This window comes from Barbus barbus (genome assembly GCF_936440315.1).
Source record: "Barbus barbus genome assembly, chromosome: 28".
In the NCBI taxonomy this organism is placed as follows: Eukaryota; Metazoa; Chordata; class Actinopteri; order Cypriniformes; family Cyprinidae; genus Barbus; species Barbus barbus.
This window is the reverse complement of record NC_136756.1, coordinates 13,120,170-13,192,258: the sequence shown is the minus strand read 5'-3', so window position 1 is coordinate 13,192,258 and position 72,089 is coordinate 13,120,170. Positions and strand designations below refer to the sequence as shown.

General features: G+C 37.8%; 2 protein-coding genes across 5 annotated transcripts; both read left to right on the top strand.

Annotated features, from left to right (window-relative positions):
• Nucleotides 1-23,795: 23,795 nt before the first annotated feature.
• Nucleotides 23,796-40,015, top strand: LOC306847756 (piwi-like protein 1). Of its 3 annotated transcripts, none has more exons than XM_079381901.1 (21): nt 23,796-24,101; nt 24,859-24,970; nt 25,046-25,157; nt 25,251-25,379; nt 29,968-30,182; nt 30,289-30,410; nt 30,490-30,570; nt 30,653-30,850; nt 31,477-31,585; nt 31,668-31,794; nt 32,330-32,447; nt 35,571-35,685; nt 35,763-35,950; nt 36,022-36,094; nt 36,173-36,373; nt 36,448-36,551; nt 36,752-36,822; nt 37,297-37,450; nt 37,536-37,661; nt 38,991-39,138; nt 39,240-40,015. In XM_079381901.1, the coding sequence occupies exons 2-21, from the start codon at nt 24,902-24,904 to the stop codon at nt 39,354-39,356; spliced, it is 2,577 nt and encodes an 858-aa protein (XP_079238027.1). In that variant the 5' UTR covers nt 23,796-24,101; nt 24,859-24,901; the 3' UTR covers nt 39,357-40,015. The 3 variants fall into 3 exon arrangements, 2 of the variants coding, with proteins under 2 accessions (XP_079238027.1, XP_079238028.1); XR_013782182.1 differs by having other exon boundaries at nt 24,051-24,101; nt 39,008-39,138; nt 39,240-40,012; XM_079381902.1 differs by lacking the exon at nt 37,536-37,661 and having other exon boundaries at nt 24,051-24,101; nt 39,240-40,014.
• Nucleotides 40,016-40,474: 459 nt separating this feature from the next.
• Nucleotides 40,475-48,639, top strand: LOC306847755 (syntaxin-2-like). 2 transcript variants are annotated; one of them, XM_079381899.1, is made up of 11 exons: nt 40,482-40,965; nt 41,194-41,274; nt 41,839-41,938; nt 44,059-44,133; nt 44,234-44,307; nt 44,401-44,509; nt 45,845-45,918; nt 46,707-46,844; nt 46,936-47,046; nt 47,400-47,551; nt 47,785-48,639. In XM_079381899.1, exons 1-10 carry the CDS (start codon nt 40,936-40,938, stop codon nt 47,535-47,537), a joined length of 930 nt encoding a protein of 309 aa, XP_079238025.1. In that variant the 5' UTR covers nt 40,482-40,935; the 3' UTR covers nt 47,538-47,551; nt 47,785-48,639. The 2 variants fall into 2 exon arrangements, with proteins under 2 accessions (XP_079238026.1, XP_079238025.1); XM_079381900.1 differs by lacking the exon at nt 47,400-47,551 and having other exon boundaries at nt 40,475-40,965.
• Nucleotides 48,640-72,089: the final 23,450 nt, after the last annotated feature.

Here is a 72,089-nt window from a genome sequence, read left to right as displayed (position 1 = left end):
CTCAGAACAACCTGATTTTGAAAGGGGATTTTAAAATAGGGATTTTAAAAAAACCACTGGGTGGATTTTTATCATTATAGGATGGGTGTGTACACACACTTCCAACACACATTTATGTTCAAACAACTTGTAAAGTGAATTTTGCATCCAATGACCATCCCTTTAAAATGGCCACTTTTAGGATATGAGCCCAAACGCGTGATTTTGAGTATGTTGCTTTAGATGCAAATGTTGCTTTAGATGCAAAAGAGGGCGGAGCTTCAAGAGCTCAAGCTCTGGCATTAGCAGTGCTAGCCTTTGCAAATAAACATTCCACTATTAGTACAAGCCTGTTATCTTTACAGAAAACATACTCTGTTTCAAAGTCAGTCATCTGATGCATAATACATTTGTGTTTATGAATTACACAGACGGGGAACGCGGCGGCATAACATAACAACATAGCTGGTCTCATGCTATCACAAACAAACAAAAGTCCCATTTCTGATTATAATAGCATATCATTACCTATCATTATCATAATATCCATATAATATCATATAAAAGAGTAAAGTGCTGTGAGAAACGTTGTGTACAGTTCTGCAAGCAAACATAACACATGAGTTGATTTCCCTTTCTTTCAGTAGAACCTCCTACCCTCTCCCAAAATCAACAACCGCAAATTTAAAACCTCCAGGACATGTTTTGTTCCTCATGTCAGCGTATCCATGCAAGCATTGTAACAGATGAGAAATGATTTGCCATTCGTGCTGAGGGGGTGTTGTCTTCATTGTGTTTCCAAAAAAGAGCATCATTTGGATATAACATCAACCACAAACAGAGGAAATCTTTACTAAGGGCAAAATCTGCCGCCCATTTACACAAAGAGAACACCTGCTTCCCCTTTCTTCAAAACAAAGCATAGTCTCAAGTGCAGTAAAAAAAAAAAAAAAAGTTTGGTTAATGTTGAAGTACCGGCAGGCTGTGGCATGCTAGCCGGGCTGTGTCATAACTCTAGCGTGAAAAACACTGTCAAAACTCAGACATCATTTTTAAGGACATAATTAGTGTTTGAGACTGAGGAGACATTAAACTGTTTATAAGGTCGGCCTGAACAGTGAACAGAGTTACCAGAAACTTATTGGAGGAATGATATGCTTAGAAGTCCGATGTACCACACAAGATTGATTATCACAAACTACTATGTATAAATACTATGGAGGCCTGTTTATGCCTTAGAGTGAAAAATAAAACAGATTATTGTGACATAATGATTAAAATCAGAATTATTCAGAACTGTTGAAATATAAGTCACATTGTGGGATGTCACGATTGCAATAAATGAAGCCAGAGACATTTTCACCCGTCTTTTACAATATAGATTTTTATGATTTCCACTCGCTCATGGGTTTGATTTTAGATGTCTTTGTTGATTTAAACTGTTTAGAAATAGTTTCATTCCCCACGAGAACAGCGAGAGCATTTAGTGGGCAAGATTAGTTCAATCAAATCCACATGAACAACACAAAACATGTGTTCCACTGCAGTGGTCCATGACTGTCCTCTTTCCTCTTATCCAGTGCAAGGACACAACTGGAGACAATTAGGAGAAAATGCTATGAGCAATATCAAACTTAACAAATGTTCTTTGTTTCCTGCTGTTTGTCTTTCCATGTCACAGGGTATGTTCAGAAAGGAACATTAGTTTATTACTTACAGAATACTGTGCAGTATATTTTATATTGTCTTTAAAAAAAAAAAAAAAAAAAAAAACTTTTGTCATGGGACCTCTTTGCATGTTTAATTCAGCAAGTAGCACCCATTTATTATGAAGAAAACATAGCATTTGGATTATAATGTATTTATATATATATATATATATATATATATATATATATCTTAACATAAGGAATAGTTCACCTAAAAATGAAAATTTGCTGAAATGTACTCACAGTCAGGCCATAAAAGATATAGATGAGGTTGTTCTTCATCAGAATAGATTTGGAGAAATGTATCACTTGCTCACCAATGGATCCTCTGCAGTGAATGGGTGCTGTCAGAATGAGAGTCCAAACAGCTGATAAAAACATCACAATAATCCACATGACTTGAATCCATCAATTAATGCCTTGTGAAGTAAAAAGCTGTGTGTTTATAATAAACAAATCCATAATTAAAATGTTTTTATCTTCAAACTGTGGCTAAAATATGAGTTCTCTATCCATAATATTACTTGTATTACTCGTATGAATCAGGAGAGAAATATGCATAGACTGTTTACAAGCAAATGTGATAATAATGTTTGTAAAATAAAAAATAAAAATGTTTGTGGATTCTGGCGATGTGATGGTTTAAATTTAAAATTCCTTAATGATGGATTTGTTTATTACAAACACTTTTTGCTTCATAAGACATTAATTGATGGACTGGAGTCGTGTGAATTATTGTAATGTTTTTATCAACTGTTTGGACTCATTCATTCTGACGGCACCCATTCACTGCAGAGGATGAAATGCTCAATTTCACCAAATCTTTTCCAATAAAGAAGCAAACTCATCTACATCTTGGATAGTCTGAGAGTAAGTACATTTTCAGCAAATTTTCTAATTTACTCATTTTTATTTTTATTTTTATTTTTTAATATTGTACTACTTCAGCATTAGTAAGAGCACTGTTTATGCTGTGCAATTCTTTTTTTTTTTTTCTTTACTTTTCCGCTTTATCTGATGTGCAGGTTGTTGTGATTTGAACAATCAGGCTAATTTTAGGGAGGCCGGGTGTGGGTTTCCTGAGGATAGATGTCAGTACAGATGGAATGGGGTCAATAGCTTGTGCTTCAACTCCACCGCTGAATCTAAAGCACTATTGCAAAATAAACCATGTGTGTGTAAGCACGGATATATGTGTAGTGGCAAATCATATATATAAGCATGGATATTTGGATATACATGTGGTGGCAAACGCATACACCAAAGCAGGAGATCACATGTAGACTGACATAGTATTACTAATGCATGAGATTCATGAGCCACTTGTTCTGATCTTAGTGGAGAATCCTGTGGCCTTCATGATTCACACAAACAGACGAAAGTGCCGCTATCTAAACATCAAAACAGCTGTTTTACTAGTCTGAGGCTTTGAGCAATGTAATCCTTGAATTTATGACTGTAACAATGACATACAACCTAGGAATGATGTATATGTGTTTGGTTATACATGCGCATACAGGCAGATACAGTGGCGTCATACAGTCTGAACGGTACTATTGTGTATATCTTAAGGTTTAACACTTTTTTCATTACAAGTTATATTATTAGCATAATTTACATAAAATATGAACTGAAACAATAAAATAAATGTCAGAATGTCTTAGTATCAGGTTTGCCATTCTTTTGCTTTAATGACAGCAGACATTGAGCTGCATGAACTCCACAAGATTGTATAAAACATAACTATTATGTTCTCCAGCATGATTTGAGAAAGAGCATCTTGAGCTTCAACATCTGATCGTCTGCACAAAGAGTCACATAATCGATGCCACAGATTTACTTATATGTACTTATATGAATCTGAAATATTTCATTGATAGTAATGACAATAGTGAGCCTCTGTCTCTTAACAAGGTCCTCTAGAGGACAGAAGAGTTCAGAGGAGGTTGATGAAGCATCAGATAGGACTGCATGCTAGTTTTGGGCTCCTCTTAAAGGGGTTAATTTGGACAGAGGCAGTTCATTGATATTCAGAGATTTGACCTGAGATTTGAGGGGGTCACTAAGGTTGAAATAACTATGCCTACACATTCAAATCTATAGACGTTTTTTACTTTTGCAGATAAATTTGTCCCTAAACTAAGTAAGGATGCATTAAATTGATCTTCTTGATAGTAAAGACTTTTATAATGATACAAAAGATTTCTATTTTGATTAATGTGATTCTTTTGATCTTAATATTCATTAAAGAGCCATTAAAGATTGGTGTAAGGCTGCTGAAAATCATCTTGTCATCACAAAAATACATTACATTTTAAAATATATCACAGTATTACGCTTGTACTGTATGTTTGATCAAATAAATGCAACCTTGATGACCATAAGATACTTTTTTCAAACACATTAAAAATCTTGAAGACCCCAAACATTTGAATGGTAGTGTACTCACACACAGAGAAATGCTAAACTTTTCATCACCTTCCCGTCCTTAAATACACTACATGAATATGAACAGATTTTAAAACACCATATACCTGCTGACTTTGCGAATAGTTACGGAGAAATAATTGGGCATCATACACACAATTGAGAATCACAACAAACTCATGCAGAAACATGTAATGCATGACAAGTGAAAACACTGTGTTCTAAAATCGGCTCAAAATATCAAACATGATTGATAACCTCAAAAAGGAATGTATGCAACATGCATGCGATTTTCTATGAAAGAAAGAAAAGAAAGAAAAAGAAATGTGATGAGAGAATGTGACCTCCAGTAAAGGAGCAAGAAATCAAATAGAATTGTGTGGTAAAAGTATGATAATAACTGAAGGCAAGCCATAACCCTTTGGCCTTCTGTAGATTTATGTGTACAAATACACACTCACACATGTGCACACAACACACTCGTTGGACTAACAGAGCTGGCACTAGTTAAGAGGAAACAGTAACAGCTGCTGCTATGGCATCTGTGACTGGATTCCATTTTTCACATTTTTCACTTGATTAATTTCTCCTCACAGTGGACACTGCAAACACTCACATACATACACACACAATCAGTAATTTTTCATCTCTGTAATTTAGACTGCTGACAGCTTAATTGCTGTTCAAATGAAAAGGGAAAAAAATCAAAGGAAAGTATTAACTTAATCTGGTTGATTTTGTTTTTGTTCTATCTAGTGTGTTGTTTTACATAAGTCATGCATAGTAACATTTACACTTGGTTTTATTCACTAAGGTAATAATATAATCCAAATGAACACCTGTTGAGTTCTCTACAGAAATTTTAATGCTGGCTCTCAATTTTCCTGGACCAATGAATTAGAAGCCGACCTTGAAGAAGACGAGTTTCAAAGACTGTAGACTCAGCTGTTGTGTCACATCAGAAATCCATACCCATCCACAGGTGTCGGTTTAGCATATGTGCTTCTCCATTAAACTAAAAACAATGCTCAATACCACTATTGTGAATGAATAGATGAACCACTTGCAGAAAAATGAATGGGAGCTATTGTAATGTTCAATATGTCAGCTGTGGTTGGCTCGTCTTATTGCTAAAAAAAAATGCACATGTGCATTAGCTTGAATCAAAGAACCAAAATTTATAATTAAATTTTCATCAGCTTTTATTGGTAATTTAAAATATGTCTTTAAAATTTAAGCTGTATTTCACTGCACTAATCGGTGTGTCCACTAGGAGGTATAGGCAGTGCCTTAAATTGCATATTGTCTGATTATGTACTTTTTGATTAAGTACTTCTACTATATTGCATGAATGTGCGTAGTATGAATGTAATCTGGATGTACTACATTTGTCATGTTGTCATTATCATGTGGCCCACCAGCATCAGTTGCATCGCTTCAGTGACATTCACAAATCCTCCCTTCTGGCCTTATGGGATAATAAAGTGCCCACTGGAATCTCACTAGAATTAGTAGGTCATCTTGCTACTTTTTGCGTAAACAAGCACTTTTAGCACTTCAAGTGCCTGAAGTCAATGGGTTTTTGGCTAAATGCCTGAAGTAAGCTCTGTGGTTAGAACAAGATCAAGATATTTTCACATTTTATTCTACATCGTAAAATACATCAATAAAAAGGTGATTTTTTTAAAAGCTTTTACTTGTTTTGAAAAATTCAAGTTACTGACAAGGCTAAATGGAACTACAGAGGTTGTCAGGTATGTTAAACCGTCTCCACCCTGTCCTCTACAGGTCAGGTGAAGTATAACGAAACAGTGATACCTTGGTCTTTTCTCACTGAAGTATAGGTACTTGTGTGCATATTGCTTAGTTAGAAAGTAGGGGTGTAACCAAGATGGCCGCCAACTGAACTGACTTGCCTTAAAAAGATTTCGGATTGTGGTCATCTTTTTCATTCCTCTACAGGTGCTGATGCTTTGAGTAAATATGTTTAAATGAATAAAGTTGAGTGTAATTGTGACTCATGACACTGTGTTCATCGAGAGTAGTGTGTCAACACACCGAGACATGAGACTCAAATCAACAGCTTTGACTTTCTTTTGTGTGTACAAAAGATGAGAGTCCCACTGATCCATAAAATCATTACTGCTTCTGCCAAGGAGCGTTTTAACAGGTTCCAAGGACCACGGCTTACTTTTTAAATAAAACATAAACAAGGAAAATATCAAACCCATTAATCTTTCATTAAGCTCGCCTGGATAAAAAAGAATCGCTTAAAGTATCATTCGTTACCATCACTGCGAGAGCACAGGCCCCCCTGCTAACTTCAAAGGCTTTCTCAAAGAAAAAAAGAGAGGATAGAAAGAGTGGATGAGAGAAAAAGAGAGAGAGAGTCAGTTAGCTAGCTGCTCGCTACTTTGCGTTTGGCAGCGAACCAGCTTGTGGTCGCGTTTTTATCTTCTGAGAGAGAGAAAGACAGAGAGTGAGATTGTTAGCCTCGTAGGAACATTATTGAGACTGTTCCTTATATCACACACCCACTATAAACAAAGCACGGCATATAGCGCCCAACAGCAGCGACAAACTGTCTGCCAGTGTCACCATAGCAAAAAGGAGCTGTTCATTCTAGAAAACGATGATCTTTTATCGCTTTGGTGACCTGTATGTTTTAAATTTTTTGCTTTTTCTGTGGAATTACACAAAATGTGTTCAGTGAGTAATTCATGCGCCTGTTTTTTTCTGTATGTGTGGCTTTAATTTACTAACCTCATTTTGTATCACTTATAATTTCCTGTCTCAACTCAACCTCTTCCTTTTGATTTTTATATTTCAGTCAGGAGAGATCTATTTTTCATTAAGCCTCCAGCATACAAACCTTGTTGTGAACAAAGTTTGAGAAGTGTTTTTCAAATTAATCCACAAATTGTCCAAAAATTTCAATCTGACATTAATACAGTGTGCAAAGTGCACATTTTGTTGGTGTACAGCCTTATTTTATTTTATTTTTATTTTTGACTTTTAGCAAAGTTCCACATACAGAAGTGTAGATTCTGTAATCACAAAACATGCCATGTCGGAAAACTACCAAAATATTGGAAAACATTTTTTTTTTTGTAGTTTTATTTATTCATTCATTCATTCATTCATTCACCCCAAACTTTTCAACATTTGATTATTTTAATTAAATTTCAACTCTTTACATGTCTTGCCATGTAAGGACAAAACTGCCTCAGTCAATATCTAATTTAATTTAAAATGCTTTTTGTTTATATTTTTCTCTTATTTTATATGTATTTTTCTCAATTGTATATTATATTTTAATGTTTTGGTTAGTGTAATACAGTACTGTATGCCTTGACATGGTCACTATAAGTCTTTGGGCCCTATCATACACCAGGCGCAATGTGGCGCGACGCAAGTGTTTTTTGCTAGTTTCAGCCCGACACAGTTATCATTTTCACGTCCTGCGCCAAATATAAAAATACCTACAAGTCACAATGGATAGTTGCGCACTAGCAGCTCCGTTTCCTCTCTGAGACGCGTTCAGTCTTTTATGCTTGCCGAGTAAATAGCAAATTCGCCATGCCGCGAGCGGAACTGGTTCTTAAAGGGAATGGGAGATGAGAGTCTGATTGGTTTATTGCAGGTTATGCCCAAAACACACCCATTACTCATTAAGAGAATAGGGACAACCCTTTTAGACCATGAGCCGGGTGCGCCGACCATTTTTCTTGTCGTTAAACTTGCAAAAGTGGATTCGGACACGCCCTAAGTGCACTTGCCTTTGCTTTAGACCATGCTCTTAGACTGTTAAAATAGGGCCCGTAACCTCATTGTTTAACTTTTATATGGCACTTTTGGATTTTGGTGATTTCACAAATTCTGATTTGTCTGATCGGAATAAACAGCAAGTGAACCCAGCCACTTACTTAGTGAAGTCCAAAATTACTTTTTTAAAACACCACACCAGACTATGCCGGTTACACGTGTTTTCACAATGACTGTTCACTTAACGCTATAACCAGACCTAAATTTTGCCTCAAGAACAGCTTGAATTTAGTAGATTGAGCCATACCTCTTTCTCTACAGCGCTTCCCTTTGAACCTTTGTCTCCATGTAGCATTAAAAATGTAAATCAGACCCCCATCCTCACATGACTCTCACACGCCTCTCAACATGTTATGCATTGCAGCTGTAATGGACTGGAAGCTGGGATTCTTGCTTTGATTTGGCTCACAGACCGGAGAATGGGCAAACGCTTCAGCTATCACACCTGTGCCAGTCTGATACGAGCTGCTTGGAGTGCCCGCTTTGTAGCTGTGCCAGACTGGGAGAGATAGGGGCTTGTGCAGCGATAGTCCGTGCTGGTAAAGCGGGTCAGGTTATGATGCTCTTAGGGTGCCAAGTGGAGCAAAAGTGAGGTATGATGATCACTGGATGAGTTGTTATCCATGTTAGGCATTTTACAATGTTAAGTTAGCAAGTCTTTTTTAAAGGGGTCATCAGATGCCCATTTTGTTGCCCACAAGTTGATATGATTCTTTAGGGTCTTAATGAAAAGTCTATAACATACTTCGGTTAAAATTTCTCAATGGTAGTGTAAAACAACACCCTTTTTTACCCTGTCAAAATCAGCTCTGTTTTCAGCAAGCCGTTTTAGTCCATGCTCCTTTAAATGCTAATGAGCTTTGCTAAACCCCGCCTCTCTCTTCCATGGAGTGACGAGCCGTTCTCATGATACTGTTTACTTTAGCCGTGGAACTTGCTAACTAGCACGTTATTAGGAAAGGCGAAAGCACCTTATAGGTGAGGCTAGATCACAAAAGTTTTGCGCGAACATAGATGCATATAGGTAGATCGGGGGGTGCATTCCCTTCAAAAACAAAGGTAATCCACTGCGTCTTCAGTGGATCAGATGTCAGGATTAAATGGCGACTGCTTTGGATGGGTGGATCTTTATCATTATAGGGTGGTTTTATACACACACTGGCAACACACATTTCAGTTCAAACAACTTGTAAAAGTGCATGTAGCATCCGATGATCCCTTTAAGTGTCCGTTTACAGTCATCATATAAGACATACTTTATTGTAAATATCAGTGCTGATGTGTAAAGGTAGACACATTTTAAGCTGTTTACTGCAACCAAATAAATTCACATTACTGCAAACTCTCAACTTTCTTTTTCTGACTTATATGTAGCACTGGACAGTCTAAATTATTCTAGTGAATCAGTTCATTCTATCAGTCCTCTCTGTTATATAGCTTTGGAAAGTCCAATTCAAGTGATTTGGTTCATTCTAAACGGTCCTCTCTCTCTCAGAGGTTGAATGAATCGGACTGTTCAAAGCAAACTGATTTACTAAAATGAATTGGACTGTTCAAGGCAACCTATGAGATTAATTTTAGTAAATCAGTTTGTCACAAATGGTTCTTTCTATCATATAGCACTGGAAAGTTCTTTTATTCTAGTGAACTGGTTTTACAGAAATGGTTATTCCTCATATACCTTTGGCCTGTCTGATTCATTCTAGTGAACCGGTTTGTCATACACTGTTCTTTTTTTCATATGATATTACAAAGTCTGATTCATTCTGATCCATTTTAATGAATCAGGTCATCATAAATGATTCACTCACGTAGTGTTAAGAAGTCTGATTCAGTCTAGTGAATTGGTTCATCTTGAAAGGTTCTATTTCATATTGAGCCGTCCGATTCATTCTAGTGAATCGATTCCTCCTAAACTGTTATCTCTCATGTAATGCTGGGAAGACAAATTCATTCTAGTGAATCAGTTCTTCAGACACTTCCTTCTCTCATAATGCATTGAGAGTTTAGATTCATGATAGTGAACTGGTTCATCTTTGGTCTAATTCATTCTAATGAATCTAATCATCATCAGCATTTTATCTCTTGCAAATATCTGACTGGGAAGTCTAATTTTATTGAATCGGTCATAAATGTTTTTCTCTCACATATACTGAGACCTGGTAAGTCTGATTCATTCAAACGATCTGGTTAATACTAAATGTTGAATGGTTCTGTCTATCTTATATTCTTGCAACTTGTTTGGATTGATCTTGTAAGTGCAGATTTTAAAAAAGTAGCATTTTAGTCTTTTCTGTAGTAAAATATTAGTTAATCGCTATGTTGTCAACTTAAAAAGTGCAATGTACACTGTTTTTTAGTTCTATTTAAAGTAATGTCATTATTTAAATTTTGTTGTTGTCCCCAGAATTTATTATTATTCATCCAAAAACACTCATTATTTATCTGATGTTGAAGGTCTGTATAACAACATTAACTTCTATTGCTATTTATAACAAGTCATATTAATAAATCTATGCCAAACGCGCTCATATACAAACATGAATAAAAACATGTTTTCATATGCTGTTTCAAATGAGGGTGATTAGGTTGAGGGAGTGGACTCATCAGAGCTCACTGGATATTTCCTGTTTCTGATGGAGCTGAAAATGGAAAAAGTGTTTTTGTGATTGACGCCCAGTCTCTATTTCAACACTATGCACCATGATTAGCTGAAGAATGTGTTAGCTTTATCCTTGGTTGTGTCTGTGTAGGGATGGTTTTTGGTAGATGGATGGATGAAAGAAGGAAATCGGAAGGGTGCTGAGATTTAATGAGATGCTGGAACAGTGGGGGAGATGGTTTTAATTACAGCTGAGGACTCGTCCGGAGGGGTGGAGGAGATGGGTGTGTGTGTGTGTGCAGGGGCTTTGCTGTGTGTCTTAGGGTGGGAGTTCACACACTGCTACAGGAGCATGCTGAGATCCACTGCCTTTGATGCTCACTTCTCTGTGGCCTTTCTCCACTCTCTCCCACACTTTTTCCTCTTTTGCCCTGTCCTTCGTATCCTGCCTCATTGCAACTGCACTTTGTTAAGGCCATGGTTTGGACTAAGAGAAGAGACATAAAAAGGCGTAACTTCAATGACCTCCAGGTTTTTGTCAGTACATTGTGGAGGACAAGAGGAAATCTATCTGTTAAATATACAGTAATTTAAAACAATTGTGTTAAAGTCTTGTTATATCCCTGTTGAAAAGACCAGCACTGCATGGGGCACTGGTTTTCCTAACTACGCTTTTAAAAATAAAAGTTCTTTATTGAAATCTATGGTTTAATGAAGAACCTTTAGCATCCATGGAATCTTTCCATTGAACAATAAGTTCTTTGAAAAAAGGTTCTTTAGATTATTATCTTAACATTGAGATGTTCTTTAAACTAAGAAAAAGTGGTTCTTTTAAGAACTGTTCACTGAAAGATTCTTTGGGGAATCAAAAAATGGTTCTTCTGTGGTATCACCATGAAAACTCCCTTTTGGAAACATTATTTTTAAGGGTGTAGATTTACCAGCATGTTTTCCCACTGAAAGTCAATCAGCTTAATCAGAAATATTATTCTGGTATATATTTTTGAAAAGCCTGGCTATGGTCCGCTTGCTATAAACCAGTGCTAAGTTAACCATCATAAACCAGCCTGAAAATGCTGATCTAAGGTGGTCTTTCCAGAAAAAAAGTAAAAAATATTTTATGCAATTGCATTGTAAGATTTCAAAATGGAATGCCCACATGAACCATAAATCATGACCAAAAATCCAGTGTGCCATTCCAGATGAATCAAAGTGAATCAAACTGTCTCCAGCAGTACAAAAAGCTCCTAAACAATCTGGCTGACAGTTGATTCATGTGAATTGGTTGCGTAGTTCAGTCCCAGTGCCCTCAGCAGGAGTCTGTTGCTACGCTCCGTCCCTCTGTTCCCCTCTGTCGCCCAGCTGTGTCCCCACTCTTTTGTTGACTTTGAAAAAAGATCACATAGCTTCCCTGCTCAGCGTGGGGGGAACAAGAGAGAGGAGGGGGGCATGGCAAGGCTCCACTATGGTCAACATGAGATCCCCCATCCAGCAAAAACTCTCACTCCTACACCTCTACACAAAAGAACAACGGTGAAGTAAGCTAATATTTGTGCATGCAGGCTTCTATTTGAGGTTAGAAATACCAGTGTGGATAGGGTCTCATTAGGCACTTTCAATGTTTAATCAGACTCACCAATGAGGATCTGAGTTGTGGGTCACATGACTCTTTCTTAAACATTTGAATTGGAGGAAGTGGGTAAAGTTTTGGATGTTTAGCGTTGACCATTTAGCCTCTGCTGGTAGACAGCTGGTATGTAATTGCACCAGCTGTTACTAAAGTATCTTACTTCAACCTGTATTCTGATGAACATCTACTTTTACTCTACATGCACCTCTACCGTAAGATTGGAGTTATTAAAGAATTTAAAAATATATATATATTAAATATAATTAAACTGAAAACAACAACAATAATACATAGATTGAACGTGACAGTAAAAAAAAAAGTTATTTTGAGCTATCTGTTTATCAAAATATACACAAAAATATTAAGCAGCACAACTGTTGTCAACACTGATAATAAGAAACATTTCTTGATTATAAAATCAGCTTATTAGAAAAATGGAAAGTTGTTTTAAATAATAACGTTTCACAATAATACAATTTTCAACTGTATTTTTGGTCATATAAATATAACCTTGCTGAATAAGACATAACCCAAAACCTTGAATGATGGTGTCAATATATAGTGTAATATTTTTGCAATTAAAAGATATCACTCATTTTTGTTAAATTACAGCAGATGTTTTAGCGGTGCCTTTATTTTTTATATTTTTATATCTTTTATATGCCTTATTTTATTTTATTGCTGTTGCCTTATACAATGGCAGTTCTGCAGACCTTCTACAATGTGATATTTTCCACAAAATATACATATTCTCAATTATTATGTTTAAGCTTAAATATTAAAAATAAATAAATAAATAAATAAATAACAAAAAAACAAACAAAAAAAATCCTCAGACTCTGTTTGCTGTTTCCTAAAAGACAGGTACCTTTATCTAAAAAGGTTTGCCTCTTATTTTCTCCTTTTGACAAACATTTTTTCCCTGACACAGAGCTACCCTGTTTTTCAACAGCAGCTATTGTTTAATAATGGCAGAACTGACCTCAGCGGTCACCTCCATGAACCCCCTATAACAGGGTGACCTTCACTGGTCTTTATCTTACTCTCTCCCATTCTCAACACATCCCTCCTGCATGCCCACAGACCCAGAGCAGTCAAGGGCACAGTGCTGCCCGGACTTGATATGTTTTATCAAGTGTGAAGGAAGTAGCATGTGCCAAGAAAAATACATCTATCTACAATTGAGGAAAACATGCACTTGGGCAAAAAGGCCTGTCTTTTGTTTGTGCTTATGATTAAAAACATTTCAGTGGGTTGAACATAAAGACTGATAATTGCCTTATCTGTGAGTGCAACCCACATAGCAAATCCACCCCCCAGTGGTAAAAGCCAGCAGGACATTTTCATTAGCTGAAATATGTTCTCAGATGGAACAACATCTAACGTGACGCTGTCTGAAGCTGCTATAACACGGAGCAGATTACTGTGTGGTTCCGTCAGCGAGCACAGCTTGTTTCTCTTCCCCCACCCTTACCCTTCTTTACTTTATATTGAGTGTTGCTAATCAGACTGACACCCTGAATGTGCAGTGATAGCCAAAATCTGTCATAACTGATCAGTCTCATCCCCTTTTGGGCTGTTAGTATTGCAACCACACCAGCAGACAGCAACAGCTAAAAATCATTCCTAGACTAATAGCTTTCAAGTATTGTTCAATGCTGACGCTTAAAGGTGCAGTCTCCCCAAAACGTACGTAAATTAATAGTTTTGAGCACCTTAAAGTATATATCTTTTTTTTTTTTAGATGAGATGAAAGCTCCTGTCAAAAACTGTTTGTTTGTTTGTTTGTTTATTCATTTTGTTTTTGTTTTTTATGGAAAGGGTCCTGTTTTTGGATGTTTACCTTTTGTGGAATAAATTAATTAATTCTAACTGCAAATAAAGTATTTTTTACAAAGGCATTGGTAACCAGAAATGTTTCCTTTTACATTTTGTCACAGCAAGTGCCATTATTAGTAAAATTTATTCACATTTTGATCAATAATTATCAATTGTGGAATAAATCTATTAATTCTAACAGAAAATAGAGTATTTTTTTACTACAAAGGCATTGATAACCAGAAATGTTTGCTTGTGCATTATGCCTCAGCTGCCATAAAGGGCCTGATTTAATAACAGCTTGCATCAGCACAAACTGTCCTTTGACGTTAAAATAGTAGCCTACTGTCAGGATTTGCCTTACGCTCAGTGAAGAATTAGAGCTGAAAAGGCCTGACTGGCTGAAAATTAGACCTTATTGAATATGCATTTGTAGGAGTTTCCCTTTTTTCAAGTTTAAGTTCAAGTATAGCGCTTTTTACGATACAAATCGTTGCAAAGCAGCTCTACAGGAAATACATTTTCCACAATATATTTATATATTGCAGAACCTTAATATATTTAACTTATGGCAAAATTTGGTAATTCAATTTGGTAATTCTGGTAATAATATTTTGGTAATAATATTGTCTGAGCATTGGCATCCTCTGAGGTCCTCTGAGGGGTAGGCATCATCTTTTCTCAGGTGTTCGGTCATCTCAGATCATTTAAGGGTTGGATCCAGACTGAAGCTTCTGTAATTCCTAGTTACCATGGGATGTTAATCCCGTGGCAGAAACAGAGAAACAAATAGAGACATAATTAGCGTAGCTGCTGTTCCATCTAAGCAAAAATGATTTGTTCAACCCAAGCTAAAGAATAATAATAATGTAAATTTTTTCAGATATAACTGCAGTACAAGATTATAAGATGCATTATGTGAATGCTTGGCTAAAGAGATGTGTCTTTAATCTAGATTTAAACAGAGAAAGTGTGTCTGAACCCCGAACGTTATCAGGAAGGCTATTCCAGAGCTTGGGAGCCAAATGTGAAAAAGCTCTACGTCCTTTAGTGGACTTTGCCATCCTAGGTACTACCAAAAGTCCAGAGTTTTGTGACCTTAGGGAGCGGGTTGGATTGTAGCGTGGTAGAAGACAAATTAGGTACGCAGGAGCTAAACCATTTAGGGCCTTATAGGCAAGTAATAATATTTTGTAAATGATACGGAACTGAATAGGTAGCCAGTGCAGAGACTGTAAAATTGGGGTAATATGATCATATTTTCTTGACCTGGTAAGAACTCTAGCCCCTGCATTTTGGACTATCTGTAGCTTGTTTATTGAAGATGCAGAACAACCACCTAGCAGTGCATTACAATAGTCCAGTCTAGAGGTCATGAATGCATGAACTAGCTTTTCTGCATCAGAAACAGGTAGCATGTTTCGAAGCTTGGCAATGTTTCTAAGATGGAAGAATGCTGTTTTTGTAACATGGGAAATATGATTTTCAAAGGACAAGTTTCTGTCTAATATAACACCCAGATTTTTGACTTTAGAGGACGTAACAGTACATCCGTCTAGTTGCAAATTGTAATCCAAGAGATTTTGTGTACTGTTTTTTGGTCCAATAAGTAATATATCTGTCTTATCTGAATTTAATAGGAGGAAATTATTGGTCATCCAATCTTTTATATTTTTTACACAATGTATTAGCTTAGTTTAGAAGTTTCATCTGGTCTTGTTGAGATATATAGTTGAGCATCATCCACATAACAATGAAAACTAATTCCCGTATTTTCTAATAATATTACCAAGGGGCAACATGTATATTGAAAATAGCAGAGGACCTAGGACAGATGCTTGTGGTACTCCATACTTTACTGGTGATAATTGAGATGACTCCCCATTTAAATGAACAAAGTGGTAGCGATCGGACAGGTAGGATCTAAACCATCTTAAAGCCTGCTCTTGAACACCAGTATAGTTTTGTAATCTATCTATGAGTATGTCATGGTCTATAGTGTTGAACGCAGCACTAATATCAAGTAATACTTGCAATGAGATGCTGCCTTGATCTGAAGCAAGAAGCAAGTCATTTGTAATTTTAACAAGTGCAGTTTCTGTACTATGGTGAGGCCTGAAACCTGACTGAAATTCTTCATAGAGATAATTTTTTTGCAAGAAGGAGCACAATTGAGCAGACACAACTTTTTCTAAAATTTTAGACATAAACGGAAGATTTGAAATGGGTCTGTAATTTGCCAGTTCATTAGAATCTAGTTGTGGTTTCTTAATAAGAGGTTTAAAAACTGCCAGCTTGAATGGTTTTGGGACGTGACCTAAAGATAACGATGAGTTAAGAGATTCTGCTACAGGTAACAACACTTTCAGTAGTTTAATGGGTACAGTATCTAATAAACATGTTGTTGGTTTAGATGCACTGATAAGATTATTTAGCTCTTCCTGTCCAATAGTTGTAAAGCACTGCAGTTTTTCTTTGGGTGCGATGAATGAAGCTGAAATACTAGACACAGTAGAATCTACAATTGATATTGTATTTCTGATGTTATCTATTTTATCAGTAAAGAAATTCATAAAGTCATTACTATTAAACTGTGAGTGAATATTTAGATCGGGTGGCGTATGTTTATTTGTTAATCTAGCCACTGTGCCTAATAAGAACCTTGGATTGTTTTGGTTATTATCTATGCGTTTGCGGATATGCTCTGCCCTGGCAGCTTTTAGAGCTTAGAGCTTTTAGTCTATAGCTGGACATACTTTTTTTCCACGCAATTCTAAAAACTTCAAAGTTAGATTTTCTCCATTTGTGCTCAAGATTACGAGTTTCTTTCTTGAGAGAATGAGTATAACTGTTGTATCATGGCGCAGTACGTTTTTCTCTAACCTTTTTCAATTTGAGGGGGGCAACAGCTTCTAATGTATTAGAGAAGATAGTGCCCATGTTGCTAGTCATTTCGTCTAGTTCATGTGTATTTATGGGTACACAGAGCAGTTGAGATAAATCAGGCAGGTTATTTGTGAATCTGTCTTTGGTGGCTGGAACAATAGTTCTGCCCGGACGATAACATGGAGCCATATAACTAATATCAGTAATACGCAGCATGCACGATACAAAGAAATAATCACTTTGAGGTACGATATCTATATCGGTAAGAGCAATTCCATGCGATATAATTAAATCTAGCGTATGATTAAAACGATGAGTGGGCCCGGTGACTTTTGCTTGACTCCAAAAGAGTTTATTAGGTCAGTAAACGCAAGTCCTAACGCATCATTTGTATTATCAACGTGAATGTTAAAATCTATACACAGTAGCCAGAGCAAGAGACAGGAGAGATTTATTTTGCATATCTAACAGTGTAACATTAAGCAGAAGTATTTCGAATGAGTTAAACCTCCTGTATCCTGTTTTCTGAGTAACATTGAGAATATATTGTTGCAACACCGCTGCCACGACCAGTCTGACGGGGCTCATGTTTATAACAGTAGCTTGGTGGAGTAGACTCATTTAGACCAAAATCATTTGGTTTAAGCCAGGTTTCAGTCAGGCAGAGTACATGAAAATTATTATCTGTGATCATTTCATTTACAATAACTCCTGAGTGATCGAATGTTTAGGAGCCCAAGCTTTAAAAATAGTTTTTGTTCATTTATTTTGCGTTTTTCTGATTTAATCACGACTAGATTTTTTCTAGATCCTGCATTAAATTTATATTTTGACCTCGCTATTCGGGGAACAGACACAGTCTGTATAGATTGGACAACGCAAGTACTTCTTCGCAGAAACATCGAGAACACGAGTCTCCGACGATCACAGTGTCACGTTCCGTCTCGCGGAGAGGAGCGAAGCGGTTCCGGGTGGAGATCTCGAAGACCGGAGGCGGAGGAGGGGCCTGGCTCGCATCTTCCCCTGCTGGTGCACCCAGGGTCCGTGGCGTCCCGGCGCCGGAGTGAAGGACATCTGGGAAGATCGCGTCCTGGATGCACAGTGTCTGTGCAGAGAAACACACGGAGTAGAGGTGGTGGGAGTGTTAGCAGCGTGCTGAATACTTACTCCGGACTTGTGAGCGTCAGGCCGGGATGTTTCCAGCGCGGTTCTCCGCTCTCTCAGCTGGGCCTGCTTCTCCACCAGGTCGCTGATCTGCTTCTCCACGGCCTCCAGCTCCAGCTGCACCGAATGCAGCTCGATTGTGTCCTCACCTGCATTCAAAGGTAGATACAAATCCGCCAACAGTGAAACAATGGTAATGTGTGTGAATAGAGTATTAGTACTAACGGGCTATAAGCTACTAGCAGACTCGAGAAATCAAAATGAAAGTGATAACAAGGCGCTCTGATTGGTTTTGTTTTAGAATGCTATAGGGGATATATTCGCACGTTATAGAAACGAAAATGATAGTGTATAAAATAGTTTTTAAGATAGAAAATAGATGATAAAGAATCAATTTGATGGAGCTCAAACTCAAAACACGCAGTCACAAATCAGCGCATGCGTAGACCAGGCGATGTGCAGCATTGTATTTCTTCAACAAAAAATGGTAACAAACAGCACCAACAGTGGTTCTTTGGCTCGTAAAGAACCTTTAAAGGGGCTTAACAGGTTCTTTTTATGGCAGTGGTGCTATATAGCACCTTAATCACCCCAAGGAACCACTGAAGAACCATACAGGAACTTAACAGGTTCTGGTAGCAGTGCTATATATCCCCCAGTCATGCCAAAGAACCGGTGAAGAACCACTGAAGCACCAAGATTTGCAGCACCAAAAGTGGTTCTCCTATGATTACGAGCCAAAGAACCACTTTTAATGTTATATAGCACCATTTTTTTTTTAGAATGTATGTAAAACACTCTGTGTTTTTTAATTTGCATGTTGTCAGAAAATCACGATTAAAAACTGGATTGGTCCTCTTTTTTGACACCGTTTTGTAACTTCACTGTATTCCTCAATTCACATAAAGTTTACCATCTAAAGTCAGGAGGGATACAAAACTTGTGTAAAAAAAAAAAATTAAAAAAATTGTTTTGTAATATAATTATGGTGCTAATTCAGATTTTGCAAGCTAGTTTAAAATATAATGTGCAGTTGTGCACTATTTATTTGTTTTTCTCTGTGGTGCATACAGTAGATTTGATGTATTGAAATCAATGTGTTTCTTTGTACATGGTGCCTTACAATTACTGTGACATTACAAGTAACCTTCAGAAGAAAATTTGCTTTTAGGGTCACGCTAACATCCATCAAAGCAGAGGCATTTAATTCAACCGAGTGCATGGTGAATTAACTGAACTTGGACATATTGAGAGTGTTCACTGTAGTCATCAGCTTCTAGGAGGATTTTTATCTCAAAGGCCATTTGTTTCCACTTATTAGTTCAAAGAAGCCCCTTCATGTTGGTCATTGCTGTTCAGCATGAAGATAATGCAGTAATTTAGTATTTTATATAGATTAAAGGAAGGAGCTTTTGGCTTATCTTGCAAACTCTGCCCCTTTTCCATGGATTTTTTCCCCTCTTTTTTTGATGTTTTGCTTATTTGAGCAATGGAGCATTTGATCACACTGCTCTCCATATGGATTAGAAAAGGAGAAAGTATGATGAACTCAAATTAAATTGTGGCGGTATTAATTATGAAAGAAATTACAGCAGAACTATGTGTTTTTAGTATGCATGTATAGCCTCCGTACCCGTGCATGTTTGATACTATATATAGATCACTTTAATAGCTTAAAATATTTTAGATGTAACCTCTGACTACATATAATATTGAGATATAGATCACAATCAACTAATGATCATACATTGGGATTTTACCATAAACTTGTATCAGTATCAGATACCGTAAGCATTACATCAGGCTAAAATGTGACCTCATTTCCATTATAACATATATATTAACCAATCTGTTGCTGTCCTTAGCAGTGTTATTTTATGAGTATTTATATACTATTGTTACCAGTCGTTTAAATTATTATTTATATTTATTAATTTTTTTAAATATACTATTTAGGTTTATTTTTCTTAAATTTTTCTTTATTTCCAGTTATTTAGCCTATTTATTTCCAGTTAGTCATTTTTAGTCCTTCAACTTTTCAACATTGCTTAGTTTAAGATTTTCATTTAATATTTCTATTTTATATTTAATTTCAGCTTTATTTCAATTAACAAAAATATTTCCATTAGTGTAAGTGAGGTGATAGCTATTATTATTATTATTATTATAAATGTTCTCTAATTATAAATAAAAATGATTAATTGATCGATAAAATTGAATCATATAATAATATAGAGCTGTAAATATAACTATATACCCTAGTAAAAATTTTATATTTAAAATACACTAAGTATAGTTCAAATCTGTATACTGACATATCACTCGAGACTTTATACTAACAGACTTAATTATTTAATTATTATAAAAAATTATAATTAAACTTTATTTAATTACTACTTGTGTACAATGCACATTTCTTAATATTACGCCTAAAATGTGTCACTATTGATGAGCACTGTTTGATCTTTGAATAATTTCAGTCATTAAATGCAAGATATTTCAAGTGTATCTGAAATACTTGCAATAGTTCCACTTTTGCACCAAATACACTAAGTATATCTTTAGTTGGACTTCAGCTTTACATACATTACATACAAAATTAGTTAACAGACTTTAAGTATACCAGTTTAGTATACCAAAAATTGCAGGGAGTTTGTATTAAGCACATAAATATGTAAATGTATATACATAGCATTAAATAATTTTAGTATATGTATTTTTCAGGGTATATATGACTTAGGGGAAGTCGTGGCCTAATGGTTAGAGAGTCGGACTCGTAATCCAAAGGTTGTGGGTTCGAGTCTCCGGCCGGCAGGGATTGTAGGTGGGGGGAGTGAATGTCCAGCGCTCTCTCCACCCTCAATACCACGGCTGAGGTGCCCTTGAGCAAGGCACCGAACCCCCAACTGCTCCCCGGGCGCTGCAGCATGGCTGCCCACTGCTCCGGGTGTGTGTTCACGGTGTGTGTGTGTGTGTGTGTGTGCATTTGTTCACTACTCACTGCTGTGTGTGTGTGCACTTGGATGGGTTAAACGCAGAGCACCAATTTCGAGTATGGGTCACCATACTTGACAATACGTCACGACTTTACTTTTTTACTTTACTTTTTTTACTGGAGTATGATTTTTGAATATGTGATTTCTGCCACAGTGTTTCAGGCAAGATGACCGCTAATTTCCATAACTCACATAGTCGTAGCTTTAGATAAATCACCTGGCTTCATTTGCACTTTGCTGGGACAACTTCAATCCAACATTCCTGTGTCTTTCTCTATCTCACTCTTGGACAGGTTTGGGGCCTGGGGGGCATTCATCAGCCCACCAGGCAGGGGGCACCTTTACTCTACACCTACCGCTGCTCGCACACTCTCTTCTGTGCTTTTCTTCTCAGCTCTTTTATTTCCACTCCTCTTTAAGTTCTTGCCTTTGCTGTGTTTTGAACATTTTAGGGTGAGATATATATATAGTGCACAATGTCTGCTACATTTTTAAATCAAAGTATTGTGACCCTTTTTACACACTTTCTAAATCAATGTGTATAGATTAATATGTATTAAATGAATGTACCCTTATTATGTTTTTAATATCTCTTCTTCTGTTTCAGGTTATAGATGCATTAATCTTACGCCATCAGGATACTTTTATTTTTAAAGGATAAAAAGCCACTTGAAGCCAAGGACCATATGTCAGCGGTCTTCTCTCTCAAATCAAATGAAAGAGAAATCATTACAAGAGATCAAAGCTGTCTTTTTTCATGCATATTTGCATAATATACAACTTGTTTTGCCAACTTCTGTGCGCTTTGCACCATATCAGCAAAGAAAGAATTTGAGAAAAGCCTTCATTAAAGGAAGTATCAATGTAACTTTGTCCAATGTGAGTGTTTGTGTACTCACTCTGTGACATTAATCTATCTTGTTGTTGTTGTTGTTAAATAGTGATGGGAAATTCTGCTATCTGACTGAATCCCACCAGACTGAATCGCTAATCATTCTTAGATCTTGACATGAAAGTCAACCGTAGATCTGCCTCCAAAATGCCCTTCAAGGTGCCAAATTCCCAGTCAAAAAGATGAGGGTGCGAGTCTGAAACTGATAGAGGAGGGTGAGGCTTCTCTGGAAACAGGAGAGAGAGAGAGAGAGAGAGAGAGAGAGAGAGAGAGAGAGAGAGAGAGAGAGAGAGAGAGAGAGAGAGAGAGAGAGAGAGAGGCTATGCTGAAGAATCCTTAACATTTGAATCATTAATCTTTCATCAAAGTCTGAGAGAGGCAAAAAAGAGAACAGCCCAATCTGGTAAATGGAGGGCTACAGATGGACACCATTATGAAAAAGAAAGCAGAAGTTGAGATTCAGTAAAGCATTTATCAGGTGAAAGTGAAACTTAATTCAAGTAATTGAATTCTCAAACATTTGTTGTTTTCTTTTATCTAGAGATTTCATTGCTTTAAAAACCATAGTAGCAACAATTAGCAACAGAATTAAAAACAATATCATTCCCCATTGATTATACTTAGGAATTCCTAATGTTCTAGGAATGCTGAGCTAGACTCTGAAGCCCTGTTCACACCAAGAACGAAATATATTAGTGCCCACACCAATGTAAGAATGAGATATCATTCTTTTTATTATAAGTGTGCTGTTGTTTTGTCTGTACCACTTTAAATGTGCAAGGTCTTTGAAGTCGTGTGGATTCTGATTGGCTGTCAGTGTTTTTATCATTCATCAGCTGGAAAATAAAAATAAAAAATTCTGAAAGTGATTCCAACAGTGTTGTCATAATCATTATAGTTATCATCCTTGGTGTGAACGGGCCTTCACCTTAATAATAAAATAAAAAACTAAGTGAGAGAGCATATAAAGTAAGAAACAGCTTTAAATACTATAATAGAACACATTTTTTCCCAAAAACATTAATCAGGTCCAAATATGCAGTTATGTCACCTACATTTATTAATCACGAGTCTTATATCTCACAAAGCAGCATCAAGCAAATACAGCAAAACAAGATGCGTTGCTTGATGAATGGCAGATCTGTTTTAATACATGCTGGGACTTTTTTTTGAAGATGGCAGAAATTAGGGGGAAAAAAACATTCAGTATTTGTGTCAAAGCCTATTTTTGCACATCCAGGATCTTTTCCTGATCATGCTTATATCAAAACAAATGATGGATGATGCACACAGACATTAGCACTGCAGGAGCATGAAAAGCTGCTTGCATCTTAGATATAACTTTCTTGATGAGGAGCAGACAGCAGCGTATTAAACTAAAAGAGCATCTCGCATTATGAATTGTGATATATCTTAAGCCTCCCTTAATTTACAGTAAATGATTTATATGAAAGGAGTACTGCAAATTGTTATTCTATAGGGTAAAAAGTAGTTGTTTGTATAACTTCTTTTTCTCACCAAAAAGGACATTTTATAGGCCTATCTACTGAAATCTGTTGGGTGAAGCACCTGAATGTTACAGCTGTAGTACAATGACCATTAACTGCTCTGCTTACTGATCAGTAAATAATAATACATTCAATTTGTCTCAAGTAAATCATCAATTAATATTTTCCACTTCTAATGGGGAACTTGAATTAGAAAGTTTCGTTACTGAACCAACCCAAGATATTTAAGGACATCTCAGAAATTAAAATATTATTGCGAACAACATTTATTGTTATTAACATAACTTCAAACATGTCTTCCCTCTGTGTTGACTGTAACAATCAGAAGTGTTTTGTGTATTAGAGCGCCATCTGGTGGTGAAGTCTATCATTATTATAACATGAGTCAACAGGACCAGGTGACCCCCGTAACAGGTAGTTTCGTATCCTTCCAAATAAAATAGTTTTCCTCAACAACCTTTTTCCATTCCATTTTTAACAAGCTTTTCAATCAAAATAAGTAATTACGATTTGAAAATACGGCGAAGCATTAATTATTCTGAAAAATATGAGCTAAATTAGATGATAAATATATTTAGCAGCGGAGGGATACAGAAGAAATCGGGGTAACTGCCAGTCGGGAGTTAATTGATCATCATTGACATTTGGCGCTTGTCGAGACAAGGGTAAGAGTTGGTCGTCGAAGTTTTCATTGACTTTATACATATATAATTAGTCATTTGATTGCTCCTTGTAGTTTAGAAATTGTTTCTTATGTTATAAACAATGGAAATACCGTGTAAAATGTCTTAAACCACAAAATTAAGTGGCCAATTAAGTCATTAACTAAGGTTATATAAGTTGCACTATTATGTACACGGTGACAGAGCACTTTTCTTGAGTATTTAAGACAGATTTATATATTTCGAACCATTCAAGTTAGTTTTTAAACTTTGTTGTGTCTTAGCAGACAGAATTGTACAACTTTGTTACAGACGCCTGGGCCTGGCGCGCCAAACACGTGCTTATTATCACTAACGGATACAACACATTTAATACTTAGTAATGTAAATAAGTAATATTCTTTCTCAAAATGTCACACTGTAGCAATGTATGACATTTACGTTAAACGATTATCCCTTAATAATATTTTTTGTTGGCCTAACATTAATCATTTGCACGTGTCAAGTGCGCACTTATCAGAAAACTCATAAAAACCTTAATAAAGAGAGTGCAGTCATTTTAATGTTTCGTTCAAAAACACATTTTATTGTATTAAAAAAATGAGGTTAAACCAGGTTTAATAATTATTTATATTTTTTTATTAAAATAAGCAAAAAATAAAACAAAGTATAACTTAATGTGAACGTGGCCGTTGTGCACCAAACAGTAGAATGATTAAACGATGATATTCTGTGTGTTGTAATCTTAATTTGTGTACAGCACTTTGAACTGACATAAACCAAAGCATTTGAGAAGCACCAATATGACGGGACGAGCAAGAGCGAGATCCAGAGGCAGAGGTCGTGGTCAGGAGCCTGCTGCTCCAGGCGCAGTGAGTTTATGTTTATAGTAGCGGATTATAATATAACTTTATTGAAATAAACTTATTTTACTAATTCCTCTGCAGCAACCATCTGTATCACAAGAGGCAGCTAAGCCTGTTATGCCCACTCCACCTGAAGGACAGCTGGTGGGGAGAGGGAGACAGAAACCTGCTCCTGGAGCCATGTCTGAAGAAGGTAAGTGCGTTAGAGCAGCAAGTGGGAATATGTTTGCTAAAATGATATTCCCTCATCCCATTTCTCACACTTTCGTTTATTTTCTCCCTGTAGCGATGATGCAGATTTCTGCAGGCTTTCAGCAGGTAAAGATTGGGGAAAGAGGTGGACGCAGGAGAGATTTCCATGATTCTGGTATCCACACTCGCCAGCTAATGGAACATGTGAAAGAGTCCAAAACGGGTAACACCATATTTAATGAGCAAGACTTGATTTTTGCTCTTTTGCAAATGTTTTGACTGCTTAGTGGCACTGGCTTCTTAATTTCCCAGCTTTGATTTTATTATTTATTGGATTAAGTTGGACACTTTAAGTGGGAGTATTTGTTAAAGACAAATCTGTGACAAAAACTCAATGTTCAAAAGCAAATATTCTATATTAACCAAAGAGTCCTGTACAAAAACTATTTCATCACCAAATCAGCATATTAGAGTGATTTCTGAAGGATCATGTGACACTGAAGACTGGATTAATGACACGGGATTCAAATAAACCTTAAGATGTATTTCACAGGGTTCCTACGGGGTTTGGAAAAGTATGGAAAAAAGAAAGCAGAGTATGGAAAAATATTTGTGTTTCCAGACTTTGCCCCCATTTAGTTTTTATTTTTTTAAATAATAATAATAGAAAATTAAGATTTTAATGAAAATAAATTTATCGTACAAGAAGTGAGGTTTCATGGCAGCTGTTAAGTGATTCTTTTGTGAACGCCAAATATGACTGAATGAATTCAAGATGCACATTTTCATTATGCAAAATGCAGGTTATACGCATTTTGGGTTTCTAAACACTATATTCTTAGCACCTTATAATGTAACCTCAAGGACCTTTGCAAAAATAAAAAATATACAGACTTTTATGTGTACACAGGAAACCATTACATTTAGCATATAGGACGATGCACACTGAGCCACCTGTTGTGCCATCAGCCCATTTTGCGGTGTGGTTTCTTGGTTTCACTGACTATGCATTAAAGGCCTTGAAATATAGCATAATTCCCCAATGAAAGCCAAATCTTAAACACTTTTTTTACAGTATCAGTCTTTTTATAGACCCTTGAACTTGGCAAATTTTATGCCATCAGCTCATTTTGTGTCATGGTTTCTCCACTACCAAAGAGGATGTGTTAAATTGGACATTAGGCCTTGATATTAGAGGTACTACCATAAGAAAAGCAAATTTTGAGCAGGTAGATCTGTTAATTCATGTGCTTCCATGCTGTTGTTTTATTCGTAGTAAGATAGCAGTGATGCACAAGGAAATGGGTTATATAAAAGTAGAAATTGTAATGTGTAAGCATGCAAAACATTCCCATGCACATGTGAATAGTTTCTTGAGGGCACAAAAAAGTTTCTTGTGTGTATATTTTATTTCTTTATTTGTTTTTTATTTTAGTGAATGTATGTTGTCATTTGAGAAAATCAATGAAAATAAAAATATTTACAGATGACTGCAGGGCTCGACATTAACGCTTGTCCGGGACAAGTGAATGTTTTGGTCGGGCAAGTGAAAGAGAAATTTACTTGCCCAATCAGAAAAAGTCAATACCAAAAACAATAATAACTGCCTTTATTTATGATAAAGCCTTTGTTATAGGGGTGTTATTATATATATTGTTTGCGAGCATTTAGTTGTTTTATTGAGTGTACTGCAAGAATCAAAACACACAGAGTGCACGCATACATTACGTAAAGTCGTCTAGGTTAGACTAGCTCACGTGCGAGTGCGTTCTTTCACTGCATGATTCAGTTTTACAATGCATGAAGAATGATCAGAAAATTCAAGATATGGGAGAAGAAAATGTATGTGTATACAAAATGTATATTTCATATAGTTTCACACGACGATCGAGTGGGGTTTTTTTTTTGCTCCAAAAACCATCATGATTACAAATGTGATTTTATAAGTTCAATAAACAAGAAGTTAACATTAAGAGACTTATGTTTTAGACACCATATTTTCTGTTTTTGCTCTGTTTCACCAACAAAAATAATTCCAAACACAGCCACAGCACTGTGTTCCTGAATGAATCAACCGTTTAAATGATTAGGTTCAGTCGCAATGAATCACTTATTAACAGTGACTTCATGCCACCTACTGGTGGTTTTAATTTCACATTTACAGTTTTTTTTATAACTTCAAATATCAGTATTCAACGTTTTATGAATCAAAACTTTATTTATTCATTTGTAACTGCAGATTAAAGCATTCCATGTCCTTCAGAGCTGCATTAACAGTGGGTAAATATACAGGTCCTTCTCAAAAAATTAGCATATTGTGATAAAGTTCATTATTTTCTGTAATGTACTGATAAACATTAGACTTTCATATATTTTAGATTCATTACAACACAACTGAAGTAGTTCAAGCCTTTTATTGTTTTAATATTGATGATTTTGGCATACAGCTCATGAAAATCTAAAAAAATTAGCATATTTCATCCGACCAATAAAAGAATGGCCATTATGTTCAGTTATGCACTCAATACTTGGTCGGTAATCCTTTTGCAGAAATGACTGCTTCAATGCGGCGTGGCATGGAGGCAATCAGCCTGTGGCACTGCTGAGGTGTTATGGAGGCCCAGGATGCTTCGATAGCGGCCTTAAGCTCGTCCAGAGTGTTGGGTCTTGCGTCTATCAACTTTCTCTTCACAATATCCCACAGATTCTCTATGGGGTTCAGGTCAGGAGAGTTGGCAGGCCAATTGAGCACAGTAATACCATGGTCAGTAAACCATTTACCAGTGGTTTTGGCACTGTGAGCAGGTGCCAGGTCGTGCTGAAAAATGAAATCATCTCCATAAAGCTTTTCAGCAGATGGAAGCATGAAGTGCTCCAAAATCTCCTGATAGCTAGCTGCATTGACCCTGCCCTTGATAAAACACAGTGGACCAACACCAGCATCACTGACTGTGGGTACTTGACACTGGACTTCAGGCATTTTGGCATTTCCCTCTCCCCAGTCTTCCTCCAGACTCTGGCACCTTGATTTCCGAATGACATGCAAAATTTGCTTTCATCCGAAAAAAGTACTTTGGACCACTGAGCAACAGTCCAGTGCTGCTTCTCTGTAGCCCAGGTCAGGCGCTTCTGCCGCTGTTTCTGGTTCAAAAGTGGCTTGACCTGGGGAATGCGGCACCTGTAGCCCATTTCCTGCACACGCCTGTACACGGTGGCTCTGGATGTTTCTACTCCAGACTCAGTCCACTGCTTCCGCAGGTCCCCCAAGGTCTGGAATCGGTCCTTCTCCACAATCTTCCTCAGGGTCCGGTCACCTCTTCTCGTTGTGCTACGTTTTCTGCCACACTTTTTCCTTCCCACAGACTTCCCACTGAGGTGCCTTGATACAGCACTCTGGGAACAGCCTATTCGTTCAGAAATTTCTTTCTGTGTCTTACCCTCTTGCTTGAGGGTGTCAATGATGGCCTTCTGGACAGCAGTCAGGTCGGCAGTCTTACCCATGATTGCGGTTTTGAGTAATGAACCAGGCTGGGAGTTTTTAAAAGCCTCAGGAATCTTTTGCAGGTGTTTAGAGTTAATTAGTTGATTCAGATGATTAGGTTAATAGCTCGTTTAGAGAACCTTTTCATGATATGCTAATTTTTTGAGATAGGAATTTTGGGTTTTCATGAGCTGTATGCCAAAATCATCAATATTAAAACAATAAAAGGCTTGAACTACTTCAGTTATGTTGTAATGAATCTAAAATATATGAAAGTCTAATGTTTATCAGTACATTACAGAAAATAATGAACTTTATCACAATATGCTAATTTTTTTAAAAGGACCTGTGATTCCACTTCAGATGCCGTTTCTGTGTTTCCTCTGCATTGCAAAGATTAATTTTGTTGATGCTGATTTCATTTGTTTGGTAACAGCCTAAATGTTTTATTATACTAATTGTCTGATTAAACTGAACCCTAATTAAAAAGTAAAAAAATTTAGTTTGAAAATTCATATATAAAGAAGTAAATATTAGCATTTAAGTTTAAAATAAAATAATTGTATTTGTAATTAATACTCCCTTTTTATTTTAAAATACAACAGTATTATCACACTTTATTATTTATTTTTTTTTTCATTTTATTTAAAACTAAAAATCTTAACTAAATAAAGTAAATGTGTTAAATATATTTATAACTCAATTTAAAAAATAAAAAAAAAAATCTCTCTCCGGGCAAGTAACTTTTATACTAAATGACAAATTTACTTGTCCGAAGGACAACCACATGAGAATGCTTAATGTCAAGCCCTGGACTGTATTATATAGCAAATATAAGGCTGAAAATAATGCTCCATGAACCATTCATGTTAAATGTGGTCTGAAATCTACTGAGAGGTTTGGAATTTGAGTCTGGAAAAGTATGGAATTTTGAAATGGAAAATGTGTAGGAACCCTTATTTCAGTAAAGAAGATGAACATTAATTTGTAGTAATTTTTCATAATGTTAGTTTTTATTTCAACAAATGAATGTAGCGTTGGTGAGCATTAGAGACTTTATACGCCCTCACTAACGTCTGATTGGTCCTCAAAGCGTCGAGTAGAATTGATGATTGACGGAAGCATAGTCCAATCACAGATCCTGTGAGGTGAGAGTGAGGGAGAGGAAAAGGAAAAATCTCTCCCAAAACAATACGAGACGTAACAGAACTACTATTAAAGTTTTTTTACCCCAAACTTTTAATCGGTAGTGTACGTTTCTCACATCCTTGTTCTAATGTTGTAGCAATGTAGTGCGATGTTAGATTTGACACTCTTCCTATAACCACAGGTGTTTCAGGCACTGCCATTGAGCTGAGGGCCAATTTCATGCGTCTGCTTTCACGACCTCTGTGGGCTTTGTATCAGTACCACGTGGACTTCAAGCCACCAATGGAGTCCCGACGTTTGCGCTCGGCTTTACTTTTCCAGCATGAGGAGACTCTGGGCAAAGCGCACACTTTTGATGGAGCCATTCTCTTCCTCCCTAACAAACTGCACAATACTGTATGTTTCCAGATCCTGAAAGTGCTCATAATTTCAGTGCCTCCTAAGTGAGGCTTTGGAGTGTTGATTTGATTTGGTTACCAATGAGAAATTGCTTTGTCTGTAGGAGACAGTCCTATGCAGTGAGACAAGAAATGGAGAGAAGGTTGAGATCACGGTTACGCTGACCAACGAGCTCCCGCCGTCCTCTCCTGTGTGCTTGCAGTTTTATAACATCCTTTTCAGGAGGTAATCACAGATAGCACTCTGCTTGAAATAGTGGTGTTTACAAGGTAATTAATTTACAGCTCTGTTTATTTTGCTGTAGAATTCTGAGGATACTAAACATGCAGCAGATCGGACGTCATTACTACAACCCTGATGATCCGTTCAACATCCCCCAGCACAGGTTTGAAACAAATGTGTTGTGTGACATTTACCTTCTGTTGGAAAGTGATTGAACATTGGAGTCTGTCTAAATCTGTTTGCAGGCTGACGATTTGGCCTGGATTCATGACCACCATCCTTCAGTACGAGTCCAGCATCATGCTGTGCTCTGATGTGAGTCATAAGGTTCTGCGCAGTGAGACTGTCCTTGACTTCATGTATAGTCTGAGGCAGCAGTGTGGAGACCAGCGCTTCCCTGAAGCCTGCACCAAGGAGCTTGTGGGCCTGATCATTCTAACTAAGTAAAATGAGCACACATTTACACACATGGACACTGCTGTTCAAAAGTTTGGGGTTGGTAAGATTTTTTTTATTTTAATGTTTCTTATGTTCACTTTCATTTATTTTATGGCAAGATTATAGTAAAACAGTAATATTGTGAAATTATTATCATATAAAATAACGGTAAAGCTGAATTTTCAGCAGCCATTACTCCAGTCTTCAGTGTCACGTGACCTTTCAGAAATCATTCTAATGTGCTGATTGTCTGGTCAAGAAACATTTATGAACAATGTTAAAAACAGCTGTGCTGCTTAATATTTTTTTGGAAACCTTGATACATTTCTTTCAGGGTTATTTGATGGATAGAAAGTTCAAAAGAGAAGCATTTCATTAAGTTAGAAATCATTTTGTAACATTAAAATTGTCTTTAATGTTACTTTTGATCAATTTTATGTGTCCTATTTGAATAAAAGTAAGTTTTTTTTTTTTTTTTTTTTTTTTTTATCTTACTGACCCCAACAATTTAAATGATAGTGAGATTTTCTTTGATTTATTACTTTTAAAGTTTTAAAAGTTGTAAAAGTTGTTTAATGTATGGGAATTGTGAAGTAGCAAGTAACGGTGTGTAACAAATTATCATTTATAGGTACAATAACAAGACGTACAGGATTGATGACATTGCCTGGGATCATACACCCAACAACACATTTAAGAAGGGAGATACGGAGATCTCATTCAAGAACTACTTCAAAACGGTAACTTAACGATTCAGGAAATTATTTTAACACTAGTTTCAGAATTTTACTGTCACGCTCAATTTATTTGCCTCCTATCCAGCAATATGGTCTGGACATCACAGATGGCAACCAGGTTCTTCTGGTTAGTCACGTGAAGAGACTGGGGCCATCAGGTCGGCCTCCACCAGGACCTGCCATGCTCGTCCCAGAGTTCTGCTACCTCACAGGTAAGTTCTTTTTGAAGATAAAAAGAGCGTGGATTTCTTTCATGTTATGATATTTTTGTCTATTTCTAATGAAAAGTAATGTGGGGCATATTGAAGGACTCAACTTTTTTATAAATAGACAGTATTCTGTAGTTTAGAACAACTGAAGACACTGACAAACCATATATAGTAAGTCATGTAGCAGGTGAAAATTAGTATGTATGAATTCACTGTGTTCATAAAACAGCAAATGGAAAGTACCTGGATGACCTGCTACTTCTGCTAAGATTCTGAAGTGCCAGTGCTTTATTATTCCATGAGGCCATGGGAGTGAAATTTGTAAATTTGTTCCGTGTTTAATTCTACTACCTAATCAGTATGTGATCTAAGACATACCTCATGATTTGCAAGTTGATGGCCAGTGGTATATGTTGTTTTGGTATGAATACACTAGCTTATAGATGAGATTTAAGCTAATAGAGTGCAACGGAGTAAAATGAGTTCATGTTTTTAGTCTTCAATTGCAAACAACTCTGTGCATGCATTTCCTGTGAAGGTCTGACAGATAAGATGCGTGCTGATTTCAACATCATGAAGGATCTTGCCTCACACACAAGGCTGAGTCCTGAACAGAGAGAGAGCAGAATTAACCGCTTAATCTCCAACATCAACAGGTACAGATTAGGGGTGTAACGATTCATTGATATGGATGCATTTGTTATAATGCTACGATGCATCGATGGCACGTGTAAAATATCGATATCTACTATAAATAGGCACCTTTATTTTGGCACTGTCCACATTTTCACATAATGTCCGTCTATGCATTACCGCCAACTCATTCAAACTCGCGTATCAGGACTTGATATAAGGACTGCCCGAAGGCACAAGCTGAGCATAAAAGACGCTCAGGATAGTTTGCGGAACAGTCGAGCACTGTGTGAGAAGTTTTCTGTGCACACATCTGAAGCGCACGCACACAGACAACCGTGTCTACACTGCACGAATACTTAATTGAGCTATCTTCGCCTTTTTTGTGCATGGATGAATAAATACAGAAAAAATTACATCAAAATATGCGTTTTGGCGAATATCCTAGTAAACAGTTGGTTAGACATATGTTTTAATGTAAACAGTTGAGAAAGAAAACATATGTGTATCAGTATATTAAATCCGTGCTTCCATTCTTAAAGTGAAAGCAAACTAATAATGAATCTAATGCTGTCAAAGAAAATTACAAGTGCTTACTACTGCTGACTAAATAACCTTTGTAACATCAAAAATGATTAATCTATATTTAATTTATACAGCGAAGACTATGCCGTTATTTTACATTTATTACATTTCTGTAGCGTAGCTGAACTTATTTTAGACTTGTATGTTCTATTGTATTTATTTTCTGCTATTGCTTGTAATTTGGCTATCTGTAGAAAAGATTTTTAGTACTGAGCCCATAGTAGCAGCCAGAATTGTTTTTCCAATTGCTTATTTTATTTAAAAAAAAAAAAAAAGTTCAGGCTAGGGCTGGGCGATATACAGGTCCTTTTCAAAAAATTAGCATATTGTGATAAAGTTCATTATTTTCTGTAATGTACTGATAAACATTAGACTTTCATATATTTTAGATTCATTACAACACAACTGAAGTAGTTCAAGCCTTTTATTGTTTTAATATTGATGATTTTGGCATACAGCTCATGAAAACCCAAAATTCCTATCTCAAAAAATTAGCATATCATGAAAAGGTTCTCTAAACGAGCTATTAACCTAATCATCTGAATCAACTAATTAACTCTAAACACCTGCAAAAGATTCCTGAGGCTTTTAAAAACTCCCAGCCTGGTTCATTACTCAAAACCGCAATCATGGGTAAGACTGCCGACCTGACTGCTGTCCAGAAGGCCATCATTGACACCCTCAAGCAAGAGGGTAAGACACAGAAAGAAATTTCTGAACGAATAGGCTGTTCCCAGAGTGCTGTATCAAGGCACCTCAGTGGGAAGTCTGTGGGAAGGAAAAAGTGTGGCAGAAAACGCAGCACAACGAGAAGAGGTGACCGGACCCTGAGGAAGATTGTGGAGAAGGACCGATTCCAGACCTTGGGGGACCTGCGGAAGCAGTGGACTGAGTCTGGAGTAGAAACATCCAGAGCCACCGTGTACAGGCGTGTGCAGGAAATGGGCTACAGGTGCCGCATTCCCCAGGTCAAGCCACTTTTGAACAGAGAAGCAGCACTGGACTGTTGCTCAGTGGTCCAAAGTATTTTTTTCGGATGAAAGCAAATTTTGCATGTCATTCGGAAATCAAGGTGCCAGAGTCTGGAGGAAGACTGGGGAGAGGAAAATGCCAAAATGCCTGAAGTCCAGTGTCAAGTACCCACAGTCAGTGATGGTCTGGGGTGCCATGTCAGCTGCTGGTGTTGGTCCACTGTGTTTTATCAAGGGCAGGGTCAATGCAGCTAGCTATCAGGAGATTTTGGAGCACTTCATGCTTCCATCTGCTGAAAAGCTTTATGGAGATGAAGATTTCATTTTTCAGCACAACCTGGCACCTGCTCACAGTGCCAAAACCACTGGTAAATGGTTTACTGACCATGGTATTACTGTGCTCAATTGGCCTGCCAACTCTCCTGACCTGAACCCCATAGAGAATCTGTGGGATATTGTGAAGAGAAAGTTGAGAGACGCAAGACCCAACACTCTGGATGAGCTTAAGGCCGCTATCTAAGCATCCTGGGCCTCCATAACACCTCAGCAGTGCCACAGGCTGATTGCCTCCATGCCACGCCGCATTGAAGCAGTCATTTCTGCAAAAGGATTCCCGACCAAGTATTGAGTGCATAACTGAACATAATTAGTTGAAGGTTGACTTTTTTTGTATTAAAAACACTTTTCTTTTATTGGTCGGATGAAATATGCTAATTTTTTGAGATAGGAATTTTGGGTTTTCATGAGCTGTATGCCAAAATCATCAATATTAAAACAATAAAAGGCTTGAACTACTTCAGTTGTGTTGTAATGAATCTAAAATATATGAAAGTCTAATGTTTATCAGTACATTACAGAAAATAATGAACTTTATCATAATATGCTAATTTTTTGAAAAGGACCTGTATCTCATGCAATATGAATGCGCATCTCGTCAGTAAAGCCGGTTCCTTGATTAGCGGTAAATCTCCATCACCTGTTTTCAAATGGAGCAGCATTTAATACACGGAGCTGTAGTTCACTGACAAGCTACACAATATCGCTTTCATTATCACAGATATATCGCCTTCGATAATGAACGCGATATTGCGTAGCTTGTCAGTGAACTACGACTCCGTGTATTAACCGCATGCCGCTCCATTTGAAAACAGGTGATGAAGATTTACCGCTAATCAAGGAACCGGCTTTACTGACAAGATGCGCATGCGATATATCGCCCAGCCCTAGTGCAGGTCTATTTTTTTGTTGTGAATGTCACAATTGAGGTACAGGATGTGAAAATTTCTGAAATGTTCATGTTATATATTTTTGTTGCATTTGTCAGTTAATAAAAAATTTAGATTGTTGTTTAAAATAGGTATATAATATCATAATATCGATATATGGATCGATATACTCCTGTATCAAATCGTACAATTTTTTTGAGGTATCGGCAAATATCGTATCGCTGGATATGAGAATCGATATTGTATCGCGACAAACCATTCGATTTACATCCCTAGTACAGATTCTACATGAGCCCTATTGATGTATTTTTTTAAATTTGCTGTTAATATATACAATTCTCACATCCACTCTACTTTCCTTTAGAAATGGAGACGTGCAGAATGAACTGACTACTTGGGGTCTGAGCTTTGAGAATCGACTGCTGAGTCTGAATGGAAGAGTTCTGCCCTCCGAGAGGATCATCCAGGGAGGCAGAGCAGTACGAGAAAATGACTTCATATCCTAGCACCCATTGATAATGTAACAGGCTTGTTAAACTTCATTTTCATCCCTTAGTATGAGTATAATCCATGGACAGCAGACTGGGCTAAAGAGATGAGAGGTCTTCCTCTGATTAGCTGCATGAATCTGGACAACTGGTTGATGTTCTACACGCGGCGAAATGCGGATGTTGCCCAATCTCTGCTTCAAACTCTCAACAAAGTGTCCGGGCCCATGGGTATCCGCATGCAGAGGGCCATCATGTGAGTTGTGTGATATTTTGAACGTTAAAATCTTTTCATTTTCATGTTAATAATTATTCCTGTTCAAGCAGGATTGAGTACGAGGATCGTCAGGAATCTCTCCTGAGAGCCCTGCAACAAAATGTAGCACGTGAAACACAGATGGTGAGTCTGGCAATCACATGCATGTACGATTTGCATATCCAGAGCTTTTCTTTCAAACTGCTGCTATGCCTTTCATAGGTAGTGGTGATCCTGCCTACCAATCGAAAGGACAAGTATGACTGCGTAAAGAAGTACCTGTGTGTGGACTGCCCTACTCCTAGTCAGTGTGTGGTGTCTCGCACCATCAGTAAACCTCAAGCACTTATGACTGTGGCCACCAAGATTGCTTTGCAGATGAACTGCAAAATGGGAGGAGAGCTGTGGAGTGTAGAAATCCCAGTAAGACTCAAATTATTGCTGTTCTGCAGGCTTTTTCCAAGTGTCAGATTCCACAATGAATCTTTGTATTTTAGCTTCGACAGCTGATGATTGTGGGCATAGACTGTTACCATGATACTGCTGCTGGGAAGAGATCCATCGGAGCGCTGGTGGCCAGTCTGAACCAGGGCATGTCCAGGTAATATAATAATTAGAAAATGGCACTGTTTAACCACATGCATTTAAAGTTTGTGCTCAGTATTATGTTGTACTGGTTGAGCAATAAAACAAAAAACATTGTCATGAATAGTACTACAGTTAATAAATAGTAATATTTTAGAGACTGATTGTGTGGTTGAGCATAATTGTTGTATGATGTCACTTTTGTTACCTTTTTAGGTGGTTCTCCAAGTGCGTCTTGCAGAACCGTGGTCAGGAGATCATTGATGCACTAAAAGGGTCATTGCAAGGTGTGAAATGTTGAAAAATTCTCATATTTTGGTAATCAACTTATTTACCTTTTCCTACAGAGGTTGCCGGACACATTAAACATCATCACACAGGGAAAACCCATTTACTCACTAGTGTGCTTTAACAACTTTCCAGTTTGTAGATTTTAAATAAACATTGAAAAAGGTGTTGGAAGCTTAATAGTGGTTAATTTATAATAGCTTACGTAATAGTCTAATTTTAGCTTTTTACTTCTGGCTATTATATTTAGGCTTCAGAATACATAAATTGTTAATTTAATCAATATAATCATTTAGATTATCTATTATAAATTGCGTTGAAAATAAATTTGGTCATCTTATTTTCAGCAATAATCCAAAAGTCTTTTTATTATATTAATTTTTTTTGTAGGGAACTAGGGTGACGCTAACGAGTGGCCTACAAAATTATGTCTTTACCACAGCACTCTATGCTGAAGCTATTTGTTTTTTCAGCTGCCCTGAAGGCCTATCTGAAGTACAACAATTCTCTGCCCTCTCGGATCATTGTGTACCGGGATGGAGTTGGAGATGGCATGCTGCGGAGTGTGGTGGACTACGAAGTCCCTCAGATCATGCAGTCCATCAAGACCATGGGGCAGGATTACGAGTGAGCCATACTTAATGTTGACATATTTACACTTTGGGGATGTTGTATTCCCTTGGTTGCAATCATATTTACATTTTTCATACAGGCCCAAGCTGTCAGTAGTGGTGGTGAAAAAGCGCATCAGCTCCAGATTCTTTGCCCGGATTGATGGCAAAATTGCAAACCCTCCTCCGGGGACAGTCATTGACACTGAAGTCACTCGTCCAGAGTGGTGCGTATAGAGGCATAAAGCCTGGTCTCTATCCATAAATCCCGGGGTCCAGATGGGGTCTTTAAAAGTGCCTTGTCTTCATTTTAAACAAATTTAAGCACATATGGAATTGAATAACAAATGTCTTAAATATCATTTTAAAATATTTTAAATCTAGGGACAGAAAAACTAGGATCAAGAAAGAGCCAAGTGTGATTAAACTTAACAAAAGGCTATGATTTTAAATGAGCGTTGCATGTTTCAAAGTAAAAATGCAGTTTGCAATTTGTTAACTGATTATTACTGTAGAATTAAGACAGTGTTTACTTGATTCAAAATTTGCAGTCCCAGTGTATTCTGGGCGTATTTTATATTACGCATAAAATCTTTTTTTCTGGTTATCATTATTTTGTTTGCACAAATTTTATGTGCCATTTAATTCAGTGTAAGCTCTTGTAGCTTCTCTGGGCAAAACTGTCATAGGAAGGAAAGATTAACACGTTCAATATATAGATTTTACTGATGTCTACTCTGCACAGACTATTTTTTGCATATATTTAAACACGTTAAAGGCACAGTATGTAAGTTTTCTCCACTAGATGGCGCATATGCAAAACTAACAAAGGCGTAGTTTGATGACGCCTGGAATCATAGGAGTTGTTGTCTTCATTTCCACAGCTGATGCAATCCGATGAGACTCGGGCAGAAATCATGTTCATTGATGATCTAATGCATTAAAGATTTATTAACATTGTAGTATGAAGCAGGGTGAGGCTTAAAGCAGTCTAAGCGAAACGAGGCTGCTGAACAAGCACAAAGATTTTGACGAGCGTAACACTGCTCGAAAGCAGCGGAGCTTTTATTATGCCTCAGTTGACCGCTTCAGCTCGTGCGTATTTGGGGTAAAATAGCGCTGCTTTATCATTCTAGATATATTTGAAAGCTCTGTTATAATGCTACTCTCCAATGACCAGGGACGTGCCGCTATTTAAAATTGAAAATTGTTATTTCTCTAGATTGAAACATTTTTCGAAACATTTGGTATAATGTGAGTACACGGGTCAGCAAAATATATAACACTGTTCTAGTGATTTGGATATTTTAATAAAAAATCTTACATATTGTACCTTTAAGTAAAATCCAATATCAATCAACCTCTTATTTGCATATATTGATATGCTGGTACATAAATCAGTTTCAATAAATGTGCATATATTAAGTAATAAATATCTTGGTTTTAAAAAGTCTTGCATTTGATTTTAAAAACCCAACAGATGCCTTAATATAACCTATTTTTTGTCAAATAGTGTAAATGCTCATTTATTCAATACTATATCTGCTTTCACTCAGGTATGATTTCTTCATAGTGAGTCAGGCTGTGCGCTTTGGTTGTGTTGCACCTACTCACTACAATGTGGTGTTTGACAACAGCGGCCTCAAACCTGATCACATGCAGAGACTTACCTACAAACTCTGCCACATGTACTACAACTGGCAGGTAACAACCAATGTAGACCACTACATCAGTATCACACTACTGATAATAGTCTATAATAATGTCATCTCACATATTCTTTGGTTCTTCTTTTTTATCTTAAGGGTATCGTCCGAGTGCCAGCACCATGTCAGTACGCCCACAAACTGGCCTTCCTGGTTGGTCAGAGCATTCACAAGGAGCCCAACATGAACCTGGATGACTTCTTGTACTACCTGTAACCTGTATTGCAGTGACGAGTTGCCAGATCTCGAAGAATGATAGGGCCATTTTTATTAGTTCCTTTTGATTGAGTTGTGAAAAAGTACACTGTCAGAAGAATGTTTATATTTCTAGGTATAGTGTTTTCAGAGAGAAGCAGGTGCAAAGTTGTTTTCTGTTTGTAATGGCAAATGCATATGGTCCTACTTTTATTTCACTTTGTGTGTTCTGGTGTCTTGTAAAGATGAAGAACATGTATTTTTTTGTGTAAAAAGATGGTTCAAATTGCAGATTTCTTAGATTTTATATTTAGAGGCCCTGATTGTTAATTGAATTAAGTAAATATATTTTCTGGTTTCCAGTATAAAAGATGAATGGTTATATCTGATTAATACATTCAGCGTTCACGTACTATATCATATGCATGTATGGTTTTCATGTTTGTCTTGAAATTAAATGTGTTGTTGCTCTGTTTATCACGTTGCAGTTCTGATACTATTTTGTAAATTGAATAGTGTTGGACAAAAGAAGGGAGAGGGAATTTTACACAGTGTTGGGAAGAGCAGAAGCTTATAAAGCTAATTTAGGATTGTATTGATGTTTTGAAGTGATACATCAGGATTGAAGTGCATTGATGCTAGAAGAATAAAGCTCAAGTTCAAGTTTTGGCTTGGTTCTTAATTTGCCATAATTTAGTCCACACTAAGAAGGATTTGAGAAAACTTTGGCATTATACGAGTTAATGGACAGGTGAAAATGTAATGTCAAACCTGAAAGTTTATTGCGGACAACCCAGTTTTCTGCGATGTCACCGTCTTGTTTCATATCGCTAATTACTAGAGAAAACGGTCTTGGGAAATTTCACTAATAGCTGTTTGTTAAAGTGTAACTGCAGGTGGCGCATGAAGGCTCAGAAAGCCGAGTCATCTCTTCAGTCGCATTGCAATCTTGGGATGCAGGCAATGACCATATTCAAAATAACTTTTTTTAAAAACCATTGCAAGTGTTGTCCCTTGACATGCAAGTTAATTATACCCGTGTAATTTATATGAAGGCTTAAAATAGTCTGCAGCCTAATTGGTAAACGGAACTGTTTTTGATTGGTCCCTTCAGAAGAGTGCTGAAAAAAGTAACAGACATCACGTGATAACGTGTTCTGTGCTGCGTCGTCAGGACTAAAATTTACACTTGAATAATGACACTGAGAGTCGTAATAGCCATTTAATCGAAACGCAGTAAATAGTAAAGAGATGTAGAAAAATAAAATAAATCTATCAACGCCATGCTGTTTCTATGGTCACTACCGAGCAGTTTCGTGTAGCTGCGCCGAAGGTTTTCAAAGAACAGAGCCGTGAACGAAAGGATGGCAACCAAACAGACACACATCGCTTCATAACTGGATGCCTCTTCGAACCTAAACACCTTGTTTATAAGCTTTTATCGAGAAGTTACGAACCACAAAGGTGAATTAATGTACTTTCTCCGACATACATTAGTTTGTCGCGGTCTGGTCAGGACTAGCAATGGACTTTAAGGCGCACCGACCGCAAGGGACGTGTACTCTCAACAGAAGATAATCGACATTTCAACAACATTGTTATGAGGGACCGACTGGCTGATTTGAATGGGGCAAGTGATTGAATAATAATAAACCAATTAGACTAATTGTTAACATTGTCAATAATATATTGATATCAGTGTTTTTACTTACAGAAATACAACATTTTACATAAACTAACACGTATTTGGCAGTAACGTTTTTACTGTTCATGTCTAAGTGACTTCACATGCTCATAATATCAGTGTAGTGGTCTTTCTCCATGCTTGAGGAATGTGTCTCTTTGTGGCTTGTTTTAGGGCAGGCAGGGTGCCAGTGAAGATGGGGGTGTCACTGTGTCCATGGAGAGAGATGGCTTCATGCAGGATTTTTTCAGAAAGGTACAGTCACCTGTGTGAAAAGTGCTCCTCTTCTGTTGACTATATATTGGTGATGGACCGTCCATAGGGATGCAGTAAAACTCTGACAGAATAATCTTATTTTCATGTGTTCATTATCAAGGCTATTATAAATCTACAAGTGTTATTTTAGTATTGTTTGTATACTCTTATTGGCTTTTATTTTTATATATATAACTTTAGTTTTAGTAATTGTTGTGCTTTTATAAAGTTTTTGTTTTAGGCTGCCAGGTAATATTTCGTGTGATATGTGTTTCGGTCTATTTATACTTTATTCCAGTTTAATATTTTTTTGTTTTTGTTAACCGTAACACTGAAATCAACACTTTTTAAATGAATGCATAATTTCAATAAATAATCAAAAACAACAAGAAAATCTTAAATTGTACCACTGATATTAGGCATCACAACATTATAATGTAAAGAGAAATCTCATAACAAAACATGTTGTAACATGCATCCCTAGTAGTTCATGTCTAGAAGCACATTTAAGTTAAATTTATTAAAGAATATTAAGTTTCTAAACTTCGCTGTTCTTTATTTCAGGTGGAGGAGGTCAGAGGTGTCATTGACAAGATCTCCTCCCTAGTGAATGAGGTGAAGAAAAAACATAGTGTGATTCTTTCAGCCCCAAACCCTGATGAGAGTAAGTCACCCTTACTCAAAGACCGTGAAATCTGAGCAAAGTGACAAGGTGGTGCAGGTTAGCAGGTTGAAGTGGTTTATGAACTATCACCCATGAGCCCTTGAACGAGGCACTTAACTGCCCCATTAAGATGTCCCTGTACTGTGAAAGACTTTCACAGTGTGCTTAATGGATAGTTCACCCCAATAAATGAAAATTTAGTCTTTTTTTTTTTTTACTCACTGTCAAGTTGTTCCAAACCTGTATGAGTTTGTTTCTTTTGTCACAAAAGAAGATATTTTGAAGAATGTGGGTAACCATACAGTTAATGTTACCCATTGACTTTGACTGAAAAAAAAATACTATGGAAGTCAGTGACTACCTGCAACTGTTTGATTACCAACATTCTTCAAAATATCTTCATGTTCAGCAGAAGGAAGAAATTCATACAGGTAGGAACAAATTGAAAGTGAGTAAATAATGACAGGATTTTCATTTCTTGGTGAACTATTCCTTTAAGTCTTATTTAGCTTTTTTTTAACTCGTTTTAAGGCCAGTTTTAACCTCCTTCATTGTGAAAGTGGGTTAAAATGACACCGCAGCTAGTTTATGCTGATTCTTATCTCAAATTGAATTGTAAATTTATCCAAATTACTCGCTTCATTTTAGCTTTCAACCTCTTTGTATTATTACGTAATGGATGTCAATGGGTTTGCATCATTCTCTTGTTGTCTTTGACTGTGCGCACTTTCAAACTTTGTCATTCACATCAACACAAAAAAACAACTGATACTAAGGGTTTAGACCAGAAAAAAGAAACTGTTTTATAACTCTCTCCCCAGCAGCACATAGCCTTATAATAGCGTAAGACCTTGGGCTTCCTCTGTCGGAAATATCACATCACATTACTCTATACAAGTACACCGCTGGAGCAGCCAGGAAACCGCTTCAGGGAAAACATTTTTCACATGTATTGTACACACACACGGTTTTACACCATTGAAATATTTGTAATGTATATCCAGTGTTCGTGAGGGATTGTGAATGGGGTTCACTCATATTGACTATATGTACAGAAAACCATTCAAATTAATAGGGAAAAGAGACCTCTTAAAATTACCATAGGGAGTCAAGTTTGAGCATGCAAGGAATTGTAGTTTTCCTATCACATTCTTAATTTTCAGTGAGTGTGTTGGGTTAGTTTTGCTGTTACTTGCAGGGCATGTGTAGGACATGCAGGCAGGAATGTGAGATTGAGATAAAGACATCAGTGAGGGTGTGAGTGTTTCTGCAACAAACTCTATGCTCGCTTTTTTTCTTTTATCTCTCAAGTTGATAGTAAAATTGAACTGTTTGAGGATTGTACTAATGGATGTGTATTATTTCTCCTTTTTACAGAGCCATCTATAGTCACTTTTCTTCCATATAACTGCCTGCATTTTATATTTTTACATAACACCACAATATTTCTCCAACATGGCACATTGTAACGTAAAATTTGTTTTATAGGGGCATGATTTTTCTGGAACGCTTATCTGTAATAAATACTCCTATTTTGATAGCTGATGGTTTAGTTGTAGTCTAGCATGTGTTGAGTTGTATATCAAGTGAACATCAGGCACTGTAATATCAGGAAGAAGCCTCTATGTAATTGAATCTTTTAAATAAATGATATTAGTTATATACAGTATAGTGCAATATAAATATATTTTAATATATTTTAAGTGTCTTGCGCTCACCAAGGCTGAATTTATTTGATCAAAAATACAGTAAAACAGTCATTGTGAATTTTATTTTTATTTTTTTTAAGAAACATAAATGTGATGCAAATACTCCAGCATCATTACTCCAGTTATCAGTGTCACATGATCCTTCAGAAATCATTTTAATATGCTGATTTGCTGTTCAAGAAACATTTCTTTGTAAAATGAATTTTGTAAACAGTTTTGCTGCTTAATATGTTTTGGAAACTAATATATTTTTTCAGGACGTTTTGATGAATAGACATTGCAAAAGAACAATATTTAATTTAAATCTTTTGTAACATGAATGTCTTTGCTATCACTTTTTATCAGTTTAATGCATCCTTGCTGAATAATATTATTAATTCCTCTTATTCTAAAATATGCCTTTGCTTTCAGGGACAAAAGGAGAGCTGGAACAACTCACCGTGGAAATCAAGAAAAATGCCAACTTTGTCCGGACCAGCCTCAAATGTGAGTTTGATGCTCTGCTTCTGTCTGTTGAGGATAGTGAAGGTAAGAGCGCCAATGCACTTGGACAAGAAAATTAAGTTCCCTTCTATTTTCTCTTTAGCAATGCAACAGAATCTACCTCCAGATGAACAGATGAATCAAGCCTCAGTGGATGCACGCATTCAGAAAACACAGGTGTGAAATCTTTCTCTTCTTTTTCATCCAACTGTCCAGTATGATCATTTTAATCCCAAATTGATATATTGCTCTTATTGTATCCTTTTTTAGTACACTAGCTTGTCACGTAAGTTTGTGGAGGTCATGACGCAATATAATGAAGCCCAAATGTCCTTCAGAGATAAAAGCAAAAGCAGGATTCAGAGACAGCTGGAGATCAGTAAGTCACACATGTGTATCTTTATACATTCACGAGCACACATGTACATATGATACCTTAAAACTAGCTCTGTGAGCTAGACCATTAACAGCTGACAAATCTCCACCTTAAAAGGATCATTTATTTTTGCGTAATAGGATTGTGCTCTGAGAACTTTTTTTGCTAGGGTTGAATGATATATTAGTACCAAATCAGCTCTCAGGCCAATCTTAGAGATTTTAAAAATGTCCCAGGTTTATATTGGACATATATTATTAACTAAAATTGGATATTTAATTGTGCGTCTTATTTTTCATATTTATATTACCTTGCTAATTGATAATTTAATAGTTTATCATTTATTTACATTATTAAATGTCTTAATTGTCATTAAATCTAATAATAAACATACATTTTTCATTGTTGAATTGTTCAATAAGGACAAACATATTGCCTAATCATTTTTGTCTACTTTCCCTCTTTTCACCTGACATGCTGCATTTTTAAATTTATTTTGAGTAACTTGTGGTCTGACATGAAGTGCAGACCTCTGAGTAGACTGTGTGTGTGTGTGTGTGTGTGTGTGTGTGTGAGAAGTAGTCCCAGTGTGAGAGGATTAATGAGGTACTTTCTGTGCTTTACGACCTATGAAACTGAGCGGACTGTCACCGGAGACTCTAGGGCAAGTGTTACCTGGGCAACAGGGCTCCAGAGATCCTGCTGTACCTCTGCACAGTGAGCCAGGAGCAGAATGTGATCGGATCATCAGTAAAGGAGTCATCAGTCACGTGACTGATGTGATTTGCATAAAGACCCAGTTACCTCAACTTTGCATTTGAAACCAATTTCCTTGAAAAGTTGATTTGTTAGGAAACATTTGTTGAAACTTTATTTCAGTTATTTGTATTTTATATATACGATGTATGATAAAATATGTTGTGTGTATGGTACGATTTTTCCTGGTTATAAGTATGCATATAAGCGTTGGTCATTGCTCAGGGGTCATATTATATGAGCGTGTGTGTATTTTTCCAGCGGCCTTTACATTGATGGTTTTAGCCATTGTAACGTTCCCTCTCATTTTCCCAGCTGAATCAATATAGTCCCCAAGGCGTACTTAACATGACCACACACACACTTACAAACACACGGTACACACACACACTGTTCCATGACACAAAGCCAAACAATAATACAAATGGACTAGCCTATCAGCAATTGCTGGTCATTATTTCATGTTTACCCTTGACAAATTCACACACATGCAGCCATTTATCAAACAAATAATGGCCTGAACAGGATTGGCCAGTTTGTGAGAAGTGTTTCACTAATCTATTACAACTCTGAATCTTGTAGCTGGAAGAATAACAACTAATGAGGAATTGGAAGAGATGTTGGAGACTGGCAACCCTTCTATTTTCACCTCCGATGTGAGTTTGCTTCTTAAAACAACTCTTTCCAGGCTTACTGGAGGTTGAAGGAGGAATTATCAAAATACTGCAGCTCTCATCCATAGCCAGCTTTCTTTGGCTTCTCAGTTTTCAGGCATGACATGAGACCAACACATTTTTCAACATTTAGCACCCTCTGCTGGCTGTTTCTTTGCACTTTCCATAATTATCTGTTTAAACTTTAAAGGAATGGCTCAGCCTCAACTAAAAGTAATAATTCTGTTATCATTTACCCCCATTACTCTCATATTTCTAACATGGATTACACAGTGAAAAAGTTGAACAATTTATTGGCCTTTATAATACACAATTTCACTTCAAATTTTGGGGTCGATAAGATTTTTGATTGTTTTTGAAAGAAGTTTCTTCTGCTCATCAAGGCTGCATATATTTGATCAAAATAGACAGTTCATCCTTGAACAAAAGTATTTAAAGTCTTACTGACCCCAAACTTTTGAATGGTAGGGTAAAAAATGGAGAGTTTAAAAAAGGACACCAAAAAGTATCATAAAGTGGTCGATATGATTCTCTAAAGACCAAAGTGGTCAACATGAATTCCCATTTTATGTAATTACATGAAATACAGTTCTTTACCATTTCTCCTTTAGTGTTTTTTTTTTTTAGAAGAAAGCGCTTCAGGTTTTTAAAAACATGGGAATGAGCACAGACAAAATTCTCATTTTGGGTTATCTGTTCCTTTGTTTTATGCTGTGTTGTCACTGTTTTTAAGTTTCTAGAGTCTACTAAAAGATTTCCTGTGTTTTCAGATCATCTCTGACTCTCAGATAACTCGTCAGGCCCTTAATGAGATCGAGTCTAGACACAAAGATATCTTGCTGCTGGAGTCCAGCATTAAAGAGCTTCATGACATGTTTGTGGACATGGCCATGCTTGTTGAGACCCAGGTGCAGTATACAGTAATCAGGGATCGTTTGTTCTCTTAATAGTTAACCTATACAGCATTCATTCCTGAACTCACTCATTTATGTTGTACAGGGTGAGATGATTGACAACATTGAAAAGAATGTAAACGGTGCAGTAGAGTACGTTGGCCAAGCTAAAGTGGAGACCAAGAAAGCTGTGAGGTACCAGACGCAGGCACGCAGGGTAAGAAAACAACCATACAGATGTTTTAGAAGCCACTTTATTTTTTTAAAGCTGAAAAATACTGGAATAAATGCCACAAAAGGAGGCTCAATATTGTGCTCTGTTAAATGTTTCAGATTATGGCTGATCTGTCATTAACTAACCCGTTACCCACCATAGAGGGCTTTCTATACATAAAACGTTTCAATTAATGCTTAAGAAATAATACAGGCCTTAATTAAATGAATATACATTTTTTGATGAACACATTCATCTTTATCCTTTCACAGTATGTGCTACAAAATATTTTACAGCAAGTACTTACTTGTATAAAAAATGCAATAATTGTTACAACTTGTTTTTGTCTTGTACAGAAATACATTATTCTTGCTCTTATTGTTTTGGTGGTGCTCGCTGTGGTCGCACTCATTGTTGGCTTATCTGTGGGCCTGTCTGTTAAAACCAATACTAACTCCGCCTCCTCCAGCTCTAATGCAGCCAATCCTTCCTAAGCATGGTTTCCAAGGTAACACCCAGTGCCCAATCACTAACTATTTCATCTACTATCACTTTGTCTCTAATTTAACCCAGTTTTATATGGTGACAACTTTTTAGGAGAAATGGTTTTAATGGTTTCAAAGAAAGATTCTAATCAATGTCAGTTTATTTGATTCTAACCAATTACACACAAAAAGGTAAAATTGCATTGAGTTATTCATTTCATACATAGTGGATTTTCCTCCTTTTTTTGTCTCATAGAAATTGGTCTGTGTTGCCATTTGTGGAGCCGTGTGCAGCATCATTCTTCTCATCCTCATCCTCATTGGAGTGTACAGCGATTAGTCACCTAGAGCAAAACTTTATTCCCTTTAACTACTGTGCCTTTAAAAAAAAAAGAGAAAAGAATGTTTTTCTGTTTTGACTGAAATTTAAAATGTCCTGCTGCATACAATAACTCAGAAACTGCTCTTGAATTTATTACCGGTGAATTGTGTAGAAGATGGCAATGATTTATGGTCGAACACTTTCCTTTTTGACATCGCTTTGCCACTTCACTACAGCAACCAGAGGTAATTTTCCATCTTTTTATTTATTTAATGCTGGTGAATACATTTTGCACAATTGAGTAATGTTTTGTAATAATACAATATGTAACATTGGGTACTTCGTGCCTTGGGAGATCCGACTGACATTGTGGAGTTAAATAAAATCCAGCAAAGTGCACTTAAGATATTTTATTAACAAAAAAATGATGCTTGTATTCAAGAGTCAAATTAATTTCTTTTACACGATGGTTTGACAGTGTTTGATATGACAGCTGGCTCCACACAATATGATGTCAGATCTGTGAACAATGTTATAAAACATCTTTTAGTCACTTTTCAATGTTGTTCCTTTTTGTATCTTACATATGACTATCTTGCAGGAATGTAACCACACAGTCAAATGCTCACAAAGTGTATTGTAAAATAAATGCGAGTTGCTCACTGCTCAAAACTGTCATTCTGTCCGTTTTTGTTATTGGTGAATATTTATCACATGCAATGGTGTTCAAAAGATTGTACCGAGAGACAGAAAGAGAAGGATTTCAAATAAATGCTAAACTTTCTATTCAAAATGTCTCCGTTTCAACAAAATATTAATCAACAAAACTATTCACCACATAAGAATTGTTTCTTGAGCATCAAATCAGCATATTAGATTGACTGACTGTTTTGTTGTACTATGGTATGAGCAAAATATCCAAAAACCACTGTCCAGCAAGTCAACAATCCACCCTGCGTTGATGACATCACCGTTACCATGAGAACCTCAGTATGTGTGACAAAGCTGAAGCAGGTGCTTACATTGATGCTCATGGGATTTTACCCTGGACACAGCAGCTGTGAAAATCTCCCTCAAACACACTCACACATTATTTAGACAGTCTGAATACTGTCGGTGAAATCCATATGTACTTGAACTGTATGATGAGAGCCGAGTAAATGCCACTCGTGACATGACACTTTTAGGACATCCCATCTCTGCTATTGAGCTGTGAGTGAGTGGGCAGAAGGACAGACATTATGTAACTGAAATGTTCCTGCCTCAGAGACAGTAAGAGAGCATCCACACACACACATGAGAGAGAGAGCCAGTGAGAAATAAATAAATTAAAATCTCACCTGACCTGGTTAGGGTGAGTGAATAAAGAGCTGAAAGGGGAGACAGTGATTGTTTGTAACTGATGAGACAGTCAGTGCTTTTCTCTCATTCTGTGTGTGAGTCATTGTTTGGCTGAGCAGCAGCATACTGGAAACCACAGAGAAGGACAAGAAGAAAACGTGAGTGCATGCATAGGTATGAATGAGGATTTGCATTTTTAAACTTTTTTTTTTTTTTTTAGAGCGGTTGGTTTTCAATTGAATCCAAAAGTTACCAGATTAGCCCTATTGACGTTTTAATTTGTTGCTTGCAATAAAGCCAGATTAGACAGACAACTATCTTACTAAAATTACTTCTGGAATACACATTTAACTCTAGTTGACTCATTAATCTGATTAATTCAAATATTTTGGGATGCACATTAATGAGGCAAATCAGCATAATCGAAAGATTTCCGAAGGATCGTGCGACTGCTAAAAAAATCAGCTTTGCTATCACAGAAATAAATTACATTCAATTATCATTAAAAAGCTATTTTAAATTGTAATAATATCTAATAATGTTACTATTTTACTGTATATTTGATCAAATAAATTCAGCTTTGTTGAGTAAGGCGTACTGTATTTGAACTTAAAAAATAAAAAAAAGTTTGTTCAGTATATTAGCCTACTTAAAAAATCTGACAATAACTGTTATGGTTCTTTTAGGTATTAATAGTCCTGTGGTGTGTTTGTTAGTAAGATTTTATGTCGATTTTTCTACAAATACCCACTTTTAAGTTTACTGTTCAAAATCATGGTAACATGGTTAACTATTTGAGACTGTCCTCTGCTAAAAACAAAAATAAAGCTTTAAAATTTAAACATTTCAAAAATGGAATAAAATATAGAATGAAATATATTCCATTCCTTAGAATTAGTTTTTCTTTGTTCCTGCAGTTTTCATCACGCGTGTAGAAATGTGCTCTCCCCTGTCAATGTTTATTGTTTAATAAGTTTTGCTCTCAAACATGGTATGTTTGATTGCATAAAAAGGCACAAAAGTGACTCCGTATTTGGTGGAATGACCCTTGTGAAGCTCCAGCAGGTTTCTCTGTTTTGGCTCGGAGGGGATGGATTGTTCTACAGCTTTTGCCTCAGGCAGCATCCTCAGTTTCCAATGGACTGCTATTGAGTGACTCTATTCATGGCCCTTGCCCCATGTGTCCTCTCAGCAGTACTGCACTGCACATATGTTCAGCTGCTTTATTTCTCCATTATCATATAGTCAGACTCATTTAAGATGCAGTACTTTCAGAGGAGATATTATGTTCACCCCAGACAGGGCATCTCCCGTTCCTGTCCCTCCTCAAGCCGCGTTCTTCACAGCCATTTTCTGTACAGTAACGATATAATCCAGCGCCCGTTCTTATGTAACTCCAGCAAAGTACAGATATTAATAATCCCACGGGGCCTGTGGCAAACTGGCTCTGTGACATCACCGTCAGCCTCAGCGGAGCATGACTAGAGAACTGTGGGTAAACACGTTTAAGAGCAGGACATGGAGCACTTTGCTGGAGTTCACAGAGAGCAGGACTGCCAGTGTGTAGATTATTCATAGATTATGGGCCATGGTATGTACTGCTTCTGCACACAGATGTGTGGATTAAGACATAATTGATTTGTAGATTATAGTCTGTGGGTTGATTTTTATAGAGTATGTAATGTACACTAAATCTTAGATGCTTTTAAGTGTATTTGTATTGTCTTTGGGTATTATGTTTGCATTTATTATGTTTTCTTAGATTATTTGGGATTATTGGATTCTTAAGTGTAAAATCTCATCTGTAGTTGTTTTTATAAGAATGATTTATGTTGTGCATGCAGGGTTCATATTAATGTTCATGCTAATGTGATATGGCTCAGAGCATGTGTGTGTGTGTGTGTTTGACTGCACAGTGGTCCGTGCATGATGTCAGACGTCTGGGGGCGATTTGTATGCATGATGTAAACAGTGTTTGTATAAGTATGTGTGCGCATTTTGTGCGAGATATGTTTGCGTTTATGTATGTGTGAGTTGGTGGAGACTGAGGAATGTAACATTTTGTTTCAACATCTGCAAAGTATGTTTGTCAGCTCTGTGTTGACATATGATCAAATATTTTCATATTTACACTGCTGTTCAAATGTTTGGGGGCAGTAAGATTTCTTATGCGTCTTATGTTCATCAAGGCTGCATTTATTTGTTTATTTGTTAAAAAGATAGAGTAAAAACTGCAATATTGTGAAAAAAGGAATCTCCCCTTTTGTTATTATATTCTAGTTCATTTATTCTTGTGGTGGCAAAGCTGAATTTTCAAGAAAGAGCAGCATTTATTTTGAATAGAAATCTTTTGTAACATTAAAAATGCCTTTATTGTCACTTTTGATCAATTTAAAGTAATAGTTCACCCCAAAATGGTAAATTTGCTGAATATTTACTGAAAATTTTACACTCAGGCCATCCAAGATGTAAATGAGTTTGTTTCTTCATGGAAAAACAATTTAGCCTGTGCAGTGAATGGGTGCTGTTGGAATGAGAGTTCAAACAGTTTATAAAAACATCACAATAATCCACAAGTAATTCACACGACTCCCTTTCCTCATTTCTAATTGGTTAAACTGATGGTGTTACACATCTCTCTGGTTTATGCATGATTAAGTGACATGTGGCTCTGTCCCATAGGAGATGATGGGGGTTGAAAGGCAGTGTGAGGTGGAGGTACCGACACAGTCCCAAAGAGATTTACAGTGGGTCCATAAACAGCTGTCAATCATCTCTAACAGAACCAATGGACCAGGCAGGACCAAGGATAAGGTAAGTCTTTGGGTTAATCAAAAAATTCACTACAGAAACATAGATGATCATTTATTGTTTTTGTTTGTAGTTGTTTTATGGACTACAACACAACATGTTATATAGGCCCTATGTTTTATATTAGCTTGGTTTAGTTTTGAAATAAAAGATGAATCTGTTAGCATTGTTGTAGTTTTGGATCAACTACAAGGCTGTGGTCCAGGCATTATTGGATTAGTCTGTGTCCTGATCACGGTTTGGTTTTCTGAGGACTTGGGCTACTCATCGATCCGGAGCAAATGCCTACTTCCTCCTGAACCCTTTTCCGCCCCTCCTTTGCCCAACAACCTCCATCTGTTCTTTCACAAAAAAATAAAAATAAATCACCTTAAGTCACTTGGTGAGCTTCACACATGAGACAGCAGTTAGTATCCTGGGAAAAAATAGGACCACCTGTGGCATTTCTTTGAGTAACAGATCAACATTTTTGTTCTAGACCCACATATGGATAATATCCAATTATATTTCGAATGTATTTATGTGTACATTTCACTTAGAGTAAAAAATATATCCAGTTGATTCCTGTGGGTTTGTCTGAGTTGGCAGCAATAACCAAGGTGGGTGGAACTTAGCAAAAGATCAAATTATACATACTATTTGGTCTTTTTGTGGCAATGTAGCCATTCAGTGGGCTCTTCTCTCCTTTTATTTAACAAATGAACTCAGTCCTTCACTTTAACTTACAGTGCTTATGAACAGACATGTTTTCTGCTTCAGATCTGAAGAGGATGGAAATTGCTCATTATACTAAGGGCAAATAACATTTACTTGGCTGGAGTGTTTTAGAGATGTTATTGAATCCTGCGATGTACTCAGGGTCTAGAAGTGCCTTTTAGAGACGGGAATCAGTGCAGGTTTATATACTAGAGTGTTGCCATATTTGGCTGTGGTTATGCATGCCAGATATCCCATGAGACAGCAGAGGGCTCTTTTGGGAGAGATTGAGGGAGACGGGGAGAGAAAGAGGAGAATGACATCCCACTTAATCATTTCTACGGTTGCCAGGCAGCAGTATCCAAACAAGTCAAGCTTGTTTTCTATCTAGTTTAAGGGTTATCTCTATGATATTTCTTTATTGAATTTCATTGTTTTTACTGGGCTAACCCTAACAGTGCACAGCATGCATTCATTTTTTTTGTATGTGTGTAATACCGGTGAGAGGCACAGAGGGCAGTCTTGTCCTATTGTTTAATTGCCAAGTCTGGGGAAACCCTGAACTGTCCAAATAATCTTCCTTAATACCCTGCTGCTCCTGCATCCCTGATCTCTGATTGGCCTGTGCTGCTGGGAATGGTCCTACCACTGCACAGTGGGAGATAAACGATTGGTCGGACTCACTCACTGGTGGAAAGAGTAAGCAAGCACGGAAAACAGGAGAGAGAGAGTGGGTTCACTGGGTTTCTGACAAGGGATCCTCATTAACAAATCCATCTTCTGCAGTCAAATCACAGATATCTGTTAAATTGTAATTCACAGAATTCTCGACCATTGATGAAGCATGTTCTTTAAGTATGCAGGTGTGTAGTATAAATATATTCCCGGATGTAATGCATCCACCATGTTGGCATCGTCCTTTGACCTGGATGTTCTTTGACCCATGGCCTCATGGGATAGTGAATTGTCCAGTGGTTGCACACAGAATCTCTGCTCAATGGTGATAATTCAGACATCCTATTTATTCAACATTCTGGCTTTTGAATATTTCTGTATGTAGCCATGATTGTATTTACATGCACGAGAATATTCCTACAGTAATCAGATTTTTGACATTTGCTTTATGCAAGTTTCATTTCATTATGTCATTGTTGTTCCAAACCTGTATGACTTTCTTACTTCTGTGGAACACAAAAGAAGGAATTCTGAAGAATGATAGTATTGGTTCCTTTTGATTTCCATTTTATAGAAAATAAAATAAAATAAAAAGTGTTCAGTAGAAGAATAAAATGCATAAAGGTTTGGAACAACACGAGGGAGAGTAAATTATGAAAAAAAAAATTACATTTTATGGGTGGACTATCCCTTTAACATGATTCCCATTACCAAATGAATCCAGTGCACAGAAGGTTGCACAGAAGCGCTTCTCAAGTGGCATTTAGATGTCTTTACACAGACTGTGTAATGTTGCTCAGAGGTGGCGTAAAAGCATTTACACAACAAATATAACTATGTTTTGAAACTGGGTGGGTCAGAGCAGGCTTAATTTAGTCTGGCTTTTATGCAGAATTTTGAGCAGGCACAGAGCAGCTTTAACCAGGCCGTGTAAAGATGCCTCAGTATTCCAGTTTCTAGAAATCTGAATGAGACCACTTGCATATGCCTATACCAAGCAAATGTTTAGTGTTTGTGTATTTGTGATATCAGTCTGAACAGTCATTTATGTGACCCTGGACCACAAAACCAGTCATAAGGGTCAATTTTTCAAAATTGAGATTTATATATGATCTAAAAGCTGAATAAATAAGCTTTCTATTGACGTATGGTTTGTTAGGATTGGACAATATTTGGCCGAGATACAACTATTTGAAAATCTGGAATCTGAGCGTGCAAAAAAATCGACATAATGAGAAAATCACCTTTAAAGTTGTCCAAATGAAGTTCTTAGAAATGCATATTACATATCAAAAATTACGTTTTGATATATTTACAGTAGGAAATTTACAAAATATCTTCATGGAACATGATCTTTACTTAATGTCCTAATGATTTTTGGCATAAAAGAAAAATCGATCATTTTGACCCATACAATGTATTTTTGGCTACTGCTACAAATATACCCCAGCGACTTAAGACTGGTTTTGTGGTCCAGGGTCACATATGTGTACAGTATGTCTGAACAAATTTATTTCTGGGTCATATAGAGAGAGGATAGTTGAGGAATTGAAGAAACATTTTTCGAGCAAGGAGGTATATGTTTTATGAACATTAAAAAAAGGTCATGACCTACATGTTGAAATCTGAAATATGTTGCTATTGCAAGTCTTGATAAAACAGACATAGCAACAGTTCTTCTGTACTGTGACGTACGTCAGTGTGAAAAGGATTATTGTAAAAAAAATTAAAAATTGTCTATCCATTGATTGTTAAATAAGTCCAGGCAGATCTGAATGCATGCTTGCAGTCGATTGTAAGAAAGGAGTGAGGTTTAAGTGGAATAAACGACAGGAAGAAAATAGCAAACGTCATGAGAGAGGGACCTATCGTTTTTCATTCAGAAAGGTCGAGTTATGTTTAATTAAACATTATGAGGTCTAAATGAATGAATGAGTGAATGAATAAATATACATGGATGAATTGTTCATAATGAGATCAATAATCATTTAGAAAAAAAGCATTTCATGCTGACATGAATGAGAATTGATGTATTTGGATTATTCTGCTGTATACAGGAATACTCTGATAGTTGTGCAGCTTGTAAACATCCTTTTGGTTTAAGGTTTAATCACAATATGGACCTTAATCAGAAAATGATGTTCATGTAAATGTGGCCAGTGATGGGGGAGGGAATGAGCATAAACACCTTATTTGACCTTGTCAGCTCCAGTCATGACCCTCCAGGGCAGATGGGTGATGCTCACCTGAAAATACAGATGCACAGCATTGGGCATGAGAAGTGTGCATTTACATAACAGAGATGTCAAAGTGGACCAGCGCACGACTGTCCTGCTGAAAGCTGCACTGGCTCTGCACTTGTGCGTGCTTCTCCTCTGTGAGTGTGTGTGGGAAAGAGAGAGCGAGAATAGGCCAGTTGTGTTCACATATCTTCTGCGTTGATCCAGCTGAAGAGCGCTTTAAACGAGCGCTAAAGGCAGGCAGTGTGTTTTTGTGCTGTGCTCTTCCAGCAGTGTGTGTGTGAGCGCGCGCCTGTGCGGGCTCAGTACCGCCCGCTCCAGCGCTTTTCTCTTCCCGACGGTCGCTAATGAACCGTTTTAAGCCCGGATAGCACAGACAGCGGACCGGAGCCGTCAGCCGCCCCTTAATATGACACAGTTGGACGCGGCTGTCTTTACGGGAATCATCTTTTAACGGAAGAGCAGCGGGAGAGGTAGAGTCGCTGTCCATCGCTTGATTTGGTTCACGCGCTCAGCTGATCTGAGAGCATGTTGTGTTGATAAGAAGGTATTGGATGTTTTGGTCAGAAATGTCTTTAGAATGCGTTGTAATACGGTTGTTTAGTCGGGTAGATGTTTACGTTGCTGCTTTGGCTGTAAATGTCATTATGGCTCGTGAGGTCGTCTGCACTATAACCTTATAAATACATATAGTAGTCCGCTGTGCCATATTAAATGTGTTGAAAACATTATACAGTGTCTTTCTGCCAGTGAAACACATGGCTGTGTGGGGTACTTTTGTCCATAGCCATTTTAGATTGCAGCACTGCTGAATGTTTCTCACAGTGGCTTGTACTATTAAAGAGATAGTCCTCTTTTTCTCATCACTTGTGAGCTCTTCAAACTCCTTCTAGGTCTCGCTGTCATAATCAGTTAGTTTTAATAACATTTGAACGATTTTAAACAACCTAAAAGTGATAGGTGAGGTCAGGGCTTGTTGTCACAGAGCCTGTATCTCAGTAACTGGGAGATTTTGAGCCAAAAGTCCAATTACACGAATGTGTTTTCCTCTTCAATGTTGTGTGCCAGTTCAAACCCTAAATTTGAATGTGCTTTTTTTATAATTCTGCCCTATAATTAAAATTCAATATCACAATATTTTTCTATAGCTGTTGTGCAAAAAATTGAACACAATAAAACGCATTCAGACAAGAGCCAATAATATGATATAATGGTTGAACTCTGGAATATGGTATTGTACCTAAACATCAGGTTGTATTTATATGGTGTATAAAAATTATACTATTTATTAATTAGAATGTAAGCGTTTTACTGACCTTATCAAAAAAAGGGACAGACATGTACCATGATGCTATTTTAAGTGAGATATAGAAATAGTAATTGTTCACCATGATAACTATGAAAGCGCCATCGTTATGGACAGTGATACTTTTTTTTGTAAAGGGATTTAATTGTTAATTTCATATCAACTGATGTCAGATCAATCTGTTTTTACAGTGAATATCTGTCTAGGGATAGGAGCACTGCATATTTTATGCACACTTCAACTGTTAACCTGAATTCATTCCAAGCATAATAAGCTTAATAGTTAGTATTTTCCATGACTTCCAGTTTAGTCTAGTCTTTTGGTTTAGTCACCAAACCAATGCCATTTCAGACACATACAAACACCCATGTGCTTTTTAATTATCAACACGTTCTATAAAGACATGGCGTTCCTGTGGTGTAATATAGCCTAATGTGTGATGTGACAACAAGACCTCACCCATTACATTATAGTATGTGGAAGGTATATATTAAAATAAGGACATGATTGAATGAAAAAAATTGGACCGATTGTATTGTTTTGTAGTGGTCTTGGGTTTATTCCCATTAAGCAGGTGTTTTGTCCTGTACAAATGGACATACAGTACATCAATTCCAAGAACAATGATGCAATATGGTATTAGATGTCTCACTCAGGGGTGCAATGATGATATAGTATTGCATTCTCAGAACGTTTTCACTTCTTGGAGCTTGTCTATGTGGAAATGGATCTGTAACCTTCATGCAAATGTTTGAGCATTTGTAGTAGTATTTAGGTAACTCTGCTATTGAAGTCTGTTATCATATGCGTAAGCTATTAGTGATGCCATTGAACGTCTATGTTGTTATGATTTAGTTTGTATTAGCGAGATGAATATGGTACTGCTGTTTTGTGGTAAAGCACTTTACGCCATATAAACAGTCTCGATTAAGTGAAATGTGTTCTCTCAGAGCTCATAGAATATTAAGAAGAATATAACACCTTTCACACACAGCTTGAGTCTCAACTCTCTCAGCATTCTCTATCTGCCTACAACCCCCCACCTTTTTGTTTGTCAGTCATGTCATCAGTGAAAATGAGTTCAGTGCATATGATTTGAGCATTGCAGATACAGGCTATACAGGCCATTTTTGAAGATGAAATCTGTCATTTTTGTGCAACTAATGAAATTTCAAACAGCTATTTGTCCTTTTGAAAGAGTCAAGGTTTAGCTGGTTAGCATGGACTCTTTAACTCTTACTGGAAAAATACAGTAACTACTCTCTCTATATGTCATTTTCACAATTGTTTGCAAGCAACATTATATGTCACAAATATTTCATTACATTACAACAGATGTTTTACTAATGCCTAAGTTTGGAGTGCCCTTAAAGAGATAGTTCACCTAAAAATGAAAATTCTGTCATTAATTACTCACCCTCATGTCGTTCCAAACCCATAAGGCCTTCTTTTAACTTCGGAACACAAATGAAGATATTTTTGATGAAATCCGAGAGCTTTCTGACCCTGCATAGACAGCAATGCAACTACCACGGTGAAGACCCAGAAAGGTAGTAAGGATATCGTTAAAATAGTCCATGTGACATCAGTAGTTCAACCTTAATTTTAAGAAGCTACGAAAATACTTTTTGTGCACAAAGAAGACAACTTTATAAAAAAATGTCTTGTCTTCTGTGTCAGTCTTCGGCACGCATTCACGACAGTACCATGACGCATTGTCAGCCGATTTGGTCAGTCTAACTTTTAAATACATTTTAGCATTTCTGTAGGAAACGTACAAATTCACACCCCATGTACTATTTTTACTATGATTACATAGAGCAGCAGCAAGCGTGTGAGGTTCCCATGGCAACCAGATACATTGCACCCAATTTACTTGTAAAGCCTATGTTGTCTATCCATCTCATAGTAGCCTACCAAAGTTTTATTAACAGTAGAAGTGAAATCTTATTGTAGTCTTCAAATCTGGGTACTGTCTTATGTTTTAAAATCACTTACAGAGGACGTTTGGTCCCATCGGGCTAACATGACAGTCAGGACTCGTGCAACTGTACACTCTTAAAAAATGGTGCTAAACAGCACCAACAGTGGTTCTTTGGCTTGTTAAGTGGCTTAACAGGTTCTTTGTATGGCAGTGGTGCTATATAGCACCTTAATCACCCCAAAGAACCGCTGAAGAACCATACAGGAGCTTAACAGGTTCTGTATATGGTAGCGGTGCTATATAGCCCCTCAGTCATGGTGAAGAACCGCTGAAGAACCACTGAAGCACCAAGATTTGGTGCTATACAGCACCAAAAATGATTCCCCTATGATTACAAGCCAAAGAACCACTTTTAGTGCTATATAGCACAATTTTTTTTTAGAGTGTAAGCTTTTCTTTTTCTTTTGTTTTCACTTGCGATCTTCTAACATTATTACAACACACATTACATTAAGTATTTCATGGCACACTCGTTCTACGTGTATTTGGTGCCACCTATTGTTGTGAGTGTATTATTTCTGGCGTGACGATCGAGTCCCAAAATACGATTCCAGTGCGCCCTCGTGGACTCGCGTCAAGGGCCCATAAGGTCTGCACTACACATGTCAAGGACTAGACCGTGAATGTAAGACGATCGCGTTTTTTCAGATGTATTTCCAAGAAAAAAAAACATTAAATTCGGGTCAATACGATGCATATAAATATACAGTACACACATATATTATGTAAACACAAACTTTTATTTTGGATGCGATTAATCACAATTAATCGATTTGACAGCACTAGTCTTATTACTTTGTCTTTTTGTCTAATTTTCAAATACTTTTTTCTCCCTTCAAATCAAAGTTTGTGATGTTGTGATTCACCTTGTGAGCCTCATGGCTCATTACAGAGCCCCACACATGACATGTAGAGGAACAAATGAATATCAAATCCACAAATTAATCATTTGTCCCTGTGATTTTTAATTTAGTTAAATCATGGCCACGGAGCTTGTCATGCTTGCGACCCCACAGCTTATAACTTTTTTAACTAAGACATTTTTAAAATCCCTATGTAAAAATTAATGGAAAAAAAACTGTTTCCGCAACTGCTGAAAATGTGGGCAGACACTGTTGCACTCTATTACAGACCTCGTTGTTCGCTTTACCAATAATTAGTGAATGAAGGAGGTAGGATGACTGATTTGAATATTAGGTCACACACACTGTGATGCTTCAGATGTTTTTTGTTCAATTACCAGTAGTATGTTCTGAATCTATCACTTGTTCGGGTTACGTGAAGCAGATGGTGTGTAAGAAAAATTGTTCTACATACCATCAGATTAATCGCAACAATAGCAGAACAAGATCTTTGTTCCTCAACACAAAGAACCACTTCAGCATTAAAGGCTTCATTAGGTAGATATGACTTTAAATTATACTAATAATATCATTAAAGGGCCCTCATTTTTTTTAAACCATGCTGTAATAACTGGATGCTGGCAGAACAGGGCACGTGTCTTTCTCTCTCTCTCTCTCTCTTTCTTATTCCCTCCATCCCTGCCTTACTTATATGAACAGCAGCAGTCATGTCCAGATTACATAACTAGCACCCCCTCCCTCATTCTTATGGTCCAGTAGAGGGAAATGCTCAACCCGGGATCTCGTTAAAGTGTTGTTCAACTGGAACTGGGGTTAAAGTGCACTATGATCACACGCGTTCTTTGAGTCTCATCAGGCAGGTGCTTGTGTCCATCGTTCTTTCGTTCTGCCTAAAATGCTGTGTTTTGGGATTATATTAGATTCTTCTTCAGCGAAGAGGATTTAGTGTTAGATTTAGATTTACTAGTGTCCACTCTGTCTGTGTGCTGAGCTTTGATTTTTTGTGACAGACAGCAGTCAACGGCATAAGCCCATCCGGAGAACTGTGCAGCTGCTGAGGAAATGGACATGCTTGTGAATTATGAAGTATGTGTGTGCATGTGCAAGGAGGACAGGGATAAGGAAGAAAGCACAGAGGGAAAGAAAAATGGAGAGCGAGAGAGGAAGAGAAAGAAGGTGAAGCAAAGGAGAGAGAGTGTGTTAACAGCAAGAGAAGACAGATGCCAGTCAGAGGCTGGTGTTTGCATACAAATGAATTTAGAAGATAATAGAGGAGGCTATATTTATGTGTGCGGACAGATATTTTACTGTGTAGGAGTTTGTGTTCACACTTAAAGAAAGAGTTTATCCAAAAATGAAAATTTGCTGAAAATGTACTCACCCTCCGGCCATCCAAGATGTAGATCAGTTTGCTTCTTTTTCAGAATAGATTTGGAGAAATTTAGCATTACATCACTTGCTCACCAATGGATCCTCTGCAGTGAATGGGTGCCGTCAGAATGAGAGTCCAAACCGCTGATAAAAACATCACAATAATCCACAAGTAACCTACACGACTCCAGTACATTAATTAATGTTTTGTGAAGTAAAAAGCTGCATGTTTGTAAGAAACAAATCCATCATTAAGGCATTTTAATTTTAAACATCGCTTCTGGCCATAATCCATAATAACACTTCCTCCAGTGTAAAAGCCCATTCCCTGTTGTCCCCTCACATCAAAATCCACTGACATGTTTGTTTTGAACTGTTATGGACTGTTTTTGCTTGTAAACGGTACTTGATCTGTGCATATTTCTCTCCTGATTAAGACAAAATGACTTTGAGAAAGCACTTCTATGGATTGAGGACTCGTATTTTAGGTGAAAACAATGGCTCAACGTCTTGATGAGTTTGTGTATTACAAACACACAGCTTTTCATTTCACAAGACATTAATTGATGGTGTCTTGTGGGTTACTTGTGGATTATTTTGATGTCTTTATCAGCTGTTTGGACTCTTATTCTGACGGCACCCATTCACTGCAGAGGATCCATTGGTGAGCAAGTGATGTAAAGCTACATTTCTCCAAATTTGTTCCAATGAAGAAACAAACTCATTTACATCTTGGATAGCCTGATGGTGAGTACATTCTCAGCAAATTTTCATTTAGTTTGAACTATTGCTTTAAAGGAAGTTTACCAAAAATGAAATTAAAATGATGCTTACCGTTGTTCCAAACCTCTGATTTAATTTCTGATAAAACACAAAACGCAAAAAGAGATGTTTTGAATAATGTGTTGGTTGCTTTTTTAATGCAATTACTAGAAAGTTGCAATAAAATGACAATAGCACCAGATCCTTTCTTCAGTATCGTGACGTACTCTGCTTTCTCCCAGATGTATTTCTTTTAAATGCTGTCATTTAGCTCTGCCTTCCCAAGGGCTTCCATAATGAGTTTATGCGCCATATTCGTCTTGCGTACATGTGGGAACACCCTAAGCCAGAGTGTCCAAGGAACTCCTATATCACGTAACACTCCACAGTGAAACCTGATGTTCATGATAGTGTAATAAATCGAACCCTGACCCGGTATTCCCGTAGAGGAGACAGATCTCGTTGTAATTTCCAGCTGTTTAATTGGTTTTAATTGGGACAAATAAAACACAGCTCAGGCCATCGTTACTAAGAGATAACCTTGACATTCTATTTAGCCCTGCTGTCTCACAGTACTGGGAATTCAGCCCAGCTAGTCGGCTTGCTTCAGATCTGCCGGTGGAATAGCCGCTCTTTCACTTCCAGCGTCACTGATCTGGACTGTCATCAATCCAAGCAGATAGATTTAAAATAATAAAAAAGACAGATTATATCCACGTTCTCCTCTGAGAACCATTATTCGCTTCTGATTTTTAATTATACAAACACAGCACAGAGGCGGTGATGTTCTACAGGGGTCTTAACAGAGAGTCTGCACCACCATTCAGTTACTAATTGGGTATTATTCATTTTTGTGACAAAATGAAAATCTAAGGCTGAGGTTCAGATGTAAAATGTAAATGTAGGTGTTATGTAAATAAAACAGTGAAATTCTATGGTATATGGATGTTGTTAAAGACAAGGCTTAAATGCAAGACTCAAAAAATAGACTACTTATAGCCTATATTTAAGATTTATATATTTGAATATCTATCCACTTGGATTACACAGTGACATTTAAGTGTTTAAATATGAATTCATTTTCACAATGAACAGATTTATGCTGATTATAAGGAAAATAGCATTATTGAAATAAAATCAAATATCTGCAAATACTTCATAAGAAACTATGACATGATTTTTTTTTTTTTCATGATTTATTGGGGTCCCAGGTCTGTCTATGTTGACGTTGTTGTAGTTTTTAAGATGTCCCGTTTGCCATTTTATGTTTCTGAAGGACTTCACAGTGGACAACTGCTTATTCTGGCCAAGAACCACCCACTTAGACAGGACGAGGCCATCTGATCAACCTGTAAAGCTTCCAACCACAGTTTGTGTTGTTTTTATATGACATTCCATGCCGGCTATTCTAAAACACAAAAATGGACTGTGAGTGAAAAACGAGAAAACCCTGAAAAATATGTAGTATTCCACATATATATCTAATTTACTTTTTAATGGAGCTAAACTTGCTAACAAATCAGCTAATTCTTTATCAGAAATGCTTATTTTTTTAGCCCAGTATATAAACGTGACTTTAACTTTTTAATACCTTCCTTCAGGAATTATATCCCTTCTTGGTTTAGGTTAAATTGACATGTAAATGTGGGCAATTTTTTTTCATCGTATGACCCCTTTAAGATATTCACTGTCTCTTGCCATAGTTGTGTGCTGAATGAACTGCAAAGCTTGAATTGGGACAGGTCCTCATTTGACACTAGTCTGGGACCTGAGAATCAGTGCCAATTGCAATCACTTTTTTTTTTTTTTGCGTGTGATTAGATGAAAACCAGCTAGTTTTAAGGCTGCATGCGAGACAGGATTTAGCTCTCCGTGTGATTGCTTATGACCTGAGCATATGAGAGCAGAGGACCTGTTGATCCAATCATGTTGGGATTCACACGCATATGAAGTAACACCTTTCAGTAGAGCTGAGCTTGGGAGGCCGCCTCTGTTACACAGTGATGTTCTCAGTGACAGCCAAAGCTTCAAAGCTCGCCCTGTAATCATCCAAAAACACCCACCCCATGCGATGACGGCGGGACATCTGGTGTCACATCCGGCAACTTTTTAGACAGACGGCTTGTTTGTGTTCACATTCTTTGTAAGCCAGAACATTTGTTTGTTTATTGTCATGTACGCTAGATATTTACACATTTATGTGATTTTATGCTTAAATAAATGATTCATTAAAAGTAAATTGTGCTTCAAAGCATGTAGCTAATTCTATTTATTAGGCCTCTGTAATTGAATACAAAACACCCACAAGAGAAAATGAAAATGGCATTAGTTATTATTATGGGTTTTGAACTAGTATTAAATAGAATTACACATGCAGATAGAAAGGGACAGTCTAGTCATACATAAAAAAAAAAAAACTTTTTTATTGTGGTCCATTTGTTATGATAGTTAAGTGAAACATATTTTAGTTTTTCATGACAATTTTCTATTTTACATTTTTTGAGACTTTTGTGCACTACCAAATTCAGTTAAATTTATGCTCTTATGCTCAGCAAGGCTACTAATATTGTAAAATATTATTACAATTTAAAATAACAGTTTTTTATTTTAATATATTTTTAAAATGATATTTATTTCTGTGATGGCAATGCTGATTTTTTTTTTTTTTGTAGCAGCCATTAGGCCTACTTGTTTTCACTGTCACATGATCAGAAATCAGAAATCATTGCAATACGCTGAATAAAACTGTCTTATTATCAGTTTTGAAAATGGTATTGCTTTTTTGTCTTTACTGACACTTTTGAGCAAGTTAATGCATCTATGATGAATAAAAGTGTATATTTTTTTGGAAAGAAACAAATGTTTAATTGAGAAATTCTACAATTTTATGCACAAAATGAGCTCATTTCAAATTTGATGCCTGCTACAGGTCTCAAAATAGTTGGGAGGGGGGTATGTTTACCATGGTATAGCATCTCCTCTTCTTTTCAAAACAGTTTGAAGACGTCTGGGCATCGAGGTTATGAGTTTCTGGGGGTTTGGTGTTAGAATTTGGTCCCATTCTTGCCTGATATAGGTTTCTAGCTGCTGAAGAGTTCGTGGTTGTCTTTGATGTATTTTTCATTTAATGATGCACCAAATGCTCTCCATAAGTGAAAGATCTCGACTGCAGGCAGGCCAATTCAGCACCGGGACTCTTCTATTACGAAGCCATGCTGTTGTAATAGCTGCAGTATGTGGTTTTGCATTGTCCTACTGAAACACACAAGGCCTTCCCTAAAATAGATGTCGTCTGAAGGGGAGCATATGTTGCTCTAAAACCTTTATATACCTTTCAGCGTTCATAGTGCCTTCCAAAACATGCAAGCTGCCCATGCTGTATGCACTTATGCACCCCATACCATCTGAGATGCTGGCTTTTGAACTGATAACACGGTGGAAGGTCTCCGTCCTTTTGAGCCCGGAGGACACGGCGTCTGTGATTTTCGACAAGAATGTAAAATTTGGACTCGTCTGACCAAAAGTGGAACACTTTTCCACTTTGAAACTGTCCATTTTAAATGAGCCTTGGCCCACAGGAAACGACGGTGCTTCTGGATCATGTTCACATATGGCTTCCTTTCTGCATGATAGAGTTTTAGTTGGCATCTGCAGATGGCATGGCGGATTGTGTTTACCGACAGTGGTTTCTGGAAGTATTCCTGGGCCCATTTAGTATTGTCAATGACAGAATCATGCCGATGAGTCATGCAGTGTCATCTGGTCTTCGGACTTGTCCCTTACGCACAGTGATTTCTCCAGTTTCTCTGAATCTTTTGATGATGTTTTGCACTGTAGATTATTAAATTTGCAAAGCCTTTGCAATTTGACGTTGAGGAACGTTGTTTTTAAAGTATTCCACAACCTTTTCACGCACTCTTTCACAGATTGGAGAGCCTCTGCCCATCTTTACTCTAAGGAGCTGTTTACACCTGGTCACTTCATGCGTTTTTTCTGAAAAGACCAGGTGTAAATGCCCTCCGAAACCCTTTCGAGACGGATATACATCCGATCGCTCAAAACACTTCAGGAGGTGGTCTCCAGACGAAACTGGACAAGTGTAAATACATCTGGCTGTTGAAACCACATATGCTAATTTTATTCCTCCCAAAATATTAAAATAATAGACATGTGAGAGCGTTTTATAGGCTATATGGCATGTTATAGTCATATGACAGCGCTAATGCAACAAGCGTCACCGCGGATGAGTAGCTGAGTATCTCTTCAGCAAGCCGACATGCAAACTGCCTCAAATGAAACTGAAAGGAAGTCGCAGATGCTCAACACACAATCATCTTCATTAAAAGTAGTGAGACTAACCTATCTTTGCAGTGCCAATGTCGTGTTCTCTCCTGTTGCGGTCTCTGATATTGAAATTAGCTGATAATGAATAAAATGCAGTGCCTATGTATTGCTTTCATTGACGTGAACTCCGTTAAATTTGCATATAGCACGGGAATCGAAGAACGGATTTATATCCGTTTTGCGAAGACACATTTATGTGGCCAAGTTTAAATGGAAACCCATCCATCCATCCATCCATCTTCTTCCGCTTATCCGGGGCCGGGTCGCGGGTGCAGCAGTCTAAGCAGAGATGCCCAGACTTCCCTCTCCCTAGACACTTCCTCCAGCTCTTCCGGGGGGACACCGAGACGTTCCCAGGCCAGCCAGGAGACATAGTCTCTCCAGCGTGTCCTAGGTCTTCCCCGGGGTCTCCTCCCAGTGGGACGCGCCCGGAACACCTTCCCGGGAAGGCGTCCAGGAGGCATCCGGAACAGATGCCCGAGCCACCTCAGCTGACCCCTCTCAATGTGAAGGAGCAGCGGCTCTACTCTGAGCTCCTCCCGAGTGACCGAGCTTCTCACCCTATCTCTAAGGGATTGCCCAGCCACCCTGCGGAGAAAGCTCATTTCAGCCGCCTGTATCCGGGATCTTGTCCTTTCGGTCATGACCCAAAGCTCATGACCATAGGTGAGAGTAGGAACGTAGATTGACCGGTAAATCGAGAGCTTCGCCTTGCGGCTCAGCTCTTTCTTCACCACGACAGACCGGTACATCGACCGCATTACTGCAGAAGATGCACCGATCCGTCTGTCAATCTCCCGTTCCATCCTTCCCTCACTCGTGAACAAAACCCCAAGATACTTAAACTCCTCCACTTGAGGCAGGAGCTCTCCACCAACCTGAAGTGGGCAAACCACCCTTTTCCGACTGAGGACCATGGCCTCGGATTTGGAGGTGCTGATTCTCATCCCAGCCGCTTCACACTCGGCTGCAAACCGTCCCAGTGCCTGCTGAAGGTCCTGGCTTGATGAAGCCAACACGACAACGTCATCTGCAAAAAGCAGAGACGAAATCGTGTGGTCACCAAACCTGACACCCTCCGGCCCCTGGCTGCGCCTAGAAATTCTGTCCATAAAACTTATGAACAGAACCGGCGACAAAGGGCAGCCCTGCCGGAGTCCAATATGCACCGGGAACAAGTCTGACTTACTGCCGGCAATGCGAACCAAGCTCCTGCTTCGGTCATACAGGGACCGGACAGCCCTTAGTAAAGGACCCCGGACCCCATACTCCCGGAGCACCCTCCACAGGCCGCCGCGAGGGACACAGTCGAATGCCTTCTCCAAATCCACAAAACACATGTGGACTGGTTGCGCAAACTCCCATGAACCCTCCAGCACCCTGTAGAGGGTATAGAGCTGGTCCAGTGTTCCACGGCCCGGACGAAAACCACACTGTTCCTCCTGAATCCGAGGTTCTACTATCGGCCGTATTCTCCTCTCCAGTACCCTGGCATAGACTTTCCCAGGGAGGCTGAGAAGTGTGATCCCCCTGTAGTTGGAACAAACCCTCCGGTCCCCCTTCTTAAAAAGAGGGACCACCACCCCGGTCTGCCACCCCAGAGGCACTGTCCCCGACCGCCACGCGATGCTGCAGAGGCGTGTCAGCCAAGACAGCCCCACAACCTCCAGAGACTTGAGGTACTCAGGGCGGATCTCATCCACCCCCGGTGCCCTGCCACCGAGGAGTTTTTGACTACCTCAGTGACTTCAGCTTGGGTGATGGACGAGTCCACCTCTGAGCCCTCAGCCTCTGCTTCCTCAATGGAAGACGTGACGTCGGGATTGAGGAGATCCTCGAAGTATTCCTTCCACCGTCCAACGATATCCCCAGTCGAGGTCAGCAGCTCCCCACCTCTACTGTAAACAGCGTTGGTAGGGCACTGCTTCCCTCTCCTGAGGCGCCGGACGGTTTGCCAGAATCTCTTCGAGGCCAGCCGATAGTCCTTCTCCATGGCCTCACCGAACTCCTCCCAGGCCCGAGTTTTTGCCTCCACAACCACCCGGGCTGCAGTTCGCTTGGCCTGTCGGTACCCGTCAGCTGCCTCAGGAGTCCCACAAGCCAGCCAGGCCCGATAGGACTCCTTCTTCAGCTTGACGGCATCCCTTACTTCCGGTGTCCACCACCTGGTTCGGGGATTGCCGCCTCGACAGGCACCGGAGACCTTACGGCCACAGCTCCGAGCAGCCGCTTCGACAATGGAGGTGGAGAACATGGTCCACTCGGACTCAATATCTCCAGCCTCCCTCGGGATCCGGTCGAAGCTCCGCCGGAGGTGGGAGTTGAAGATCTCTCTGACAGGAGACTCGGCCAAACGTTCCCAGCAGACCCTCACAGTACGCTTGGGTCTGCCGAGTCTGTCCAGCTTCCTCCCCCACCATCGGATCCAACTCACCACCAGGTGGTGATCAGTTGACAACTCCGCCCCTCTCTTTACCCGAGTGTCCAAGACATACGGCCGCAGGTCAGATGAAACGACCACAAAGTCGATCATCGACCTACGGCCTAGGGTGTCCTGGTGCCACGTGCACTGATGGACACCCTTATGCTTGAACATGGTGTTCGTTATGGACAAACCGTAACTAGCACAGAAGTCCAATAACTGAACACCACTCGGGTTCAGATCAGGGGGGCCGTTCCTCCCAATCACGCCCCTCCAGGTGTCACTGTCGCTACCCACGTGGGCATTGAAGTCCCCCAGTAGAACGACGGAGTCCCTGGTTGGAGCACTTTCCAGCACCCCTCCCAGAGACCCCAAGAAGGCCGGGTACTCTGCACTGCCGTTCGGCCCGTAGGCACACACGACAGTGAGAGACCTATCCCCTACCCGTAGGCGCAGGGAAACGACCCTCTCGTTCACCGGGGTGAACTCCAACACATGGCGGCTGAGCTGGGGGGCTATAAGCAAACCCACACCAGCCCGCCGCCTCTCACCATGGGCAACTCCAGAGTGGCGAAGAGTCCATCCTCTCTCGAGGAGTGTGGTTCCAGAGCCCAAGCCGTGCGTAGAGGTGATCCCGACTATCTCTAGTCGGAACCTCTCAACCTCACGCACAATCTCAGGCTCCTTCCCCGCCAGCGAGGTGACATTCCACGTCCCTAGAGCTAGCTTCTGTGTCCAGGGATCGGGTCGTCGAGGCCCCCGCCTTCGACTGCTGCCCGATCCTCTTTGCACCGGCCCCTTACGGTCCCTCCTGTAGGTGGTGAGCCCACGGGAAATGGATGGATGGATGGATGGATCATCCCATTGAGATTCAGAATCTCTTTTTCAAGGGAGTTCTGGCCAAGACAGCAGAATAATAGTTCCATATAAAAAAAATATACAATGAAAACAAAAACATCATTTAACATAAAAAAGTTTGTAATTTAACATCATCTCAACATAATTGCCAACAGCGCTCAGTATCAGCACATGTGCATTTAGTACTCAGATAGTCCTTTATCCTAATTTTAAACTGTCATTGTTGGTAAATAGTCCAATTTTAGCTGGTTCTGCAATTTATACCAAGATAAAGTTGCAAAAACTTTAAAGGCACTTTCACCAAAGACAGTTCTCATTCGTGGAATGTCATACATGATTTGCCCATATGATCGAAGATCATTTCCTGGTAGTGACTTTACGAGTCAGAAGAGAACATAGATAAGGAGGCAGTTAATACAGTATGGCCTTAAAAATAAAAATATACCAGTGCTCCAGCCTGCGATTTTGCAAAGATAGCCAACCAAAACTCTCATACAAGCAACAATGATGAATACGAAAACTAGAATTTGTTACAAATTTTAGTGCTACGTGATATACTGAATCCAGCATTTTCAACGAAAATTGATTTGCATGCATATATAAAATATCACCATAGACAGAATTGTTGCTTGTATAAGTGTTTTTCTCGCATTAAAAGAGAAACAGTCTTTGTTTTTTGTTAAACACTCTATATGGTGCTTGAAGGACAAACTTTCTTCTAAAAGGAAACCAAGATATTTATAGACTGATACTCATTCAATTACTTTCTCATCTAATGTAACAATTTGACAAGCATCGTCTGTTTTCCTTGATTTAGAAAAGCACATCATTTGAGTTTAGTACAAGTCTCAAATTATAAAGATTCTTCTGAATAATGTTAAAAGCAGATTGCAGATCTTCTAAGGCACTTGTTAAGGATGAAGCAGAACAAAACTGTGTCATCCGCATAAAAATGACACTTTGCTTTTGTCATATTCTCACACAAATCATTTATATAAATAGTAAATAAAATGGGACCCAAAATGGACCCCTGGGGGACACCATTTTGTATAAGTAATGAGTTTGAGGACACACCATCAACCTGAACACTTTGTGTTCGGCCACTAAAATAGTTGCCAAACCATTTGACAGCTTTTGGAGACATTCCAATATCCACCAATCTCTGAACCAGGATATAATGGTCAACTGTGTCAAACACCTTTGAAAGATCTAAAAACAACGCAACACAATATTCTTTAGAATCAATAGCACTTATGAAATTATTTAACACTTTCATAGTGGCAGTAACAGTGCTATGTTTTTTACGAAAACCCGGCTGCAAATCTTTTAAAATGTTTTTTGTTTCTAAATAATCTTTCAACTGGTCACTTATAAGCCCTTCTAAGACCTTGGCTTAGCTTAGATATTGGCCTATAATTATTTGGATTTGATCGGTACCCACCCTTTAATAAAGGAGTGACATATGCTGACGTCAATACACTAGGTATTAATCCAGTTTCAGTAGTAAAATTGAAAATATGTGTCAAAGGTTCTGCAATATGTTCAGCAGCAATATTTAAAAAGTATGGATTCAACCCATCACGACCAGAGGATTTCTTGGTATTTAACCTTATAAGAGCATCATATACCTCCTGCGTTGCAATAGGAACAAGATCAAAATCGATAGGTACATTTTCCCTAGACAAAGAGTAAACCTCTTGTCTCCCAGAAGATATAAAATGCTTGTTTAGGGAATCTAGCATACTTTTCCTGTCTGTAATAATTTTATCTTTCAACTTAAATATATTTGGCATGACAGTATCCCTAGAGTCAGAAGATTTTATAACTTTCCAAAATTTAGAGGGATTAGCCGAACTATCACATTTCATTTACATAAAAATCAGATTTTGCTTTGCGTATTTGAGAGACACACTTGTTTCTCAGGTGCCTAAAATGTTGCCAATATGAACTATTTTTGTATTTCTTTGCCGTTGACCAAGCAAGATCACGCTCATGAATTAGATCAGACAATTTATCTGAAAACCACGGATTATCACGCCTTTTAATCTTATATTTCCTAAAAGGAGCATGCTTGTTTATAATGTCCAAGAATAGTGATTTAAAATATTGCAACGCTATCTCGGGCTCCAGGATCAAATTTACCCTGGTCCAATCACAAAGATTAAGATCAATTAAAAAAGCTTGTTCACAGAACGTTTTCAAATTTCTCTTAATTATATAATTCTCTTTATTATATTTACATTTATATTTACAGGGTGTCATATCCTGGTATCTCTCACACCAGCAATAACGCAGTGATCACTCATATCATTTGCAAAAACAGCAGTAGCTTAGTATTTTTGCGGCACATTTGTTAAAAACAAATGATCAGAGAAAATGCATGAAGTGACCAGGTGTAAGCCCTAAGACATCCCTTTTATAGCTAATCATGTTACAGACCTGATGTCAATTAAGTTAATTAATTGCTAGATGTTCTCCCAGCTGAATCTTTTCAAAATTTATAGTTATAGTATATTGACTTTTTAATTTCAAACGATCATTGAAAGTTTGGTTTGTGATGATTTGT

Bases quoted from the DNA above. Each gene is read 5' to 3' on its own strand.
- LOC306847756 (XM_079381901.1), top strand. From the start codon at position 24,902: ATGACGGGACGAGCAAGAGCGAGATCCAGAGGCAGAGGTCGTGGTCAG. The intron at 36,095-36,172 runs GTGAGTCTGGCA...TGCCTTTCATAG, and splicing joins TAGCACGTGAAACACAGATG to GTAGTGGTGATCCTGCCTAC. The intron at 39,139-39,239 runs GTAACAACCAAT...TTTTATCTTAAG, and splicing joins ACATGTACTACAACTGGCAG to GGTATCGTCCGAGTGCCAGC.
- LOC306847755 (XM_079381899.1), top strand. From the start codon at position 40,936: ATGAGGGACCGACTGGCTGATTTGAATGGG. The intron at 45,919-46,706 runs GTGAGTTTGCTT...CTGTGTTTTCAG, and splicing joins CTTCTATTTTCACCTCCGAT to ATCATCTCTGACTCTCAGAT. The intron at 47,047-47,399 runs GTAAGAAAACAA...TGTCTTGTACAG, and splicing joins ACCAGACGCAGGCACGCAGG to AAATACATTATTCTTGCTCT.